At 33.2% G+C, this 72,089-nt stretch overlaps 4 protein-coding genes across 4 annotated transcripts; 2 read left to right on the top strand and 2 right to left on the bottom strand.

Annotated features, from left to right (window-relative positions):
• Window positions 1-19,295: 19,295 nt before the first annotated feature.
• Window positions 19,296-20,630, bottom strand: LOC140178753 (serine/threonine-protein phosphatase 7 long form homolog). The gene is made up of 5 exons (XM_072215993.1): window positions 20,619-20,630; window positions 20,198-20,531; window positions 19,807-20,077; window positions 19,632-19,713; window positions 19,296-19,553 (listed from the first exon to the last, which is right to left on the bottom strand). Exons 1-5 carry the CDS (start codon window positions 20,628-20,630, stop codon window positions 19,296-19,298), a joined length of 957 nt encoding a protein of 318 aa, XP_072072094.1.
• A 1,234-nt stretch (window positions 20,631-21,864) lies between these two features.
• LOC112744324 (UDP-glycosyltransferase 74G1) lies at window positions 21,865-25,085 on the top strand. The gene is made up of 2 exons (XM_025793909.2): window positions 21,865-22,618; window positions 24,185-25,085. Exons 1-2 carry the CDS (start codon window positions 21,965-21,967, stop codon window positions 24,902-24,904), a joined length of 1,374 nt encoding a protein of 457 aa, XP_025649694.1. The 5' UTR covers window positions 21,865-21,964; the 3' UTR covers window positions 24,905-25,085.
• Window positions 25,086-30,045: 4,960 nt separating this feature from the next.
• LOC112744323 (acyl-coenzyme A thioesterase 2, chloroplastic) lies at window positions 30,046-33,554 on the top strand. The gene is made up of 5 exons (XM_025793908.3): window positions 30,046-30,621; window positions 31,378-31,555; window positions 32,091-32,557; window positions 32,684-32,812; window positions 32,945-33,554. Exons 1-5 carry the CDS (start codon window positions 30,202-30,204, stop codon window positions 33,104-33,106), a joined length of 1,356 nt encoding a protein of 451 aa, XP_025649693.1. The 5' UTR covers window positions 30,046-30,201; the 3' UTR covers window positions 33,107-33,554.
• Window positions 33,486-38,554, bottom strand: LOC112744322 (uncharacterized). The gene is made up of 4 exons (XM_025793907.3): window positions 35,872-38,554; window positions 35,519-35,718; window positions 34,743-34,987; window positions 33,486-34,566 (listed from the first exon to the last, which is right to left on the bottom strand). The coding sequence occupies exons 1-4, from the start codon at window positions 38,277-38,279 to the stop codon at window positions 33,745-33,747; spliced, it is 3,675 nt and encodes a 1,224-aa protein (XP_025649692.1). The 5' UTR covers window positions 38,280-38,554; the 3' UTR covers window positions 33,486-33,744.
• Window positions 38,555-72,089: the final 33,535 nt, after the last annotated feature.

Below are 72,089 nucleotides of genomic sequence, written 5' to 3'. Positions count from 1 at the left end.
TTTGAATCCTGCTTTGTGAGTAGATATTTAAGAGCAGCATGATCAGTATACACAATCACTTTTGATCCTACTAAGTATGATCTGAACTTGTCAATGGCGTAAACCACTGCAAGTAATTCTTTTTCTGTGGTTGTGTAATTTTTATGAGCATCATTTAAAACGTGACTAGCATAATAAATGACATGCAGAAGCTTGTCATGCCTCTGTCCCAATACTGCACCAATGGCGTGATCACTGGCATCACACATTAGCTCAAATGGTAACGTCCAGTCTGGTGCAGAAATGACTGGTGCTGTGACCAGCTTAGCTTTCAGCGTTTCAAACGCCTGCAGGCACTCTGTGTCAAACACAAATGGCGTGTCAGCAGCTAGCAGATTGCTCAGAGGTTTTGAGATTTTTGAAAAATCCTTTATAAACCTCCTATAGAATCCTGCATGCCCCAGAAAGCTTCTGATTGCCTTAACATTGGCAGGTGGTGGTAATTTTTCAATTACCTCTATTTTTGCTTGATCTACCTCTATTCCCTTGTTTGAGATTTTATGTCCAAGGACAATCCCCTCAGTCACCATGAAGTGACATTTTTCCCAGTTTAAAACTAGGTTAGTCTCTTGGCATCTTTTCAGAACAAGTTTCAGGTGATCAAGACAGGAGCTGAATGAGTCTCCATATACTGAGAAGTCATCCATGAAGACTTCCAGAAATTTTTCCACCATATCAGAGAAAATAGAGAGCATGCATCTCTGGAAGGTTGCAGGCGCATTACATAGCCCAAATGGCATCCTTCTATAAGCAAACACTCCAGATGGACATGTGAATGCTGTTTTCTCTTGATCCTGGGGATCTACTGCAATCTGGTTATAGCCTGAGTAGCCATCTAAAAAGCAGTAATAATCATGACCTGCTAGTCTTTCTAGCATCTGGTCTATGAATGGTAAAGGAAAATGATCCTTTCTGGTGGCTGTATTGAGCCTTCTGTAGTCAATACACATGTGCCACCCTGTAACTGTTCTTGTAGAACCAGTTCATTTTTTTCATTATGAATCACTATCATGCCTCCCTTTTTTGGGACGACTTGGATAGGGCTCACCCAAGGGCTATCAGAAATAGGATAAATAATCCCAGCCTCTAGTAATTTGGTGACCTCTTTCTGCACCACTTCTTTCATGGCTGGATTTAGCCGCCTCTGTGGTTGAACCACTGGTTTGGCATTATCCTCCAATAAGATTTTGTGCATGCATCTAGCTGGGCTTATGCCCTTAAGGTCACCTATGGACCACCCAAGAGCTGTTTTGTGTGTCCTTAGCACTTGAATAAGTGCCTCCTCTTCCTGTGAATTTAAAGCAGAGCTTATGATCACTGGAAAAGTGTCACCTTCTCCCAAAAACGCATATTTCAAGGATGGTGGTAATGGCTTGAGCTCGGGTTTAGGAGGTTTTTCCTCTTCCAGAAGAAATTTCAAAGGCTCTTTCATGTCCTCTGAATCCTCTAAATCAGGCTGAACATCTTTAAAGATGTTTTCCAACTCTGATTCAAGACTCTCAGCCATGTTGATCTCTTCTACCAAAGAGTCAATAAGATCAACTTTCATGCAGTCTTTTGATGTGTCTGGATGCTGCATGGCTTTGACAGCGTTCAACTTGAATTCATCATCATTGACTCTCAGGGTTATTTCCCCCTGTTGGACGTCAATGAGGGATCGTCCAGTTTCTAGGAAGGGTCTTCCTAGAATGAGAGTAGCACTCTTGTGCTCCTCCATTTCCAGCACAACAAAGTCAGTGGGAAAGGCGAATGGCCCAACTCTGACAATCATGTCTTCAATCACGCCTGATGGATATTTAGTGGAACCATCAGCAAGTTGGAGACATATCCGGGTTGGTTTAACTTCTTCAGTTAAGCTGTCTTGGTGCAATTACCTTCTAATATGCATGGTATCAGAAAACTCCCAGGGTCTTTAAGCTTTTCAGGAAAGCTCTTTAGAATGACTGCACTGCATTCTTCAGTGAGGAGAACTCTTTCTGTTTCTCTCCAATCCTTTTTATGACTCAAGATCTCTTTCATGAACTTGGCATAAGAAGGTATTTGCTCAAGTGCTTCTACAAATGGAATCTTTATTTCAAGAGTCCTGAGATAATCTGCAAAGCGAGCAAATTGCTTATCCTGCTCCTCTTTCTGGAGTTTTTGAGGATAAGGTATCTTGGCTTTATATTCTTCAACCTTAGTTGCTGTAGGTTTATTGCCTACAGAAGTGGTTGGAGAAGCCTTTTTAGAGGGGTTGTTATCAGCATTTGTGTGTGTCTGATCCCTCACTGGCAATTGAGTGCCAGAGTTAGAAGCTGGAGTGAAACTGGACGCCAGCTCCTTGTCTGCTCCTGGCATTTGAACGCCAGAATTGTGCCCATTTTGGGCGTTCAGCGCCAGATCTTGCCCAGTTTGGGCGTTCAACGCCAGATCCTTGCCCATTTCTGGCGTTGAACGCCAGTTTTGCCTTGTTTCTGGCATTGAACGCCAGTTTTGGGCATGGTCTGGGCGTTCAGCGCCAGCCTTCCACCAATTTTCTGGCGTTTTAGTGCCAGAATTATTTTTTCCTGGGCTCTTATTGTCCTCAGGTGAATTTTGGGTGGTTTGCTCATTCCTTAGCTTTTTGCTGCCTTGAGGTGGGGTATTTAATGTTTTCCCACTTCTTAATTGAACTGCTTGGCATTCTTCTGTTATTTGTCTTGACAGCTGCTGCTTTGTTTGCTTAAACTGTTCTTCCATATGTATATTAGCCATCCTTGTCTCTTGTAGTCTATCTTTGAATTCGGCTAATTGCTTTGTTAGGAAGTCCAATTGCTGATTGAATTCAGCAGCTTGTTTCACAGGACTGAGTTCAGCAGTTGCTGTTTTAACCTCTTCTTTCATGGAAGGGTCACTGCTTAGGTACAGATGCTGATTCCTGGCAACTGTATCAATGAGCTCTTGAGCCCCTTCAATTGTCTTTCTCATGTGGATAGATCCACCAGCTAAGTAATCTAGAGACGTCTGAGCTCCTTCTGCAAGCCCATAGTAGAAGATGTCTAACTGAACCCACTCTGAAAACATTTCAGAGGGGCATTTTCTTAGCATCTCTCTGTATCTCTCCCAGGCATCATAAAGAGATTCATTATCTCCTTGTTTAAAGCCTTGGATATCCAGCCTTAGCTGTGTCATCCGTTTTGGGAAAAAGTATTGATTCAGGAATTTTTCTGTCAGCTGTTTCCATGTCCTTATGCTGGCCTTAGGTTGGTTATTTAACCACCTCTTAGCTTGATCTTTTACAGTAAATGGAAACAGTAATAGTCTGTAGACATCCTGATCTATTTCTTTATCATGTACTGTGTCAGCAATTTGTAAAAATTGTGCCAGAAACTCTGTAGGTTCTTCCTGTGGAAGACCGGAATACTGACAACTTTGCTGCACCATGATAATGAGCTGAGGATTCAACTCAAAGCTACTGACTCCAATGGAGGGTATGCAGATACTACTCCCATATGAAGCAGTAGAGGGGTTAGAATATGACCCCAGAGTCCTCCTGGACTGTTCATTTCCGCTTAGGTCCATGATGGAGAAAGGGAGATGATGTAAAATAGAGAAAATATTTTTATTTATTTATTTATTAATTTATTTCGAAAATAAAATAAAAATAAATAAAAGTGGGTGAAGATTTTCGAAAAATTGAGGAGAGAGAAAGTGGTTAGGAAGTTTAAAAAAAATCTGAATTTTAAAAATTGATTTTCGAAAAAGATGCTTTAAAATAGAGAGAAAAGATATTTTTAAATTTTAAGAAGAGAGAGAAAAACAATAAAATAGCACAAGATTTAAAATTTTTAGATCTAATGCTCCTTGTTTTCGAAAATTTTTGGGGGAAAAACACCAAGGAACACCAAACTTAAAAATTTTAAGATCAAGACACAAGGAAAACTCAAGAACACTTTGAAGACTCACAAGAACACAAGAACACAAAGGAAGAACACCAAAATAAATTTTTGAAAAAAAAAATTTTTTTTGAAAAATCAACAAGAAAACACCAAACTTAAAGTTTGGTACAGGATTTAATAGAAAAAAATATTTTTGAAAAAGATTTTAAAAATATGATAGCCAATTAACCATGAACATAAACACCACGTTCTAACTAATTGAGCTATAAATTTAAAGTGTTTTAACAAGGGATAAATAATAAAAGACTCTAAACCAAAAAAGAAAATTTTTTCCTAATCTAAGCAACAAAATAAACCGTTAGTTATCCAAACACGAACAATCCCCAGCAACGGCGCCAAAAACTTGGTGCACAAATTGTGAATCACACTTTTCACAACTCGTACCACTTACCAGCAAGTGCACTGGGTCGTCCAAGTAATACCTTACGTGAGTAAGGGTCGAATCCCACGGAGATTGTTGGTTTGAAGCAATCTATGGTTATCTTGTAAATCTTAGTCAGGAAGTCAGTTATGTTTATCATTTGAATTGCGAATAACCAAGAGAGCATAAATTAAAGGTTACTTGTTATGCAGTAATGGAGAATATGTTGGAGTTTTGGAGATGCTTTGTCTTCTGAATCTCTGCTTTCCTCTATCTTCTGATTCACGCATGAACGTCCTCCCATGGAAAGCTGTATGTAGGGGGTCATCATCGTCAATGGCTACATCCCATCCTCTCAGTGAAGAATATGCTCACATGCTCTGTCACAGCACGGCTAATCATCTGTCGGTTCTCGATCATACTGGAATAGGATTCTTTATCCTTTTGCGTCTGTCACTAACGCCCAGCACTCGCGAGTTTGAAGCTCGTCACAGTCATTCGATCATTGAATCCTACTCGGAATACCACAGACAAGGTTTAGACTTTCTGGATTCTCATGAATGCCGCCATCAGTTCTAGCTTATACCACGAAGATTCTAATTAAGAGATCTAAGAGATACTCATTCAATCTGATATAGAACAGAGGTGGTTGTCAGGCACACGTTCATGGGTTGAAGAAGGTGATGAGTGTCACGAATCATCACCTTCATCACAGTTAAGCGCGAATGAACATCTTAGGTAGGAACAAGCGTGTTTGAATGGAAAACAGAAATACTTGCATTAATTCATCGAGACACAGCAGAGCTCCTCACCCCCCAACAATGGGATTTAGAGACTCATGCCGTCAAAGAGTACAAAGTTTTGATCTAAAATGTCATGAGATGCAAAATAAGTCTCTAAAAGTTGTTTAAATACTAAACTAGTAGCCTAGGTTTACAAAAAATGAGTAAACTATGATGGATGATGCAGAGATCCACTTCTGGGGCCCACTTGGTGTGTGCTGGGGCTGAGATTTAAGCAATTCACGTGCAGAGGCCATTTGTGGAGTTGAACGCCAGTTTTTGTGCCAGTTTGGGCGTTCAACTCCAGCTTTTGATCCTTTTCTGGCGCTGGACGCCAGAATTTGGCAGAGAACTGGCGTTGAAAGCCAGTTTACGTCATCTATCCTTGTGCAAAGCATGAACTATTATATATTGCTGGAAAGCCCTAGATGTCTACTTTCCAACGCAATTGGAAGCATGCCATTTCGAGTTCTGTAGCTCCAGAAAATCCACTTTGAGTGCAGGGAGGTCAGAATTCAACAGCATCAGTAGTCCTTTTTCAGCCTGAATCAGATTTTTGCTCAGCTCCCTCAATTTCAGCCAGAAAAATACCTGAAATTACAAAAAAATATACAACTCATAGTAAAGTCCAGAAATATGAATTTTTCCTAAAAACTAACGAAAATAAACTAAAAACTAACTAAAATATACTAAAAACTATATGAAATTAACCCCAAAAAGCGTATAAAATATCCGCTCATCAGTAACAAATCTCAAAACAATGGCCATTTACTCCTTTTTAGATTCATCTCTAGCTTCATCAACAATAATACAAAATTTGTCATCTCCAATCTCTTTTCTAATTGAATTTCTCACCTTAGTAGCAAGAATATGTAGAATTTCTTTTTGGACATCATTTGAAGTATACTTAGCATTTTTTGGAGCATTTTCCAAAACATTCTTTTCCACTCTTTCATTGTAAGATCCCAAAAATTTTAACATTTCCAAAAAGTTACCTCTGTTGCTTGAACTTTGGCTTTCATCATGTCCTCTGTATGCACAACCTTGAAATGTCAACCATCTAATGCAATCTATAGATGCTCCTAGTCGAATTCGATTCTTTTCAATCTCTTCTGATGTTTGCTTATGAAGAAGTCTGTCAATATGTTGTGATTGTTTCATCAAATCTCACATGATTTCAGCGCCTTATGATGGAATGAGTTAGGACCTTTGCCAATGTGATTCAAAAGAGCACATTTTTTCCATTATTTACTTTCTTCCAATTCCTGAAACCATTCTCAATAAAAGCATTTGAACCCGTATTGATTGAAGGTTCCTTAGCAAAAAGAAAGCACGGAAAACAATATATAGCATCATCTTCTATAGAATATTCTAACCAAGATGGGAACAATTTAAACCATGAAGCTTGAAAGCGACGATGACTTTTATCACCAGAAAATGGATAATTATCAAGAATTGGTTGATTTGGCCCAACTTTAATATAAGCTCGACGGATTTCATCTCTTTTATTTGGAGGAAACTTTCAAATCATTGGTCGCATTCCAAGATCTCTTTCCAAACGAAAAACATCCAGTTGATTTGGAAGAAGTCATGGACGCTTTGAGCTATTCAATGAAGAACCTGAAGTAATGAAATTTGATGACCCCTCAAGTATTGGAGTAGTAATAGTAGAAGCATCTTCATTCTCTTGATCTTTTCTTTTAAAAAATGTATCAATGGTTTTGAACTTACTCATAATTCAAATGGCCAAATAAGTTCCTCTAAAAATATATTTAGCAAAAAGTGTAAATTACAGTCTAAATCTTTATAAAATATAAAAATTATATTTCAATTTAAAATAAAATATTAAAATTCAGAACAATAATACTAACATCCTAGTATAAATAATATAAAATTGTAATTAAATAGATAACTAATAAAAAAAATTAAATATACAAACTAACATATAATAACATAAACTTAATTAACAAATAATAATAAATTAACTAATTAAGTAAATAACTAAATATATAAAAAATAAATAACTAAATATATAAAAAAGAATAAAAATAGAACCTTTTTTGAGAAAGAGGAGTGAAAAATCACTTGTTAAACTATTATCTTTTTTTTTTTTAATCTGCAAAAAACAAAAAAAAAAGAGTCAAAGAGATAAAATTGTAAAAGATAAGAAGATTAAAGAGATAAAGAAGAAGAAGAATAGAAAAAATTGTTACCTAAAATTTTGGAAAGCCAAAGCGAGAAGGGAAAAAGAGAGAGACTGGTTGTTTGCTGGGAAATAAAAAAAGAGGATGGGGAAAACTGATTGTACGTTGGGAAATAAAAAAAGGGATAGGGGTTGAAAAATAGAAAAAGGGATAAGAAATGGGCTATTAGGCTGGGTTTTTTTTAGGAATTAAAGGGGGAGGGTTGGAAAAGATAGAACAAAAAGAGAGGGGGCTGGAAAATAAAGAAAGGGGGGACTAGACTAATTTTTTTTTTAAATAAAAACTAAAATTTTGGGGGGCCATTGCCCCCCTTTACTTATATGTACCTGCGCCCCTGTTCGTACTCCCAGAACCGTTACCCCAACCAATTACTAGATATAGTCATTGGTTTGCTTCGAGTTGGCCCAATTATCCATTGGTTCCATAACCAATTTAATTTGTTCTGACGGGTAATCGGGTACCCGCAACCCGTGCTCACTCCTACACGTATGGCAAGTGCTTCATAATATTAGTGATTAATGATATATAATAATTATCAGTAGTATCAGATGAATTTCAATTGACACACAAATGAACCAAAATTAATTCACAAATAAACTGAAATAAACTAAAAAATAAACCGAAATTATTTAATGATGACACCAGAAAAAATCAGAAACACTAAAGATGTTAGCAAAATGTTGGTGATGACAATAACGAAAGAACCTACATGCGCAAATTTTGCTAATGAAAGGGAAGAAGAAGAAGGGAAGAAGAAGAACCTGCATGCGCTAATTTGAAAGAAGAAGAAGAGGAAGGAGGAGGAGGAGAAAACAGAGAAGGAGAAGACGAAGACGAAAAAAGATATGTTTTGCGTTATTAAAATACGCGTGTGATATACGTTGATGTGATGATGGTAATTTTTGTTGAGTTTAGACCAACTTGGTTGGACTTGATTGTCAAAAATACTTGAATGTGTAGCTGAACTATAAAAAAATATTATAAAAATTTTGTTATAATAAAAGATTAATATAAATATAAATGAAGCGATAACTTATTCATGTATTTTATGATGAATATCATTAACTATTTGCACAAATATTTTCGGATTTTTTTTATCCAAATTGTTGAATTTGAAAAAACAAAAAAATAATTTAATGATGACCAACATTATAATTATGGGTTAAAAGCCAAAAAATGTAGTTCATATATATGTTTATTATGCAGAAAATAAAATGTTTAAAAACAGGCTCAAAATTTCTTTTACAGTACTAATTCTCTTCTCAAACCTATAACTAATATAATATGACCAACTTTCTAACCAAGTATTCTCTTTTCTCTTCTATCCATAACCTACATGACTAACCCTAAATTAAAAAATAAAGAGAAATTTTACAAATAAAAAGGGACGCTCAGAATGGGTTCAAACTTTGAGAAAAAGTGAATTACTGAGTCTTGACATTGAAAAGAAAAGAGAGAGAAAAATCAAGATTTCGAGCTAAAAAGTAAAATCAAATCTGATTTGATTTAGAGGCAAATCAAAGAAGAAAGCTACCATCTTTATGCAATATCTCTAATTTGTTGAAGCTGTCATCTTTCTGCTACCCATTCTTGGCTAAGAAGAAAAGGAAAATGAAGGTTTCTCTTCTCTGCTGTAAATCAAAGATCAAAAATAAAATTTGGAGCCAAACAATGGATCAATGGTTCAAATCTTTGAAGTCAAAAGAAAAAGAAAGAAAGAAAAGTTGCTAAGTAAAGATTCATGCCAACTCTAATCATTGTTGCTGTCCTATTTCTCCTCTACGTCTCTGCTCTGATTTTAGAGAAGAAGAACAAAGTCAAAGATGTTCAACCAAACTCAAGTTTTAGAAGCTTTACTCTTCTTTAAAAAAGTAAATGGCCATAATTTGAAGCAAGGAGAGAGAGCACACTATTTGGGTCTTCATAGCTCTTAAGCTATACCTTCTTCTCCTTTATGGTTTTATATTGAATTTTCTATTCTTCAGTTTTATCTCTCTTTATTTCTTATCAATGAAAAAAGACATTATGTGAGGTATCAGTAAAAGTCATTGAGAGAAAAGGCAAAAAGAGTAATCTTAGAGAAAAGCCATAAAATTATGCCAAACTCTTTTGTATGTATTTCTGTTTTAATTTGTATTCATGATCCTGAAAAGATTCTCTTACTAAGTTGGGTGAACATTTAGTGGTTGAAAGTTTAGAAAGTGAACCTAGCCAAATCAAGCTTGGATAGAAGTTTGATTTGTCCCTGATAGGATTGGTAGAATCCTTGGGAATTGGTGTTTGTGATCTTTGAGAAAGATGGTGAAAATTCCACCACAATTGTGGTAGAGGCTGAATGTAGGCCACATTACATAAGGTGGTTGAATCAGTGTATATGACTGTGTCATTTTCTTTTCTCTGTGCTGTTTCTGTTTTCATTTGATATGAGACAAAATGAAAATGTCTCCTACATATTCCATCTCATAAAAGTCACAGCAACTCAGAATATTCAAAAGTAACTGGTTTGTTCTGTTACTGATCAATCATTGAGACAAAACAAAATTGTCTCCTGCATAATCAACATTGCAGACTCAAAAGCAACTCTAATTTAAATTTGTTTTAAAGTTAAAATATACAAATTTAAAAAAAATCATAGATTTAACCTTCTTTCTTTAGAACATTAAGAACCTTCACAAATAAAATAAAAATACTCTATTATCATAATTAACTTTTATTATAAATTATTAGGGTATAAAATTTTAAGATTTTCACATGATATCCTACCACTTATAACAATTTAGAGCTAATATGGAATGCTCAACTAATCCGTGACACCATACTAAGATCTAGTAGGAATTATTTTGAAACTACAAAATTCTTTGTCCTATCACGATTTAGCATAAAATTTAATATCCAAGAAGATGCCTTGTGAAATTTGCTTGAATAAAATGATGTAATTCTTAATCCATGCTGACTTACCATTAGTATAAACGACTTGCAAAAGCACCCACTTGAATATTAAGTCACATGCTAATTATGGTAAGAAGAGAATTACTGTGACTGTATTTTAGGATGACTCCAACTAAATCTTTTCATGATGTCACAATTTGTTTGTTTTTTTTTTTTTTTTTGTAACAAGGAAGGGGGTCGAAGAACCCAAAGAGATAAAAAAAACTAACTAAATCCCTTTATAAGGGGAATACCAAACATATCTCTAACAATAAAGAAAGTAGTATCTTAGGGAATAACGTCAAAAAGGTGAAGGCCAAAGTGAAGATTTTAACCTTTTTTATTAGGTTATCAGCATCGAAGTTTGCCTCTTTAAGAGAGTGTGACCAAGTAATAATGTTCTACACTTGACTAGCTAGTATAGCAATGTCATCAAGGAGAAGAGTAAAGGAGTGAGAAGAGTTATGTCCCTTCTTGATAAAATTGAAGGCTGAAGCAGAATCATATTCGGCCTCTAAATAAGCGATATTATTAACAATTACAATCTAAAGACCACGAATAATGTCTTAGAGCTCAACGTACATAATCGAACAGCTTCCAAAGTTGCAAGTAAATCCTTTTATAAAATGACTCAAGTGATTCCTGAGAATACCACCACAGACTGCGGTGTTCGATTAATAAAAAAAAGATCCATCCACATTCAGTTTAGTAACATTCTCTAATGGTGGTTTTCAAGTAATGAGAATCTCTTCAAAGTTTCTTAGCATATCTTGAAGCAAAGTAGCTCTCGTTATTTTGTTAATCTCTTCAAAGCGAGCTTTGATCTATTCTCATCTAGGCCGAATAGGGGTGTTGTCTCCCTCAAAGATGAATCTATTCTGGAAGTACTAAATGAAAAAGATCGAGACGCCAAAGAGGCAAGACCACTCACCCTTTGAAGTCAGATTCTGGAAAAGCCAATCATGCAGATTAAGATGGAAGAAATTATTTAGTCCCGGAAAAGCCAGATACATATAGCAAAGGGACAATCACGAAGAACATGAAGAGTAGTTTTGTCATAGGCAAAACATCTTCGGGCAGGTTGCATCAAGATTCATGTGTCTTCTTTTCCTTTCAAAATTTGTGAGGATAGCGTTATGTGATATAAGCTAAAGAAAGGTCCGAATGCGTTCAGGACCCTTCCATTGCCATATCAACTTGTGAACTCTGCTGCTGCTGCCTTCTTCACCATTTATCTTTTGGTAAGCCATTCTGAGCTTGAAGGAACCATGAGATGAGGGATTTCAAGCAATGTGATAATCCTTTTTCCACGGGAAAGGAGGGGATATAGCCAAAATTCTTTGGATCAGCTTGTCCGGCAGTCAAGTAGTGAGTTTGTTGTGATCCCAACTTCCTGAAATAGTTAAAAAATTATTTAGATTATCTTCCAAATTAATTGACATACTCACCTGGTTAGCATACATCAAAAGAGAACCCATGTTATGCACCCAATTTTCCTTCCAAAATTTAGTTTTGGAACCATTCCCTATGCGCCATATATGATTTTGCTGAACATTAACCCAAGACTTGCGGACACTCTTCCAAAGGTTAGACTCATTCTTTCTTCTTTCAACAACCGGAATAATGTCAGACCCACAACCATATTTAGCCCTAAGATTTTTTTTTCCAAAGAGAATCCCTCCTATCAATGGGATTCCATCCGACTTTTGTCATAAAGGCATAATTTATTTTATTGATATGGCGAATGTCAAGCCCTCCTAACTTCTTAGAGGTACAAACTTTGTTCGAGTTGAGAAGGTGAATTTTTCTTGAATAGTCTGTGTCTCCCCAAAGGAAAATCATGTATTTATGATCAATCAAATTACAAGTAGATGACAGAAGTAAAGCTAATTGCATGGTATAATAAGGAATAGAGGAAAGAACATATTTCACCAAAGTACATCGCCCCGCAAAGAAAAGGGAAGCTGCTTTCCAAGAGTTCAGTCTAGAATTTATCTTATTAATGATGTTACCATAGGTATGTCTCGAGACTTGGAGTGGAGCAGGGAAACACCCAAATACTTCCCTAGGTCATCTGTTCTTGAAAAATGTAAGGTGTTGCTAATTTTGGTTCTGACATTGTGACTTACATTCTTTGAGAAGAAAATTCGGGTCTTATCTTGACTGACTTTCTGATCGGAGCTAACACAAAAGGCATCCGTACATTTTTTAATAATATCAGCTTGCTCTAAGTTAACTTTTGCGAAAAGAATAAGGTCATCATCGAAGCATAAATGGGAGAGATCAGGGGCACTCCTTTTAAGATGGATAGGTTTCCAAAAACCATGGTGGACCGCAACATTGATGAATGCGATAGACACTCAATGCATGAAATAAAGATGTACGGAGAGATAGAATCTCCTTGACGAACGCCTCTAGAAGGGGAGAATTTATCAAGCTCTTCTCCATTCCAAATGACTCTCATTTTAGCAAAGGTGATGCAGCAGTGGATCAAATAAATGATGTGAGGAGGAATCCCTACGTCTAAGAGAGTGTCGTAAATGAAACTCTACTTGAATCTGTCATAGGCTTTTTCCAGATCGATCTTGATGGCCATCCAGCCTTTAGGTCCCTTTTTATTCCTCATAGAGTGAATAACCTCCTGAGTTATGATAATTTGTTTGTGCTATGTCTTCCAAGAACAAAGCTACATTGAGTAGGAGCAATGAGCATTTCCATGACTTTTCAAAACTGATTAGCAATGATTTTAATAACCACTTTGTAGATTGCATAAGCTGATGGGGCGCATCTGCTGTAGATTAGTGACCTGTTCAATTTTGGGAATAAGAGTTATCAAGGTTTCATTAAGTTCCTCAATCTTCTCAATATTATCAAAAATTTTGAGCACCAACAAGCACTACTCGATCCCATTGACTTTTATAGAAAATCAATTGTAATTCGTATCTGCTTAGGACTTTGAAGCTCCCCATACAAAAGACCGCATCCTTGGTTTCAAACTCCGAAATATTCTTACCAATAAAATTGAGATCCTCTGCACTAAGGGATGGAAAAAATTATTGAGAACATAAGGAACATCAGAGAGAAAATCATTATATAATTCAACCAAAAAAAATTAAAAATCATATTCTCATAGATATTACTATCATGTATAAGATTACCATTAGAATCAAGGAGAGATATCACCTTATTTTTTCTTCTTTTAGTCATAGTTGAACCATGATAGAATTCTGATAAGACTACCACGATTTAATTACATGATATACTACTAAATTTTTTATACAAGTTATAATACCAACTTTTAGTAGGAATCGATGATTGTGCATTTTTTTGCTACTAAATCACTATCATGTGTAGAATATTGTATGAAAATCTTGACCCTACCTACTATGTAACAGTTTATATAATAGAAAAAATGACAAATTTTATAATATAAAAAAGAATAAACTACCATTTTTATCGATGAAAGTTGAAGATGCTAACATATCTATCCATAGAAGATGAAAATTACCATTTGTATTCATAAAAGATTAACTTTTGCAAGAAAAATTATCCAAATCCTAAAAAATTAAATAAAATTTTTGAATTATTCTCTAATCTCACCACTACACTAGCACCTACCCTCCATTTACCACCACTGCCTTCTTTTTCATAGTCACCATCACCACCACTAACACCTCAGATTTTTTTTTTAAATTCAATAATATCAAATTCTTCAAAGTCAACAACATCCACAAAAAGATTCATATTTTTTTGAAAAAAATTGAAAACATTCATCAAATTTAGGGACAAAGAGACGAGCGAGACACAGAGAGAAGCAGAGGCAGTAAGGTCCATGCTTCACCATTACTATCACCGGAGAAGGTTGTCTCCTTGAGAGACGCTGTTTGCTACATCCGATGACCCTTCTTGTTCTCTTTCACAACAAAGGCAGAGTCATGGCAGAAAACATGGAGAAGGTGGTTGCAGCAGCAGCGATGTAGGGAGGGGAACAACTCAGCAATGACCTCCTTTAGTTAGGACAGAAATCACTGCGGGAGTCATTGCCATTTTCTCGCGATCTTTAGCTCGCAGAGTCATGGTAGAGCATGGAGAAGGTAGTTGCAACAGCAGTGACGTAGGGTGGAGAGCAGCTCGGTGGTGTCCTCATTCAGTCATGATGAAAACTACTGCAGGAGCACCTCTGTCATTACTATCTCCTCGCGATCTTCATATATATATATATATATATATATATATATCTCCTCGGTTTTAACAATTCTGCCTCAATTCCTCGTCAACTCGCGACGGCGACAGTGGTGATAGTGGCTTTTTGCGCCTTTGCCTCTTCTTTCCCTCTTCTCTTTCGATTTTTTTTCTTCCTCCGAGTGAATGATTGGAAAATAAATTGGGGTAAAAGATTTTAGCTTTGAGTGGGTTGTGACACAGGGAGAGAACTATAGATAAAGAATTGAAGAGGATGAGACTCACCAAAGATAGTTTAAAATTTTTATTTAATTATTTAGGATTTGGGTAATTTTGTTTGTAAAAACTAATCTTTCACAGGTACAAATGGTAATTTTCATCTTCTATGAATAGATATGTCAGCGTTTTTAAATTTCATAGATAGAAATAGTAGTTTACTCTATAAAAAATAAGTTAAAAATTCAATATTTTTCACTAGCAAGCATTTCTTAATCTGACTATTAGGCATATAAAATGGATGAAAAATGCGATAAACACCGTCCACAAACTTCAAAAAATATCATTTTTTAAAAAAAAATTGATAATAAGTCATTTAAAATTTTTAAAAAATAATAGATGATTAACATTTTTTTGTCTTATATTTAAACCAATATTAATTAATTTTTTTTCAACTAAAGATATTGGTATATATCATTATCTATTACCAAAATATTTTATTTTAATGTAATTTTGTATGGATGTGCTAATATCTCACGTGTTCGTCTGGTATTAAAAGCTAGCTGTCTCGAAAGGCATTTCAATGAATGGTTGGAGCCATTCAGGCAGGGGTAACATCAAAAATAATGATGAGGGCCCCAAAATTCATATTGAGAAGAGTTTGTGTTTAGTAGAATTTGTTGTCGCCTTGTCGGTCAATTCTTCTAATTTATCTTTTGTTTTAAGGTTTAAATTTTTTAAAATGATTTATTTTTATATTTTTTAAATTAAATATTAATTTTTAATATGTTTTGATGAGTTAGACAGTATTTTTTAAATACTATAGCAATTATTTTTATTGTTCTTGATCAATATCTATAATCATAAGTCTAATTTTTTTAGTTTAATAATTTAATAATATTTTTTAAATTATATTTTTAAATATTATTAACTAATTATTAAAAAAATAATAAATTTTACTGATTATTTAATATTTGTCATTTATATTTTTAGCAATTAGGAGGTGACAACATGTAAAAGGTGGGATTCAAACTTTCAATAGCATTGGTATTTATTTATTTATTTTTGGTCGATAAATTGAACAATCCTTAATCCTAAATTACACACTCACCCATACACACGTATAATATTTTTTTTTTATCAAATTTGCACTACATGAAATTTGAACCAAAAATCTTCTGATAAAAAAAAGAAACATATGCCATTTGAGCTAAAGGTCAATAGTCATTGGAATTTATTTAAACATTCTTGCAGTGTCTCTTTTTTTGGGGATCATGACAAACATAAGCATTTAGCAAACTGAAAGGCCCATTATGACACACAAATGGGCTACTTGTAGAGGTAATTGTGTCAACCGCCTCCGATTCAGGAAAAATAAAGCTGTTGTCTTGTTCATGACCAAAAACAGAGTCGTTGTCTTGACAGAAAATAAAACACGCAAGATTTTGGTATACTTCGTGTATGTCTTATAACAAATACATCCGAGTTCAAGATATTAGGAATTTTTTTTCTATAGTAAAATAAAAAAATTATCTTAAATTTTGGAATATATATTTTTTTTAGAATTTTAGCTAAGTTTGCCGCATTCAGGCAAACTTTATTATTTTTATAAGGTTCGTAGTATTTTATGACAAATTTTACTAGCTATCTCCATAAATATTAGACTAGATAAGAAGAAAAATTAAAAAATTGACAATAATATCTATTATCATAATGTCTAAAAATATATAAGAGTATATAAGAATATATAGTAATAAGCTGTATTTAACAATGATATAGTAAAAAGTATGAAAACAGTTGAAGAATATATATTTTTTCCAAATTAAAATCACACAAGTAGATGGGTGAGGAGCATAGAAATTTGAAAAAGTTCACCAACGCATGCGGCAAACTTATACAAAAAGAAAAGTTGGATTTTAAAATATAAAGTTGGATTAATTTTTTTAAAAAAATATTTTTAAAAAAATTTTACAATAGAAAAAATTCCCAAGATATTAGTATATGATAGTCTAGAGAATATCCTTCTCATATTTTAGAGCATATCAAACCTAATTCAGTGTATTCTACTTAACAAAATTTTTCCATCTTCATTCCTACTCGCTGCCACTCATGTTTCTACTATTGTTTTGGTTATAATTAAACCAAAATGTCTCGCGCACTTGTCGTGTCAATTCATTATTACTATAACAAAATTTTAAGAGATTAGAATGGTTTTGTCGTATTTAATTTTGCTCAATCAATATTTATATATATTTTTTAATTGAAGTATATTGTTTAATAAGTTTTCTTTTTTACATACAATAAGTCAACAAAAAATCGAAAAAAAAACTTACTATAAATATCACATACATGTTAATGACACTTTTATAGATATATTAGGTGATATTTTAAAAATTATTTATTTATTTTCAAGAATATATATATATATATATATATATATATATATATATATATATATATATATATATATATATATATATATATATATATATAGAGAGAGAGAGAGATGAATTATACGGTACAAATTTAAGTTTATAGAGATACTCATAACATAATTTTTTTTGCAACACGTGTACAATTTTATGTTATGCCGGGGAAGCAGCTCGACAAGTTACGATGGTCTATAAAATTGGCGGTTTGGATAGGCACAAGGAAAGGAAACTTATTCATGTTGCACCCTTCTCTAGGCTCAAGAATTTGAATATGAGAAAGACGGTGGTGATTTGGCCAGAAATAGGAGAATAATGTGTATTATTACTCCTTGGTGAACGTCTGAGATGTATGGTCAACACGCAGGGGGCGTGTTACCTGCTACACGCAGGGGACGTGAAGAAACGTGGCACCATCTCATTGATTGGAGCTGGAATCACACGGGGGGCGTGATGACTCAGCACGGGGTGCGCGAGATGATGTGGCAGAGCATGACTGGCGGACTCGGGTATTACGTGGGGGGCGTGATGAGTCAGCACGGGGGGCGTGCTGACACGTGACAAAACGTGATTGGCTGAGGCAGGCAGCACGTGGGGGGCGTGATGAATGCTCCCCTCTATATAAGGCAGAGCTCGACACCATTTACATTCTGAGTAAGAGTGTGTGAGTGTTCTTTGAGTGTGTTGGTAGTGTAATGCAGGGTACCGTAAACTTGGTGGTGTATCGCAACGGTGAGATAATACGTAATACTCATGAGGGAGTGAAGTTTGTCTGCCAGAATCTGTTTTCATTTGTGGTTCTATGCACCATGATGTTAATGGAGCTTCAGAACGGTCTCTGTCAAAGCATGGAGAACGGTACGTCTATGAGAGTGAGCAGAATTTTGTACCGAAATCCAGTTGTAGTTTTTGGTGGTCTAATACAGTTTGATACCATGCCAATCACTGACGAAGGGAGTATGCAGAATATGTTTCAAATTCACCGACAGACTCAGATGCGACAGCCACAGATTGAGCTGTATGTTGAGTTTGAAATCGTAGAAGCAGAAGGGATTCAAAATGTTTTAGATATAGAGGATGATAGAGCTGCAGTGTACGAGGGAATGAATAGTGATAGCGAAGAGGACTTCGAAGCCACTTATGAAGCCGGCGACGAAGACGAGGATGGTGATGTGGGAGTTGAGACAGTAGCGGAGAATATAGTGGTTCATCCTTCGAGTAGTCAACCGATGAACGTGCCACCTTTTATGCGTGAGTTGGATCTCGACGCCATGCATGCACCATAATTTCCGGAATATGCAAACATAGGTACGTGATGACTGAATAATACGCTTTTGTTAATTGATACTTTGGATTGATTAATGAACGATGATTTCTGCTTTCTGTAGGCATTGTTGATCCTGAGGATGGAGAGTTCTGGATTGGAATGGAATACAGCTCTAGAAATTCGGTCGTGGCAGCAATTAGAAGTTACACTATCAGGTGGATTTCGCTCCGTCCATAGGTCATACGGGTGACCTGGAGTTGAGTCATCCACACCCGGAGCGGCCGAACCACCTGCCTCTGCCGGAGCAGATGCACCGGGGTTGTACTCATCAACAACTGTGTATGCCCGTTGAAGGAAACCACTATCACATGACGCAGTCGCTGACGTGTGGTCGGAAGCATGACCCCGCAAACCATGGCCCGCACCTACTGATGCCCCATGTGGAGCAGCTGACCCTGACGGTGAATGCATAGCGCTAAAATCTGACCAACCACCCAAACTAGCGTTGGCCCAATTCTGTGGTTGCTGGTCTCCGTGACCACCAACGGAAAAGTCAAACCAATCATGACCGGCTGGAATCGTAAGTATAGGCTGATGAGAGTGCTGAGCGTGGTGGCTGTGATGAGAGTGCTGATGGTGGTGGCTGCCCTGAGAATGCTGGCTGTGCTGATCGTGGTGGCTGCCCTGAGAGTGATAGCTACCATGACTGTGCTCCGGTTGCTGTGGTACATAATATGGAAACGGCTCAAACACTGCATGCTGAGGTGGCTGTGGCTGCTGAGGAACGTACTCCTGTGGTGCAAGTGGCTGTGGTGCAGGTGGTTGTGGATGCTGAGAAACGTACTCCGACAATCTCAGCATATGCCCGAATGAGCCCACGTACCAATCCCGATACTCCATCGTCGGGATAAAGTCCTAGGTCGGAAGGGGGGTGCAGATCCCACAACCGAGTGTTTCGCCTATTGCCCCACTACCCTATCCATGCACCATGCAAAATTGTCCAGTCATGAAGCTGCACTCCGCGAAGAGTCATGCAATGCAGGTCCAGTGGAATCTCCCTTGCTTGTCGCGGGGGAGGTTGTGCATACCCAAACTGACGCATCACTTGGTCCACAGGGTGCCATTCGAAGCACTCAAACGACAACAACGGAGCAACGGTGTCACACACATCAAGATGTCCGTGTAACTCGTCGGGTATGATCAATTCGTCGTACGACTGCCACTCAAACTGCCACACATAATCCGTATGTTAGAACCGTAACATTAATATTTGGAAATAGGAATCACAAGAACCATAAATGTTTACCTCCTGCATGTAATCTATATCATGCCTAAATCTCGTTACAGTCTTCGATAGCCACGCTGTGGTGCGCTCCGTGTGACTCCACCTGAAACATGATTCATTGAAAAGATTTACATAAGTGACCCTAAATCAAACATGCATCGAGAATATAACGCAAGTCTAAAATAAGATTTATTACCTCTTTACAACTGGTATCTCAGCCGGTGGAAGGGTGTGTCTCGGTACGGGCGCAATACACGGCATTCGCTTCCATGCCCAAACAAACAACAGATTAAGAGGTCCATCCATCTCCTTTGTATCAAATCGTGATGCACGGCATAATGCTCTATAAAGATGTGCGAGACATGCTGACCCCAAACTATAAGTATGGATCCGCTCGAAATCGCGAAACAACAGTAGATACTTTGCGTGGGAGTATGCGGTCGACTTATCGGCGAATAGGGTTGACCCTAACAAACAAAAGATCTGACATTTGACGTATCTCCTAATAGAATCCTCAGAGTCTAACGGCTCCGCGTCTCTGACACGTCGAACTCAAGCCAGCTTTATATACGATTTTGAAGAATTACTGAGTTCTGGTTCACGACCGAATATCGCGAAACTCTGGCTTCGCACGAAGTCGGCACTACTATCTGTCCATCCACTCACAGGCTCTCTGTCAATGGGTAGGCCAAATATATGAGCAACATCTTCCAATGTCACTGTAACCTCACCTACCGGCAATACGAAGGTGTGAGTTTCTGGCCTCCACCTTTCAACCAGAGCAGCTAATAACGGGTGAAATCCTCGTATCACCCCAATTTTTGAGACGTGGTAGAATCCCGTGGCGCGTAGGTAATTTTCCACCATCGGATTCCACGTCTGTGGCGGATCCAGTTTACGCACCAACAAATTCCTGTTAGGCTGCATCAAAAAAAATTTGTTAGTTTAAATAATTTATAGGGCATTTTACTCAAATAAAATATTTGAAAGGATTCTTTACTCAAATACAACATTTGCCATTCGTTTACATGATGGTTCTGTTTTATTATTATTATTATGTAAACCATGGTAGGTAACCACGGTTTTCAATTTAAACATAAACCGTGGGAGGTAGGAACGGTTTACTTGTAGGAAACGTTGAGCATAAACCGCAGTTGCTTACCAGGGAATATGCATGAAAAAGTTTGGTAGAAACCGTGGGTGGTCACCACGGTTTATGAGGAAACATTGTGAGTATAAAACCTGTTGGCTACCACGATTTATGCTTTGAGTAATATAAAATTATGTGACAAACGAATAATATTAAATTAATTAATTTTTTTACAATATAATTTAAAAAATTAATAAATGTCAATCAAGTACTCTATATAATTAAATATCAAATTCAATACTCTACATAATTAATAGTTTAGATAGTTTAGGAAATTAATATATTAATGTTTTTAAACAAACTTTCTTGCATCTTTTATATATATATATATATATATATGCCAATCAAATAAATTGGCCAATATTCAAAACAAATAATATTGTAGTAGACAAAATTAATAATTTAATTTAGTTTCAAAGTAAATATTTATGTACTCAAATATCAAATATAATACTCCACAGCAACACGTCTCCGACGTGTTGAGGGGAACTGCGGTCTCACTCAGACACCACGCCTCCAGTGTGTTGTCCCTGATACTATCCTCCTACAAAACACCTGCTTCACCCATTTTCGGCCAATACACTAACAATATTTTCATAAAAAAAAATAATTTCCACCTTCTCTATGTTAAGTTGGTCCTTGACTCTTTAGATTAGGTTTTTTTTTCTTACATGGTACCGCAAGAAAAATAAAAAAAGAATTTTAATATTGTTGAGAAGTTTATTTGAAATTGAATTACTTTTAAGTTTAATTGTGAGGTTTAAATTTTTTTTAGACAATATCTAATTTTTGTTGGTGTCAAAATACCATCATTCAAATTTTTCGTAAGGGAATAGAATTTGATACCTGTAAAGAATTTTGATACTTAAAATTTTTCTTCTAATACGTGTATTTTGTCTTTATGTTAGGAAAATAGCTTGGCAAGTTAAGGTGATTTAGAAAGTTTACGGCTTCTACAATACAGAAATATGATATTTTTAATATAATTTTTTTAAAAAAATATAATTTTTAAAAATATAATTTTTAACTTTAAAACGAATGCTCACGTATGCAATGATTCTCCCTAAGAATTTAATAAATTAATTAAACAACTTATATTTTATTAGTTTACACATGCACATACTCACTTTGATACTTCAATATTTCCCAAATCCCAATTTCCCATCAAACCCTCACCTACCCTGAAGAAGCTCATCAAAGAAAAATGGCTGAGAAAACTATAGCCAGAAAACCACCCCATTGTTTGGTCTTATCATATCCATTTCAAGGTCACATAAACCCCATGCTTCAATTCTCCAAGCTCTTGGTACATGAAGGAGTCAAAGTAACCTTAGCCACCACACGTTTCTTCATCAAGAACTTGCACAATAACTTGCCTCCTTCTATATCACTTGAATCGATCTCTGATGGGTGTGACAATGATGGTATTCAAGAAGCTGGAAGCTACAATGCCTATATACAACGTTTTTGGCAAGTTGGTCCACAAAGTCTCGTTGATCTTCTAGAGAAGCTTGCTAAATTAGGAAACCCTGTAGATTGTATAATCTATAATTCATTTCTATCATGGGCACTAGATGTTGCCAAAAGATTTGGCATAGTTGGTGCTTCTTACTTCACTCATAATATGGCTGTGAATAGCATATTCTATCATGTTCAATTGGGAAAGATTAAGGTTCCTGTAATTGAGGATGAGGTTTCACTTCCTTCTATGCCTAAACTTCAACTTGGGGACTTGCCTTCTTTCTTCTTGACATATGAAGAAGATGGACCTGTGCTTGAGATGCTAACGGGTCAATTCTCCAACTTGGACAAAGCTGATTGGGTTTTTTGCAATGCAATCTATGAGCTGGATAAGGAGGTAAGAACTAAGAAGTTATGTGTATATATCTCATATATTCGATCCATCTGAATATTTATACAAGTATTTAGTTTCGCATACTAAAATGTTTGACTAATACATGTCGTAAGATTCACTATTTTCATTAATTTGATCCCTTATTAGATCTACTTGCATTATAATGTTCTTTAGGGTATTCATAGATAGCATCGTATTCGAAGATCTGCGGTAAATATCTGCATCTGATATGAAAATTGCAGATTTTATCCGATCTGTAAACTTATCGGATCAGATAGGATCCGATTACACCTTTTAAGGATCGGATTGTAGATATCTGCTCTACATCCGCGTATTCAATTCACGGATCCGCACAATGATAATTAAAAAATAAATAAATAAATAAATATCTATATGTTTGGTATTATATTTACTTATTTGTATGTTTTAGTTTGTAGTTATTATTCATATATTATATTATTTTATTTTTGTTATTTAGAAAAAATTTGATTAAAAACATTTTAAGAATAAATAAATTTAAAAGTGTGAAAAAATATTTTTATAGAATTTTTTACGTAAAAATATGATTAAAAAGAGAATGTTCAATTATGTGGATACCGATATCAAAAAATGCGGATATCATATCCGATCCAATTTGATGGAAATTGTGCGGATCAGATCGAATTTTCGGCCATATCCGATCCGCGTACACCCCTAATAGTCCTTCAAATTGAGCTTCGGACACCATAGTAATTCATGAATCTTTTTCCGACATTGACTCAGCAAACATAGTGATGATGATGTGACACTCTTTTACTATGCTGGACTGGTGTGAAACGCCATTGTTTTTGTTTAGTATCCAAAGAAGGCCGAAATGACGTGTAGAAACTGTTTTAGATGCCACAAAAGTCAAAATGACGTTGTTTCGGCCTTCATTTAGTGTCAAACAGAAACATGGTCGTTTTACACCAGATCAGCGTGGTAAGAGAGTACCACATTATCATCGTGTTTGCTGATTCAGTGCTTGAAAAAGTTCTAACTAGAGACCACTATAACGTCCGAAGCTCAATTTAAAGGACTACTATAATGCAATTGGACTTTGAGAAACCAAATTGATGAAAACCGTAAATTTAAAAAACCCACTATGAACATTTAGTCTAAAATGTTTTTACATAGGCATCATCTATCTAGGATCTTGTTTAACCGTTTCAGCATAGCATATAGTGAAAAATTTAGAAAAGTAAAATTACTACTTGATTAATAAAATGTTGTTTAATTTGATATTTCATTATTGATGATAAGAAATTGATTAACTGTGTTGGTAATGATAAAAGAGATAGTGAGAAAGTAAGAGAGAGAGAGAGAACTAGTGCATTTTATAAATTATACTTATACTGATATCACAAATTATATATATATATATATTTTTTTTTAAAAAAATATAACCGTCGATATAAGTATAATCTATAAAATGAAGTTATTTTTTATTATTAGCAAGATAATTAATTAATTTAAGTAAAAAGGTTGATATTTTCTTATTTGCTAGTTTTTTCCTATAAATTTTCAATTTTGGCATGTGTTTGGTTTTAGGTTGTTGATTGGACAACAAAGATTTGGCCAAAGTATAGAACCATAGGACCAAATATCCCATCTAAGTTCTTGGATAAGAGAGTCAAAGAAGATGAAGAATATGATGTTACACAATTCAAAAGTGAAGATTATTGTATAGAATGGCTAGCAGATAAACCAAAAGGGTCAGTTATTTATGTGTCATTTGGGAGCATGGTTCCTTTTGATGAGGAACAATTGAGAGAAATAGCTTATGGTTTGAGAAATAGTGATAGGTACTTCTTGTGGGTGGTTAGAGCTTCTGAAGAGACTAAATTACCAAAAGACTTTGTAAAGAAATCAGAAAAGGGTCTGATAGTAACATGGTGCTCCCAATTGAAGGTTCTAGCACATGAGGCTATAGCATGTTTTGTGACACATTGTGGTTGGAATTCTGTATTGGAAGCTTTGAGCTTAGGAGTTCCAACCATTGCAATTCCAAAATGGGCAGATCAAAGTACAAATGCAAAGTATATTGAAGATGTTTGGAAAGTGGGAATTAGAGTTCCAATTGATGAGAAGCGGATTGTGAGAAGAGAAGATTTGAACAATTGTATAAAGGAACTGATGGAAAGTGAGAAAGGGGAAGAGATAAAGAGAAATGCCATTGAGTGGAGAACTTTGATGACAAGAGCTGCTAGTGAGGGTGGAAGCTCCCATAAAAATGTTATTGAATTTGTAAATAGCTTATTTTCTCTGTAAGTCTCATATGCCTTTGTTTGTTCCTTTCTTTGTTTTTGATTAAAAAAAAAATAAAAAAAAACTTAGATTACATCAGATTTGACTTAATTCGCTTTCGCCAGGCCATCTTGTATGTTGTAAGAAAAATACTTGCATGTTTTTCTATGTTTTTGGATCAAATAGGTTGTTGCTTTGGTATAAATTTGTTATTTTTCGTGGACTTTTTCCATTCTTGACATATAAAAACTACACAAAAAATAGATTTAAGATAGATTAGTTTTCTTTCCATGTAGTCCTTTTAGGCCCTTCCGTGAGGCCTTCCCCCTTTCCCGTCACCCTTCAATTCATCTTGTTCTCCCTTTCTTTTAACCCAACACCTCCATCTCTAGTGACATAACCATTAGACTACTTGATCTAGGAGTCAGGTGCATTAGACTAAGGTTTTGCATGTTATGTACAAAACGGGATTCAAACCTCAATCTTACTTAAGCAGCGAGTAAGCTAAGCACTGGACTAAACTAAATTGGTTACTAATAGAGATTTGATATGTGTGTTAAAAGGCAGAAATCTCATATTGGGTTGTTGGCTTTTTTTTTTTTTTTCTTGGGATATTGTGTGAAACTGTGAATAGAACTTCTTTTGGAATTTTTCGAAATCTTACAAGTTGTAGGGTCTTTGTCATGGGCTAGTTCGATATTAAAGTTCTATGTACATGAACCATACAGTAGCAATGTAATATTGAACGGAAAATAGACACACACTGCTATATATACAGTAGGAACAGGGCCTTGAGAGTGACTATAAATTTAAAGATTAGCAATGTGATATGTATTTTTTTTTTTTTTCAAATGTTATATAATTAATTATTTTATTGCTTAACATTGCAGGTTTAGCTTATAATTTGAGTTGAAATAATATATTTTTGTATTCTTAATTTTCAATTTCTAATCAATAAATTTTTTTATTAAAAAAAATAACACATCTCACGTAAGGGTGGTAATGGATAAGGTAGGATAGGGTTTAGATCAAACCCTAACTCTATCCGCGAGTTGAGATTTTTATATAAACCAAATTCTATCCTATTTGTGGATTGAGAATATTCCAACTCTAATCCTATATATTCTTAACTCGTAGGTATTCGATCTTATCTGCAAGTTATCAAAAAGATGCAATATTATTATATAACTTGATTTAAAATAGAACTGATTTTTATGTTAAAAAAAACGTATTAAATTATCAATTAATTATCTTCTCTTAGTAGCTAAAGATCTTTTATATTTAGTGAGAAATTCTTGATTCAACATCCACTTAAAACATATTTTTATATAAATATATAATATATACATACATAGAGTACGGGTTGGTCGGATAGATTCTACACTATTCACTGCGGATCGAATTGATAATCTTACCCGATTGGATTGGATCGAACTGGATACCTACTAGGGGTGTTCAAATCCAAACCGATCCAAATTAAACCACTCATCCAATCCAATCCAATCCAAACCGAAAACCGATTAAAACCGCACTAATTCGGATTTGATTGGATCTTTTTTTTTGCAAACCGCTGGATCGGATCGGATTTCGGATCTACTTTTCACAACCGATCCAATCCAATCTAAACTGCACAATGTGTTATAATATTATTATTTTATTATTATGTTTACAATTATACTTATAACATATTCAATTTGTTATACATTTTTATATTTTTCATGTATTATTATTATTTAATAGATGTTTTATGTTCAAAATGTGATTTATTTATTTATTTTAACTAACCTATCATTTTATTTCTATTGTTATGTTATCGTTGGTTTTTTAAGATATTGTTAAGACTTGCTATGTCATTGTTGATTATTTGAAATTTGATGTTGTGACTTGTTATATATATTTAATTTTTTTAATTTACAAAACCGCAAATCCAATCCAATCCAAACCGCACCGCAAGTAAACATAGTGTTCGGATCAGATGAGTTTTTGACTCAAAACCGATCCAAACTGCATCGCAAACACCTCTAATACCTACTAGTAGAATGCATGTCACCTCTAATCTCACGTGTATCCTGGTCCGAAGAAAAAAAAAAAAAATCACGTGTGTAGAACATTGCCTAGGCCTACCTTAGTACCATATAATAACAAGGTAACAAGTAGTATGACAAAACTAACAACTAAACAAGCCTTCAATGAAACTAATTAAAAACTCAGTTCAGTATTGTCCCGTAATCCCATCGGGTGGTTAGTTAGACCTGCGTTCCTACCTCTTGCTTCTATCTTTGGGACAATTTTAATTTAATCCAAAAATTAGTTTAGGAAGTCACGGATGTTTTTTATTTATAAATTAGGATTTTTATCCGAAATAATATTATAAAAATATAAATTTTTTAAAATCATATCAACTTTATCTTGACCTTATAGATTATGTCACGAAAAATTTATAAAATCAAATTATTTTTACAAAAAAATTGTAGAGGACAAAAACTTTCGTCGACTAAGAAGACCATGTCTCCGTAGATAAAAAAATAAATAATAAGATTTTTTACTTATTATTTTTATGTGAAGAATTTTTTTTATTAATAATTAATTTTAACATTTGTTATCTAAAATTTGAAATAATTTAACATGTATATTTTTATATTTGATTAAGTATGAAGTCTATTTTACAAATAAAATAATTAATTTTTATACTTATTATTTAAAAATAATATTTTTTCTTTCTCTAAATATAAAAATATAATTAGATATCATATTAGTATAAAAATATTTATATTATTAGTTATAAAATTAACTCAAAATTAATTTTTTTAAACAACTAAATCTTGATTCTAACTTTTAATCACAATATTTAGTATTTTCTCCAAATTATATGCAATAAATATTTAAAAGAAAATAAATAAAAATATAAATTAAAAAGATAATCGGTAAAAAATAATAATAATAATAATAATAATAATAATAATAATAATAATAATAATAAAATCGCGTCTCAAGTGGTTTGGACATGTGAGAAGAAGACCGATAGAACATCCAGTCAGGAGGGTGGATGAGTTGGAAGATGGACAAAGGGCGAAAGGCAGAGGAAGACCTAAGAAGACCATCCATGAGGTGGTCAAACGAGATCTACATATAAACGGTCTCTCTGTAGACATGATACATGACAGAGCACAATGGCGTCGTTTGATTCATGTAGCCGACCCCACTTAGTGGGACAAGGCTTTGTTGTTGTTGTTGTTGTTGTTTTTGTATTATTATTATTATTATTATTATTATTTGAATTATATTATTTTGTTAATTTTATTTTGTGTAGAATAGAAAGGTAGAGAAAAATAGAGAACGAGAAAAAAGAGAGAGAAAGATAAGAAAGAAGAATGAGAGAAGAAGTTTGTTATTTTTAGAAGAAAAAATTTATTTTAATTGTAATAAAAAATATCTGGTGACACATTTTAATTTTTTAAATTACTAATACAAAATATAAATTATACATTATATATAGAGGGAGAAGGTAGAGAGAGATAGAAAAAAGGAGAGTGGTAGATAAGAGAATGTAGGAAAAAATTTATTAATTTTGGAAGAAAATATTTCTTCTCAATTTTAATAAGAAAGTGTCATGTGACATATTTGGATTATTAAATTAGTTTATAATATATAATATAGCTATATTTCAATTTTAATATTTTAATTGTAATTTTAATGTAATTAGAGAATGTTATGTTACACATTTAATTGTTAAATTTATAATTAGTCATTGATAATGATATATAAGAGGGATATAGTAGGTGAAAGAACGAGAGAGACAGAAAGAGAGAGAGGAAGAAGGGAAGAACTCTTTTAATTTTGTAGTGAAAGATTTGATTTTAATTGTAATAAAAAAGTGATATATGACATATTTTGGTTGTAAAATTGGTAATATAATATAATAGATTTTTATGAGTCATATTTTTTAAGGCATATGAAATTGAGTTTAATTTTGATAGGATGATAGTGTAAAATATTTTATACAGTCGAATAATTATATTTATTTTTTTGAATAATTATTCACGTGATTAATGTAAAAAGAAATTATTTTTACTAATGTGATATTATATGATCGAATGCAAGTGTAAAACTATTTTAAATTGACGGTGCATCAAAATTAAATTATATAAATTTTATAAATTTTTTATTTTGATATATAGTGTAAAACGGTTTTATATGATCATCTAATTTTATCTATTTATTTAAATAAATATTAAAAATAATTATTTTTACTAATGTTACATTACATATTTAAATATATGTATAAAATTAATTTTATACTGTCGTATAAAACTAAATTTAGTTTATAAATAATATGTTTACTGATAAATAACAACGAAGTAGGACGTAATATTTTGATAAAATTCATAAACATTTAATTAGAAAAATAATTAAACATATAAAGGATGAAATGTTTAATAATACAATTTTTTAAAATTTATTAACTTATTTAAAAGGATTAATGGTTAAATTAATTCCTGAAAATGCATTATTCTTTAAATTAATTTTTAAAAAATTTTATTTTTAAAAATTATAAATTAATCATATTTATCCTTTTATCATTTTATTAATAATTTTTATCGACAATTTATTATGTAGAATATTAACTAATATCGTATATGACATTTAACATATCTAATTTGACATTGATCAAATATATTTATAAAAATTTATCAGTTTAGTCCTAAGATTATATTGAAATTAGAATTTATATAATTAAAAAATAGATTTTCATAAACATATGTATGATATGTTAAGTGTTATTAATATTGTCCATTAATATTCTATATCATTAATGGTTGACAATAAATATAATTAATTTATAATTTTTAAAAATTAATTTAATTGATAAAATTTTTTATAAACAAATTTAAAAAAATTCATTTTTTATAAATTAATTTGATTATTAATTTTTATTTAAAATTTTAATATTAAAATTTTAATTAACTTTGATATCAGATTATATCATAGCAAAAATTTACATATAATTATTTTATATAAAATTAATAATTAAAAATTATTAAATAATAATTAAAAATTATTAAATAATAATTTAGTCAAATTATTTAAAGATTATTAACCATCAATCTTGAATATTCACATTATTTCATATTTCATATATATAGAAAAAAAAGGTTCTCTTTGATGAACTTCACATTTCATTCCCCAATGAAACTGTAACTGCCAACACCGTTGGCTGATTAGGTAAACCAACATAAAGCATAAGTGAAAAGTCAAAGTCAAAGTAAAAGGAGTATATATAGATTTGTTAAGAAGAAAAGAAGAAGAAACTTGAGAACACAATGGACTTGAACAATTCTCCTTCTTCCAATAACACCAACACCTACATCACAATCCCCGTTAATGGAACAATCCCTGTTTTCACCACCGCCCCTTTCGACAACAACAACATCACTCCTCCCTCCACCGCCGCCGACCGCAAACCCATCGCATTATGGCCCGGTATGTACCATTCTCCGGTCACCACCGCACTCTGGGAAGCAAGGACCAAGATCTTCGAGAGACTTCTCGACCCACCAAGGGACGCGCCACCGCAGGGCGCGTTGCTCACTAAGAAACCGTCGCAGAGCAGGACCAGCATCATCTACAATTTCTCCTCCGATTTCGTCCTCAGAGAGCAGTATAGGGACCCTTGGAATGAGGTCAGGATTGGAAAGTTGTTAGAGGATCTTGATGCCTTAGCTGGAACCATTTCTGTCAAGGTATGAATTCTGAATTATGATCACATTTCAATAAGAAAGTTTTGATTTTTGAGGGTTTTTTAGGGATTTGTTATGTGGGTGTTGCTTCAATTGGAACATACTTTTACTAGGAATTTCAAGTATTAGAGAGAATTCAGAACCAGAAATTCGGGTAAATTGGAGAAGCAATGTAATTTTGGGTTGTAATGTGGTTGTAAGGTGAAGTTTAGAGGGTAAGTGGTGAGGGGCTGAAAATCAAACTAAGTTCTACTTTGATGATAGCCATTTTCGCTAGCTAGAAAGATTGAAACTTTGCCACAATTTAATTTTCAGAATGCATTGACATAATCTCATAAGTTTTGCTTATTCCATGAATAAGTACGTTATACCACTTCATTTTGTCTAGTGACTACCGTGATTTCTTAGAACTTTTTGTTACGATTACTCAGCAATTCTTTTAGTGTTTTCGGAATGATAATCTGGGTTGTCCTTGTAATAAGATTATTTGATCAATTGAGGATGGATACGATGATGTTCTTGGACTTGGAATTTTGGTTGTACTTTGATTATTTTCATTTTTGTGGTTAGTGATTTGTTGTGTAGTAGGTCAAATGTTGTTTGATTCTTAAATTCAATAAATTTAACAATGGGAAAAGTACTGAATATTTTTCGGTTTTCTTGCAATGAGCTTGGTGTGGTACACTAGCACTCTTCTGTTATTTTAATTAAATTGTATTCACTGCCAGTTTTAATGAGTTCTATTTGTTTGTGGAATAGCACTGTTCTGATGAAGCTAGCACAACAAGGCCACTTATAGTTGTCACTGCATCTGTTGACAAGATTGTGTTAAAGAGGCCAATTAGTGTTGACAATGATCTTAAAATAGTTGGTTCTGTTATATGGGTTGGGAGGTCCTCAATAGAGATTCAACTAGAGGTTACTCAATGCAAAGAAGGTACATCTTTAATTGTAGGGATCACAGATTAATCCTTGACAATTTGAGTAATTGAAGGTGTCCAAATTAAACTTAGCTTCTCAATCTCCTATTGCTTCTCATGACAGCCTTCATGATTTGCACAAACCTTAAAAAACAAATGTGATTCTCTTGCAAACAACAATAATTTCTGGTGGTGTTCTACAAATCTTTGTAGTGGAGAGTAATCACATTTTCATTTTTTTTTATTTTCACTTTTTCCCTATATTCTCATTGTTTTCTTTTTCATATTAAGGGTGTGTTTGTTTTGCCTTTTTTCCACAAAATAACTTTGTTACTAAATAAACCAGTTTTCACATATAGGATAAAATTTAAAAAGAAATCAGTTTCCAACCTTTTTGTAGAAGCTGAAAATTGTAATTTCTCAAAAGAAAAAATAGTTTTCAGCTTTTTCAATTATATAGAAGGTTTTTGTTGGTAAAATAACTTATTTTAGAAGTTGAAACAAACACACCCTAAATCACAATCAACTTATGCACCATCAAAATATGTGTAGATGGCAGTGCCTCAGACTCAGTAGCACTGACAGCCAACTTCATATTTGTTGCTCGAGACTCAATAACCGGGAAGGCTGCTCCGGTGAATCGTCTCTCGCCTGAAACAGAACACGAAAAACTTCTTTATGAGCAAGCTGAAGCAAGAAATAATCTGAAGAAGAGGAAAAGAGGAGGGGAGAAAAGGGACTTTGAGAATGGGGAAGCAAATAGACTTCAGGCCTTGTTGGCTGAGGGAAGAATTTTCTGTGACATGCCAGCCTTAGCCGATCGAGACAGCATTCTTCTGAGGGATACCAGCCTTGAGAATGCTTTAATATGCCAGCCACAGCAAAGGAACATCCATGGTCGAATATTCGGAGGTTTCTTGATGCATCGTGCATTTGAGTTGGCTTTCTCAACGGCGTATGCCTTTGCTGGATTAGTTCCTTGCTTTCTCGAAGTTGACCATGTTGATTTCCTCAGACCAGTGAGTATCCCCCCCCCCCCCCCCCTCTTTTCCCTTCCGGAAAAAAACCCTCTAAAAGATATCATATGCTTGATATAATAAATTGGTCTATATCATGTGTCTTAAAGAAAAGAAAATGTTGCACAGGTTGACGTAGGGGATTTCTTGCGTCTCAAGTCGTGTGTTCTCTACACCGAAGTTCATGATCCGGATCAGCCGCTTATCAATGTCGAAGTTGTAGCTCATGTCACAAGACCAGAGCTGCGATCTAGTGAGGTTAGTTTCATCACTAGCCGCACATAGTACAATCAATAATCATTGCTCAGTTGCTCTTTCATTCTTGCCACTTCCAAGTTCCAAGTTATCAGATTGTTAAAACCTTCTGTGTGCGTCATTGTGTAAATGCAGGTATCAAACACTTTCCATTTCACTTTCACAGTACGCCCTGAAGCAAAGGCAATGAAAAACGGATTTAAACTTAGAAATGTGGTGCCAGCGACAGAGGAAGAAGCTCGCCGAATATTAGAGCGCATAGATGCTGACAACTTGAATGAGTACTTCAGAACATAAGAAGAGAAACAGCAAGTAGCTGGTAGAGGGCAATGCATGCATATACTAAGAAATATATTCCCCTAAATGTAACCTGCTGAAGTTCAATTATTAGCTCTTATATATAATAATCATGCCCTTCAATCCTTGAGGGTGGTACTTTGCCTTGAGGTTCCAGCATCATTGGGCTTGGTAGAGAACAATTGGTGCTTAGATGAAGTTGAATCTGAAGGTATCTAACTTACACATTATGCATTTCCCAGGTTTGGTGTCTTCACAGGCATCATGCATGGTGGCAGTAATATGAAAGCTTGTGAAGAAGCGTTTGAATTTATGAGTTGTGCTAGCAGCAAATAGTAAATTAAGTAAATATTACTATCTGTATTTTAGTGTGTTGTAATTCAGATGAACTTTCCGGCAGTGTATAGTTATTAAAAGATAAAATCCTACGGTAATTTCAGTTGCAAAATGTTATAACTTACCTAAAAGCTCTATACATGCTTACAAGAACCTTATCATACATATCCTATCCATATAGGGATTTTCACCCCAATAAAGGAAAACCCTCAAATCTTGTGCAGTGATCTTTTTACAATTTTAACTAGAAAAAAATGCAACATTTTGGGCAAGAACATGCAAAGCCCAAGAACTCACATTAACTAAGATGATGGAGTATCATCATCTGAAGATTCACTATTCTGTCTCCTTCCATGCAATCCAGGAAGGGGTTGTGAAAGCATTGGGTTAACTGGTTGTGGAAGCATTGGGTTAACTGGTACAGGGAATCTATGTGCTGAACTAACCATGGTTCTCTCATTTATCATACCAACTTCTCTGCATACACGGTCAAGAACTGCAAGAAAGTCTCTTACAACCATGAAGATTCTGAATGGATGAGCTTCTTCCTTTGCCAAGTCACCATGAAAATACTCTGTGATTTCCTTCACAAGGGTCATAGCAACACTTTCTTGGGCTTGAATCTTCAGAATTTCTTCCTCAGCCATTCTAATGAACTTGTTCATTGATTCTGTAAACTTCTCATTTGACCCAGCTTTTTCGTTCAATTGTACAACCTCTGCAATGTTTGCAATCCCTTTGGAGAGCTTGGCCGCATCATTACTGAGAACCTCAGAATCCATGGTAGCAGCCTTCTTGACACTTGCTAGCTCTGAACTCAGACTAGATACTACTTGCAGGCCAAGCCTCCGGAACGCAACATCTTCGGCCAAGGAAGAGTTTGGGGTTTGGTTAGTACTGGAGAGCCGAGCACCTTCAGTTCTTATGATCTCTTGGACAACAAAGTGCAGTAGCGTCGTTTTTCCATCTGCACCTTTGACATCGGCCAGCTTGAGAAGTGTGTCAAGTTTAAAGGCCTGCGCATCACCACGGTCTGTCCCCACATTCATGCGGTTCCCAGTTTTAAGCACAGCCTCTAGAAGCTTCAAGAACATTCTACTACTTCGCAACTCTTCACAGGCAGCCTACAGAAGCAGCACAATAAAAAAAACTTCCTATGAGTTTCAATCAAATATTTAATTTCAAATTCTGGAACAGAATTTCAAAAACAAAATCTCATTGAACATCTATAATTTACCTTGACACCATCAAGAATTTCGCCAAAAGTAGAGATGAATAAAATGAGAAAATAACACAATACCTCTAGACCTTGAAAGGATTTCTTAAGATACTCGACTTCAGAGTCAAAATTGACTATGTAAAGCATTGCTTCCACCCTTTTAAACGCAAAAGGTACATCAAGCAATGCCTTCAAGAATTTCTCAGCTGGGCCAAGCTTGGTTGGTGAGTCATCATTGTATTCCTTCAATTTACGCTCTTCTTCCTTAATCGGAGCCATTTTTAACAAGCTTTCAAGTAGTTCTGCTCCAAGTGTATCAGCACTACCTGTAGAAAGGTAAATTGACTTAATTATAAGGCACAAGGATACGATTCAACTATTAAGTTTAAAAGAAGTGTCAAGCTCTAACTTTTTCATCCGATTTCAGTTTAACTAAATACATGCTAACATCTTCCTCAAATTGGGAAGTTGGAATAAAACTTTAAGACTCACTTGAAGGAAAATGTTCATATAACATAAGTTGATATGGAAATTGGATATAACTAGAGTTAAGATCTTCTGTTTTCCCTAAACTAAGTTGATATCTTAGACAATACTGTACAAATCTCTGACTTCAGTAAGTATATGAAAGAAGGAATATGTCCAAAGAAATTATGGTAAAACATAGCAGAAGGTCAACTGAACAAAGTTGTATACTAGCATCAAGTTGTATAATACTTAATAATGACAAATATTTATCATTTCACATATTTATTTATAATCATACATCGGACGAATAAATTTCCTAGCTCTCATAAATGGTGTGTAACTTCATTCCATTGCAAAAGAAAAGGACATCAACAGGAATGATAAAATACCTTCTAAAAGTGCTTCACACACTTCTTCTATAGTGACATTAAGTGCTCTCAGCAAGATTGCAATGTTTTGGGACTTTTTAGGATCAAGTACTTTCTCCTCCTGGCTTGAATGGGGAAGAACTGTGCATGAAGTAGAATCCATTGGTTTCGAGTTTGGCATGTTTGCTACAAACAATGTTTCAATCATTTCCTCATTCAATCTGCAACAAAACCAATTCAATTGACATAATTCAATAAGCTGATTGCACCTAATCGATAGGAATTGTTCACAATCAAGTGCCATTCATAAGCCACAAAAAAATGCTAAGAGATATCAACAAGTTTTATAAACATGACAGAACCAAAGATCTCACTTGAAAGAGCTCGACTTCAACTGATCCCACACCATTTCACGATCAGAACTTGACCTTACTTTGTCCCAGTGCAAGGGCTTCAACTTTGGCTTCGCAGCCTCTTCAGCTTCAGCCGAACCCTGAGAACTTGGGGTCAGATCAACAGGGGAAACCAATGTTGTGTTCTGCAACACAAAAGGCCTGGAAGGAGGTTTCAACTCTGGTGGCCTCGATACAGATTGACCAACAGGTGTTGTGGGAGATGGCACCTCCCACTGCTTCCGCTGCCGCTGCTGCAGTGTAGCTGCAGGTGGAGGAGGAGGTGGCGGAGGAGGCGGAGCAAGTGGTGTTGTGATACCGGGTATCGCCCATTGTTTCCTCTGAGGAGGCACAGGTGGTGGATGAGTAACCGGAACAGCTACAATTTGATCCAAAACACTACCAATAGATCCTGATCGACCAAATGGATTTTTTGTTGTTGTTGACAATGCAGGTATCTCCCAATGCTTCCTCTGTGAAGCACCATTAGCAATTGATGCTGATTCAGTTGAATTGAAACTGCTACTGAAATTAAACCCTCTTTCTGTCTCTGGTGATGAAAGTAGAGATGGTGACAATGGCACTGAAGACAAACCCGGTTGCCTAAACTGGTCTGAGACACTGGACATTCTCGGAGACTGATCAAAACCGTTATGACTCCTTGCCTTCTCCGGAGAAGAAGGCAGAGAGAAAGCCGAAGACAATGGTGATGATGCCATAAACTTTGCACTTCCATTGGAAGAAACATTAGATAGCCTTGGAGGTGATGTCAATGGTAATGCAGATGCAATTGCAGTTGCAGTTTCAACTTCATTCGTCTCCGAGATCCTCTCTTGTGATGATGATGATTTAGATTTTCTGCTTGCATTGGAAGAACTAGAAATCCTAGACGAGGCCAATGATGCAACTTCACTAGTCTTCAAAACCCTGTCTAACGATGCTGATCGTGACAAAGATTTTCTACTTCCATTGGAACCATTAGAAACCCTTGCTGATGCTGATGATGAGGAAGACTTTCTACTTCCATTGGAGACATTAGAATTCCTTGGTGATGCAGCTTCGTATGTTTCCGAAACCTTCTTTTGTGGTGATGAAGAAGATGAGTCCAAATTTGCAATTAGGGTTTTCTCCTCCGGAGCTCTATTAGGTGGCAATGAAAGTGGCGAAAGTAAAGGAGATTCAGTAACAGCATTACCATGAGTATCTTCTTCTTCTTCTTCAACAAAACCTCTCTCTGGTGTTGCACATGCTGAAGAACAAAGCGAAGAAGAATAAGAACATGAAGAATTAATGTGTTGGTTGTGCATTGGTGATAATGTAGGTGACAAAACCGATGTCACGATTTGTTGCTGTGGCTGTGGTGGCGGCGACGACGACGGCGAAAGATGTGCCGGCGGGGAGATGCTGATTGAGTGACACCGCTCCGGCGACCCAGAATTCGAGGAAGAAACCGAACACGAGCTCAATTCCTCGAAACTATCCCCGGCGATTGCCGACAACGCTCGCCGGGAACCCGATCCGGTGCCACCGGAGCTCTCTTGCCCTCCTAACGACGAACCTCTCGGCGAGTAAAACACCTCCGATTCCTCTTCCTCCTCATTCTCCGCCTCTTCTTGCGCTGCCGTCACCACCGGCGGCGCCGAAATCTGCCTTACTAGCGGCGGAAGTGGCCGGAGCTCCGGCGACTCCAATTTCCGACTCACGGAGCCTCTATTATCTCTGACATCTCCGCCGCCGCTACCGCCTCCTTCGATCCGGCGCGAATTGACGACGGTGCCGAGGTAGAGAAACTCGGACCCAGCGGCAGTAGGAGACTGCCGGTGCTTCGCGGCGGTTTCCCGCCGGCGACCACCGTCGGGACTGACATCCTTGTTCTCTCCGGGGCCACGGTTCCGGCGACGGCGTCGAAGATAGAAAAATGCAGAGACGGCGACGGCGACGACCGCGCATGCGACGGCGGAGAGAGCAACGGGGAGAAGCTTGGAATTGGAGTGAGTAGGAGTTGGAGAATGTGGAAGAATGAGTGAGGAAATGTTAGCTGGGAAGGAAGCAAAGCCTGCGAATGATTGTGGCGGTGGAGGTGGCTGTGAAGGGTAGTTTGGGAAAAACGGTGAATCATTTGGTGTAGTTGTGGTTGTGGTGGTGGTGGTGGTAGTGGTAGAGGTGGAGGCGGTGGCTGTTGCAGTGGAGGAAGGGTGCTTTGGGTTTTGCTTTTGAATTGCAGTGGTGTTAGAAGAAGGTGATGGCTTTGGTGGCTCAGTGGGTGGGTGTGCTTCCAATGGTACAAAGGGTTCATGCAAGATTCTTCTGCTTCTGTTGTTAGAACTAGCATTGCAGAAGAAGAAGAAGAAGAAGAAGAAGAAGAACATCAACACCAAAAGATTCTGCATTTTGTGTTGTTTTAAGGTTCTAACACTTGTTCTTGTATTTGAGTGAGTGTGGGAGTGAGAGGAAGAAGAGGGAATAGGATAGTAAATGAGTGAATGTGAAAAGGTTGAAAATGTTGTTAATGATGGGAGGTGTTGAAGGAAAAAAAAGGTTAGTGAATATAGATGAGGGTTGGGTGTTTGTATCCAGCTAAGATTCTGCTGCTCCTTTGTGGTTTTACTATTTGCAGCTGGAGGGCCCCCTTCCTCTTCTAAACACAAACTCACTCCTCATTGGTGATGCTATGCTTCATACTTACATGCTTCATAGCTAAAAATTAATTCTTAAATTTGTTAGTTGTGAAAATCCATGTTAAATATAGAAAAAAATATATATAATAATTAGTTTAATAATTAATTATTTGTTAAAAAAAAATCATATTTTTTCTTTATTTTTTTTCACAAGTTTCAATTTATCAATCTTTGTTCTTTCAAAAGGAGACAGGTTTTTATGGATATTAGTTGTACTTATAAAGAAATATTTTTATAAAAATTCCAAAATCGAGTGACACAAAATAATAAACATAATATTATATAATTCATTATAATCTAACTTAAAACAGATATATCTATAATCTGTTCATTAAAAAGGGCAATATAAAATTAGAAAACATAATAAAAATTCTTTTATATCTTTTTAAGGCTAAAAATAATTTCAAACATGTAAGATTTTTCATATATTTTCTATCCCACTTCTAAAATTTTATATGCTTAATATATTTTCATACATTCTATTAAAATTAAAATTTAATAAAAATAAAAAATTGTATTGTAATTATATTTAATTTATATTTAATTTTAAATTATTATTTTTATTAATTTTTTAAAAATAATTAAGCGGAATAACGTTAACCCGCAAACTCATAATCTGTCATAAAATAAAACAAATTAATAATTTGAGTCCATTTTATGTAGGGAATAGAACGGGACGAACTGCTTACTTTGCTATGCCTAGTTGTAGGCATGCAAGCATCCTCCTTCACAAACAAATACTAAAAGGGTTCCTTTCGGTTGTCCTTTTCTTAATCTTTCTTAAAATTAAATATCTTTCCAAACATTCTTGTTTATTTTTGGCTTCTTTCATAAGAGCAAATCCAAATAGAGTGATGAGCAGCGTTCACAAAGATTTGTAGGCACGTTTGGCGTAAAATGCTATCCCTACAATATATAGACAAATTCATTTGAAAATTAATTACGCCATCCATAGACAAAGAACCTTAAATTATGGGTATCTAGTATCTACACACACTTGTACTGTCGGATTTAAGACATGTATAAATAAATCATTATTTCCCCATGCGCTTCTTTTTAATAAATAAATTAAATCTAGCTACTGCAAAGTTTATAGATATAAATTAATTTGGATATATTACCTATATATAGGGTCATTTATCATTTATGTAACTTTTAGTACAGTTATTCAAACTAATGTTAATATAACTAAATTAAATAAGTAATTATAAATTTAATAATAATTAAAATTTATAACTGTATAAGATCACAAATTCCCAATGATATCATATTTCTTTGCTTTATATTTATATTTATATATACTTACAATAATAATTAGTTAATAACATTGTGGCAGTATTAGCAACAGTTGTGCTCTAACTAAAACAAGGAAAAACACTTCCAAAAATATGTCAAAATTATTACTCATTATCATATCTCTTAGTGAAATGCAGGGTGATCTTAGGAAATTAGAAAAATAAAAAGTATAACCCCAAAATGAAAATCGATAGTGTGTCATAGTCCAATTTTTTTGAAAAACACAGTTTAGCCTCACCAATAATTTATCATGGCTTTATAAAAAGACTACATGGGACAATGAGAGCACCTTTTAAGTTTGACAAATGACAAACTAAAAAAGCATAAATTAATTAATTATTCTATAAACGCCTTAAAGTCCGGGGAAAGTTGTTTACCACCGAAAAATTAACCCATAATAAAGACAAAGTAGAATTCAGCGAAAGCAACTTTGATGTAATTTTTGCTTTTTTTTTTTTTATAAAATGGCATTTCTAATTTCCTTTTTTTTGTTATTAAACATTAAACATCGTTTGTACTTTGTAGTTTGTATAATCCCATAAATGAAAAGACCTTGTTTGGACATTTTTTTTTTCCTCTCCCACTTTTTGCCACATAAATAGCAAAATGGATGGGTAATTTCGTAATTTCGTAGGTATGTATGTCAGAGTACGTTTCAACAGTGATTACACATTTACACTACATAAATATATGGATATCTACGTCAGCGGAATCTGTGTGCCCAAGTCATCCATGAACACCACCTTTTTCTTCGAGATAGAAATTCAGATTTAGAATTTTAGATAGATAGGTTTAGTATTTTTTTTTTCCGGTATACAGATCGGTTTAGTATTCAATTTGACTATTTGGTAGGAATATCAACATATCAAAATTAGGGTATGGTTCTGGATATTTGTCAAGTACTTAACCCATTTTTCATAACATTTACATTTAACATTAACAATGATAAACAATGTCAACAAATTATAGCTTAAATAACATATTCTTTCATACTCACTTAAAAATTGTAAATTTGAGTCTCACTCTTAACTTAAAAAATAAATAAATAAATAATAAACAATAAAATCATATATAGTTGCAATACTTTTAATATAATTCCGTACCAACTCTATTAATCATTCTTTTCTTTTCTTTTTTTGAAATAAAAGGTACTAATTTATATTAGAGTAACGTATCATTTTTTTTCTCCAAAATAAATTCTAAAGTTAAGTTTCTAATATTTTAAAATCGTCTCAATATTATCTTGCCGTTAGTGATCTATTAATTAACAAAATTAACGGTGTGACAAAATTGAGACGGTTTTAAAACGTTAGAGATTTAAATAAGACGAAAATATTGAAGATAAAAATAATACATTACAAATTCAAGATTTTTACTCATCATAAAATACTTGTAGAATGATTAATAATAAATTTCTGAAAAAAATGAATATGATATATATATATATATATATATATATATGTATATATATATATATATAAAGTATAAATTATACCTTTTTGAAATAAAATTTAATTTTATCATTTAATAAATAAATTTCTAAAAAAATGAATATATATATATATATATATATATATATATATATATATATATATATATATATATAAAGTATAAATTATACCTTTTTGAAATAAAATTTAATTTTATCATTCACTAAAATCAATTTATTTATAGTACATAGTTATTCAATTGTTTTTTATTCACATTTAAGTAAATTACTCTTAATCATATTAATTATTTTCATTCAAGTAAATTTATCTTTTTTTAATTTCACTCTTAAAAATGTTTGTTCATTATAAAATGTTTATAGAATGAGTAGTACATAAACTTACAGAAAAGAAAAAAAGAACAAGGTATATATACAATAAAATATAAATTATATCTTTTTGATTAAGAGAAAAATTAAAAATAAATTGAATAGTTATCTATCACTAAAAAAATTAAAATTATTAAAGGAAAAAAATTAAAATTTATTTAAAAGTTAAAAATAAAATTTAATAAAATTAAACATTAAAGATATTCTGCATATTAGGGAGTAAAAGGTATAATTTATCATTTATTGTATATGTATCGTGCTCTTTTTTTTTTCGAAAAATTTATATACTAACCATTCTATAAGTATGAGTAAAAATCTTGAATTCGTAATGCAATTCATTCCATTAAAATTTACGATCATTTTATTTGATTTAGTAATTCTTCTAAGAGTAATGTATCATTTTTGTTTCCAATATTTCTGTCCTATTTAAGTCTCTAACATTTCAAAATCATCCCAATTTTGTCTTACCGTCAATTCTATTAACAGATTACTAACGACAGAACAATATTGAAATGATTTTAAAACATTAAAGACTTAAATAAGACGATTTAAACGTTAAAAATAATTTTGAGACTTACCCAAACGTTAAAAATAAAAACGATACATTACTCTTTATATTAAAAAGAACAACCCAAAGTGTCCAATAGGGCCTTATTACATATTTCTTATGGTATATCTTCCAACCACACTACATTAGGCCTATTAAGAGCTATAGTGGCAAGACCATGAGCTCATAAGTTTGCACTTCTTTTAACATGTACAACTTGATAAGAACTAAATTGGTGCAAAAGTGCTTTAGTGTTAGCAACAATTAGCCTAAAAGGAGTATCTGCAGTGGTTGTAGCTAGTAGACCATTGATCGCCTCAATGTTATCATACTCCAGAATGACATGAAAGAAACGAGCATTTCTTGCGAATTTCAAATCCATGTAACAAGCATTGGCCTCTGCTTCTCTGACGGAGAGAGCTTAGTGGAGGGCGAACGTGGCTGTAGCAACAATTTCCCCGGCATGGCAACGGATGACTACACCCACTCCGCTGTGTCGGTCAGGCCTCACAGCGGCATCGACATTGATTTTGAAAAATCCTTGTGGCGACGTAGTCCAAGCGGAGATACTTTGGCTCCCTGGAGGTGAAGAGCGAAGGATTGATGTGGAAGAGTGTAATACCCTAATATTTAAATCCTTATACTCGAATCATAAGTCAATTATAATAAGGTGATACGATTCTCAAGGTGAACTTTTAATACATAAATTATAAGTATAATTGAAAAGAAGTATTAATCGAGAAGCCTGAAAAGAGTGAAAATAAAAGTCGTGAAGTCGTAATACTCATGTATCAACAACAAAGTAAAGATAAAGCGTGAACTGAATCGATATAAAGATAAGTCCGTAGAGAAGAATAAGATAAAACAAAATATGGAGATACATATATCATAAATAAATAGCCACTAGTCGCAGCCTGCGAAGTTTAGGCTGACTAGGGTACAGAAATAAAATTAGTTGACAATAGTGGTTTTCTATCTCTCCCAAAAATACATCAAAGCCACTATAGGCAGGTTTTAAAAGAATACATACATATATCATAATTGGTTTTACAAAATAAGGGGAGCGATCTAAAAGCACAAAAAACAAAATTAGATAAATTCTGCCGTCATTCAGACGAATCCAACTTATTGCTGAGCGCCAGGACCTGCATTTGAAAAACAGAAAATATATACGGAATGAGAACTCCCAACCCATGGGTTCCCAGTACGGTAAAAGTGACAAATAAATACAATGGCTATAATATAAATTCACTAAGCATCCTAAACTTCTTATCTCGTCATGTCTATCCTAAGTTCTCACTAATCCATCACTTGGCCATTATCCTAGGAATTCTAATTCAAACACAATGTCCTTCATACTTCACCACCTCCTAATCCACCTAACCTAAGAACCGAATCGAACACAAACAATACAGACAAGTAATACACAAGTAAGGCAAGTAAGTCAATTAGCAAATAATCATGAAACATGTATAATTAGACAAACCAAAGCAATTAAGCATACCCAAACGATTCAAACATATGCAGATGATATATGTTTATCCTATGACTGATGAGTCTCATCTGTCGGTTACATAACCAACCCGATATGTCCTGGTAGCTAACCGTGGACAGTCCCTCTGTACGCGCAACCCCAAGCTCAAAAACTAACCATGGGACGGAACCCAGGCTGACATGGGGGAGACAACACCCCAAACTCAATAATATTCCATGAAAAGAATTCCAGGCTGATATGGGGAAGACAACACCCCAAACTCAATAATATTCCATGGGAAGAATCCCAAGCTGACATGGGGGAGAAAACACCCCAAACTCAATAATATTCATACATGCATGCCCATGGAAAAACCTGGAGAGTTAAAGTGCCCGGTCACATCTTACGTGTGTGTGTGTGTGTATATATATATATATATCGTAAATATCATTTTCATTCTCAATAATCATTCATAGCTCATCTCATCATTCTCAATTAATTATCATCGTTAATTGTCTCACACATCATTCTCTATGTTACTTTACTCTCTTAATTGTCTCATATACCACTTTCATCATCTTTATCAGATCAAATACCACCTTTTCAAACCACATATCACCTTTTAAGAATCTTTCTTCATCTTCAAGTGACCACAATTTTCTAACTTCATCCTATTACTAGGCTTACTAATAAGATCTAGGGCCAAAGAAAAGAAAATAGAGATTTAGAGGTTGAAATTTGAACTTTAAAACACAAAAACTCATTTTTGATGAAACAGGGGGCACGCGTACGTGTGGGTCACGCGTAGGCGTGAGTGCGCGTTTTGGACCAGGTCACGTACGCATTGCCCTTCCCGCGTACGCATGCCCACCAAATAGAATCGACTGGCCACGTATAAGGGAATTTGCATACGCAAAAACCCCAGGTCACGCGTATGCATGGGCCACACGTACGCATAAGCGTGCGTTCTTTCCCATTTCGCGTACACTTCTCCATTTCCACGTACGCACGCGTACCAGAGAAAAACGCATGTCTGTGTATGATATGTATGCGTACGCATACAATGCAGCAGTCCAGAAATTTCACCTTGTACGCCAAACTTTGATCGAGCATAACTTCCTCATTTTAAAATATTTTTCTTCCGTTCTTCGAACAGCATAATCTTCTCGGACCAAATTTTATTTCTAAAATATTTGACATTATTCGGAGGTCTGGAAGCCAAGTTATGCTCCGCCAAAGTTGGGCCAAAATCACAATTTTCACAAAACCAACAAACCTCAATTTTCAAACATACACCTTCTAAACCCCTTTAAATCCAACTAAAACCTTACCAATTCAACATTAACCATATTCCAACTTCTTTATTCAATCCAAAATTCACCAATCCACCATTTTCATGAATCTCAAATCAACAATTTAATTCAAACAACATCCAATCTTTCAAGTTCAATAATCAACAAAACCTCATGTTTAAACACTTATATATATTACCATCATTCATTCAATCACCAATCACCAATCATATACTTACCGTCCTTACCTCTTTCTGGCCTCCGGCCCAAATTCACGGCCTCCGGCCCAATATTTCATTTAAATCAATATACATAAACTCATCACCATATAATTTACTATCCACTACCAATTTCAATCAACACAACAACAATGCACAATTCCACAATCCTTATCCAATGTCATTCACTATGCATATAATACCAATCAATCATACCATTCAAACTTAATGCTAGGGGAATCTAACCTAGGAATTCACATCATATTACACGGTACTTAAATGAAACTTAAATCGTACCTTTAGTGACGGCGGTCCACACCCAAATTTGAATTCTCTTCACCAAGGCTCACAAGCTTAAACCTCTACACCAAAGTTTCACAAGCAAATTGAATCTCCCCATTGTACACCAAAATCACCCAATACTCTAACATAACTAGTTTTCACACTTATAATCAACCTAGGGTTCATGTAATCTAGTAAATCATAAGAGTTAGTGATTTCTTACCTCAAATCACAGGTCCTTGAGCAATGTCCACAAGGAATCAAGGCTAGTGAACCCCTAAAATATGAAAATCATCAAGGAATTGAGTTCCTCAAACTCTAAACCTGAATTTGACATACCAGCAGAAATAGAGCTAAAAAATGCAAGTTACTTACAGTTTTGTTTAGATGAAATTGAAGAGCTCGATGAGCCCGACGCGTGGCTACAAACAGTTCGTTAATCGGAGCTCCGGATCAAAAGATATGGATGATTGAAGTTGGACAAGGGTTTGGAGCTCTCCTTCCTCCTCCTTTCTTGTTTCCAACGTGTTTCCCTTATTGTGAGGGAGAAGTGGCTGAAGCTACTTTATGAATATGGTGTTGGGTTGGGCCTTGGGCCCAATATAAGCTCGGTTCAACCGGTTTGGTCTGTTTAGTCTAATCTTGGGTCAAATTCTTTAAAATTGGTATCAAAATTCTTATTTTAATTAATTCTATCTCATTAAACTATAAAATTCTATTTTCTAATTTCTTTAAATAATAATTAATTTATTTTCTAATTATTTACTAATTTCTCGGGTTTTACATCCTACCCTCCTAACAGAAATTTTTGTCCTCGAAAATTTACTCCCAAATCTTCATATACGCTCTCTCATGTTCAACCGACCTCTTACTATTCAATTTGCCATTCTCCAACATCAATTCTTAACACCACATTCCCAATTCTAGCTCAAGCTATATTTATCCGTTCCACTCTTAGCTTCTTCTATGTTTCTTTCAATAACTAACCAAATGTCAAATTCATCTAACCCTTCATGAAACTTTCCCTAAAACCGAGTATTTTCCAGCCATTAACTCAACGAATCGACGCTGCTATGTCATGACCTATTCCTCGGGTGAATCTTGAAGAGTTTCAAAAATGAAGTGGTTCGTTGCTGTCCAAATACTATGAGGCAGTGAAAAAAAAAATCCTTTAATCAATTGGTATCTCTTGAAACATATATGCGATCCAGTGCAGTAGAGAAAGTGTATGTGTCTTGTCTGATCTGATAGTAAAAAGGGAACAAAACCAAAATTTCTTAACCCACTCACATTTTCTAAATAGGTGGTTGTCTGAATTTCCGCTCTACTAACACCTGGGATATAAACAGAAGCAGTTAATTCCCATATTTTGTAGGTTCAACTTTGTTGGAAGAGAATTATAGAGCAGTTGCCATATAAAGTTCTGAGTTCTTGGTGGGGCTTTGGTTTTCCAGAAGAGCTTCCAACTGGTTAACGCGTTGTGATTGTTTCCGTTGCTGTGAGAAACGTGTTGAGCATTTCTTCGGATCAAATGGTATGCACTTTTAACTTCAAATACTCCACTTCTATTATATTTCAAGTAGAACTTGTTGGGTTGACCTTGGATGTCAATTGGAATAGCTATAATTTGATCTGCCTCAAAAGGTAGGAAAGTTTTGTTGAAAATGTCGTGATTCCATGTTCTAGCAGCCCAATTTAGTAGTTTATCCACAGTAATATTGTGATCAAAATTTGAAAGATTGCTCCAAACTTTAAAGCCATTCTGATTGGGTAACCATGGATCTCCCTATATCCTAATGTCCTGCCTTGTTCTAACCCGTCATAGACCACCAACTCTAGTACCCATTTTGACCTCCATATGCTCCGCCATGTGTAACTAGGATTGTATCCAGTGGTTGAGTTATTGAATCATTTTCTCCTATAATATCGGGCCTTTAATGTCTGAGCAGTCAATGAATTTGGTGTTTTAATTAGCCTCCATCCTTGCTTTGCTAACAACGCTTGGTTAAAAGCTTCAAAACTTCAAAAATCCAAACCGCCACTCTCCTTTGTGGTGCTTATTCTATTCCATGCTACCCAATGAAACTTGTGTTCTCCTTGTCAGTTTCCCCAATAGAACTTGCTTATCATACTTTCCAAATGTTGACATAAACCCTTCGGAAGTTGAAAACATCCCATGACGTAGGACGGAATCGGCTATGCTACTAATTTGATTAGCACTTCTTTTCCAACTTTCGATAGAGTAATATCTTTCTAACCTTCAGATTTTTCCAGACTCGTTCTTGGATAAATTCAAAAACCCATTTTTGGATTGGCCGATTAAAATAGGCAATCCTAGGTATTTTGAGTGATTTTTCACCGCCTTTATATTTAACCAATCTTAAATAAGAATTTATCTGGGAGGAGGGACGTTTTGGCTAAAGAAAATCTTTGATTTTTTTCAAGTTGATCCTTTGACTTGAAGGATATTGGTAGGATCTTAGAATCTCTATCATCACAATAATATTTTGGCCCATATATTGGAGAAATATGATGCTATCATCTGTGAAGAAGAGATGTGTGATTTTAGGGGTTGCGATTACTACTTTGATCCCTTGGATGGTATGTCTCTCTTGAGCGCGTCGGAGTAGGCCTGAGAAAATCTCCGCACAAAGAATAAATATGTAAAAGGATAAAGGGTCCACCTGCCTAATACCTCATGTTGGTTGAAATGCCTTTGATGTCCTTCTATTAATGAGAACTTGAAAAGATACAGTTCTGATACACATTCCTATTAAATCGATCCACCTTTGGGGAAATCCCATATGTTGCAAAGTTGCTAGTAAAAAAGGCCATTCAATATGATCATATACCTTTGTCATATCAAGTTTAAAAGCCATAAAACCTTTGTTTCCTGTCTTTTTTCGCATGTAATGGAATGTTTCGTATGCAATCAATCCATTATTTGTGATCAGCTTACCCAGGCTACTAAGCCGTCAAGTCCAGGAGATTTTGTTGGATGCATTTATTGTAGTGCCATCTTAACTTCTTCACGAGTAAAATCTAGTTGCAGTATTGCTAGGTGGTGGGGTGTTATTCACCCTTGGACCACCTCCGTGACTTGTTCCACATTTGTTGTTGTTTATGTCCGAAATAAATCTTCAAAAAAAGAAATCATGACTTGCTCAATTTTCTCTTCATTTCAGTGGACTATGCCAGCACCATCTACTATATGATCAAAACACCCTCATTATCAAAATGTCACGCTTCCAGCTGTGCTACTCTAATAGCAAGTATTATGGTGACTTCATATACTTAATAATAAAATATGAGTCTTTTACTCGAAACCATGTCGCTGACTTCTTTTGAAAATCGAAAATACTTTTTCTTAAAACAAATATGCATATATAACCAAAACTTAATCACATCACTCATATACATATATTTATAGATATCAGACTTCTTATACAAGTACTTACAAATATACATACATGCCTTTCATTACAAAACAAGATTTCTATCCCTCTTACAACAATATAATGTTAATAGCAAGGGAAGAATAATATCTAAACTAAAACATCGTATAAGCAAAACGCAATAAAACTCTTCGTAGCTTCTTCCTCCATTTCCTTAAAAGATAAAGTTGTAGGGGGTGAAAAGCTAACCACACAGTCTTACCACGGAGTTTTCAGAATTGTCATAAGAAGATATTTAATAAGAAAACTATTTTTCATACTCAGTGATTATCGTTGTCTTATGAATCTTTTAAAAACCGACGGTTTAACCACCCAAAAATTCAAAGCATTTTTAAAAGAAATCAGTTAAGCATTCAGAAACCCAAAACTCACTTTTCTTATAAAAGAATCTTAAAAGTTTCCTAACAGTATGAATGACCAACTTGTTCCAAACATAGTATGCTAAACCACTTTGATATTTCATACTTTAGTAAACCACAACACAAACTAATCACGGCTTCAGGTCCAAACAGCTCAATCAACATCCAATTCACCACAACCTAACTAATTTCAGTCATAAACACAAGTAATGAGGTTCAAACACAATCAAGAGCAGTTATGTCAAGTATAACAATTAGCAATTAAACAGAATTATTCACATAGGCAAACCAATTACAATATGCACACCAAATCAATTAAACATAGATGCATATGATGAATGTCTGCCATATGGCTAATGAGCTCATCTGTCGGTTATACAACCAACTTGACATGTGCTGGTAGCTAACCATTGGACAGTCTCTCTGTACGCGCATCCCCAAGCTCAATAATATTCATGGAAAAAGTTCCAAGCTCATCCATGGGAAGAGACAAAGTCCCAAACTCAAATTCATATATATATATATGCATGCCCATAGGGGAATCCGGAGTTTTAAAGTGTCTAGTCACATCTTATGTACAGAGGGTCAACAATTTGTCTCAATTTTACAAGTCTCATTTACTTTTAATTCATTTCCATCATCAGTTCATATCAGTTCATATCTCATTGAAATATCAAATTCATCATTATTACCATCATCATTCTTCATTCAAATTCAATAATCATCATCTATCCTTCCATTTCGTTTATTAACAATCCCAATTCAAAACATAATTCATTCTTTTCTAAATAAATCAAAGTTAAAACATATAATCTTTAAAACCAAATCTTTTTAAATAATTATTTCAAGCGAAGCTTCCAATTTTTATAAAATTTCGGCAACATATCCTCTAAAACTCGGACTCTGCCACCCTTTTCCGGTCCTATCCAAACATTCCTCAAACCCTTCTCAACCATTTTCAAATCTTAATCATTTTCCCGAATTCAACCAGTTCTAATATCAAATTATTTTCAAATCGAACTAATTCCAATAATAATTTTTTTTTTCAAAATCAAACCAGCTCCAATATTAAATCATTTATAAAATCAAACTAATTCAAAATCAAACCGCTTCCAAAATCAATGCATTTTCATATCTCAAATCATTTCCAAATCCGATTCATTTACATTATCGAATTAACTCCAAAACCAAGAATAACCACTTTTCATAATAATCAACTAAATAACTTTACAAACCTATTTCTTATCAACAACTGCACACCACTCAAGCAATCAGTAATTCAGTCCAGCAAACAACCACATCCACAAGACAAATATAATCACAGAAATATATTTTTCACATCAATATCTATTTATAACAACTTTGTAAATAAATTTTAAGAAAAAACCTACTTAGTTCACGATTCAACTATGCGACAAAATTCTGTTTTCTCTTGGCCCGCAACGGCGGCAGCCGCAACCTCAACCCCTAACCATTTTCGCAGCAACCATAGCAACATAGAAGCGACATGTAACCACCAGAACTCGACCTTACATTACCAAATCTTAGAGTCTTTAACCAAACATAATAGAATACTAATGCGAGGGTTTTGAGACAGAATTACTTACTGAATTGAGGAAACAAAACAGTGGCGGTCTCTGAACCAGTTTGGCGGCAGCCTCGACAGCCACCTCAAGTCGTAGCAGCGACCAGAAATCCAGTGACAGCGATTGTAACAAATATGCAATGACGATAACATTCCCGGAAAAATAAAAGAACGGAAACCAACTCAAAACCCTTACTGGCAGTGGTCGTTGACGACGGCAGTGTTTCTCAGCGGAAGAAGCTCGGCCACCCACCTCCAGCAGTGGCGACGGAGCACGCGACGCCGGCGACGGCTTTGCCTCCTCTTGTGCGCGTCCTTCTCTCTTGACGGAATAGCGGCGGCACAGTCGCGTCCTACCTCCCTCGCGTCGGGCTCCTCTTCCCATTGAACCTCCATTGATGGCGACGACAGAATCTGGGCGCAGCTCCTCCAACTCGACGCGATCTCCCCTCTCATATGCCCAATCTCTCTTTCTCTCCCCCCAATGCACGACGATGGTAGCAGCAGCTCAACAGAAAGGTGGTGACGGCTCTCCGCGGTGAGCTGGGCGTAATGGTGTAGGCGGGTTGGACGGCAAGCTCCTCCTTCCTCTCTTCCCTTTCTTCTTTTCCGCGGCCTGATATACCACTATTCTATGATATATTTTGGACTGAATTGAGTGGGTTTTGTCAACTACTCTCACACTTATTCATGTAAATTGCATGTTTTTAAGTTTCCTTCCCAATTTGTGCTATGATTGAAAACATGCTTCCCAGGCCTTTAAATCGCTAATTTTAATCCTCTGTTATTACCATTCAATGTCGTGATATGTGCGTTAAGTGATTACAGGAATTATAGAGCAGGAATGGCATAGAGGATGAAGAGGAAGCATGCTAAAGTGGAAGGAACACAAGAATTTGAAGATTTGAGAAATTGGAGGCGACGCTCGCGCATGGCTGACGCGTATGCATGATCAAGCCATTTTTCACTGACGCGTACGTGTGACTGATGCGTACGCGTGACTGATGCGTACGCGTGACCTTGTGCAGAGCCCACCGACGCGTACGTGTGACGAGCGTCATGTGTTGCAATTAACAGAACTTGCTGGGGGCGATTTCTGGGCTGATTTGGACCCAGTTTCAAGCCTGAAAATGCAGACTAGAGGCTGGAATGGAGTGGAGACTGGACACTTACACACTTTAACTTAGTTTTTGATTAATGTTGAATTATAGTGAGAGAAACTCCCACTTCTCTCTAGGATTTTTGGTTTTTCTTAGTTTACTTGCAATTGGATCTGACAGAAGCTGTGTTCACCTTCATTTGGAGTCATTTTTTCTTATAGTTTTTCTTCTCTAATCCCTTTATTCCTCTTTTCCATTTTTCCATTTGATTGTTTTGAATTCATGTTTGGATCTTATTACCTTTGGATTTTATTAATGCATTGAGTTATTTTCATATCTATTATTATTGCTTGTTTTGTTATGATTGATTATTGTTAGTGGTAATTTGGATTGAATTATTTCGTCATATTTATCATGTCTTTTATTTTCGCCCACCAAGTGTTTGAGGAAATGTCATCCAGTATAATGGAGTAGATTTCTGTGGTTGGTTGGGAGTTGATAATTAGAGCCACTTGAATTGTTATACCTGAGTATTAATCTGTAATTGGAAACTGCCAATTAGCTTGAGACTCACCAACTCTAGTTCTTCCCTACGAAGTAACTAGGACTTGAGCTAAGGCTAATTATTTTACTTGACTTTCCTCCACTTATTAGAGGATAACTAAGTGAGAGCAATGAGCTTTTACCATCACACTTGGAAAAGACAATAAGAATAGAATTTCCAATTCTCACCCCTAACCAAGGCTTTTTATATTGATTATTTTGCAACTCTTGCTAATTAGTCATTGCTTTAATTTCTAGTTATTTATTTCTCTTGTTCTCAACCTAAAAAATTTTCAGGAAAGTCACAACCAATAATTGGCATTTTGTGTCAACTCCTAGGGAAACGACTCGGAATTTTACTCTCGATTATTTATTTCATCTGTGACACATTTTAAATTCGATAACGAAAATCTCATCGGTTAAAACTGTACTTACAACAGTGATTTGGAAAAATACTTTTGATAATTCTTGTCCGGTATTTATCTGCTTATCACGGCTCCTTCCCCCTTTCCTTTTCTTTCTTTCTTTCTTTCTTTCTTTCTTTCTTTCTTTCTTTCCTTTAACCGTGTAAGTGAATGAACAAAGGTGAGACAGTGAGGGGTTAGGGTTAGGGTTGTGTTTTGGAAATTTTAGGTAGTTTAGTAATTTTAATAAAATTAGGGTAATAGAGTAATTGAAAACTAATTTTAATCCAACACTAATATTTATAAAAATAATATTTATTTATCAACTTACAAATTTATTTTAAATAAATACTCTAATTCAATAATTAGAGATAATATGATTAATTTTCTTTATTTATAAAAATTAAAGTATTAAATTCTAAAATTTTAATTATTTAAATCAAATCATATAAAATTCTTATTATTTTACAATTACTAGACTTTATAATTTAAATATGAAAATTATCCAACGATTGTAAAATTAGATAAAAATTCTAATTTAATTATCAAAACTTGATTTTATTAGCTTTAATAAAATAATTTCTGAAATTAAACTTTTTAATGAATAAATAAATTAAAATTGACTCATAATAACAATTTTCAAACATTATGGGTCTTACAATCAATGTTGTTCTTATTTCTTCTTTGAGTTTCTTTTTTGTGAAAAAACTTCGTATTTCAGTCTCTAGCTTTGAGCCAAGTTGCTCTTGACCACTGTGCCCACCAAACATCTTCTTGCTGTAAATGTGCATCTAATTCCGAGTGAATCGTCCATATATCCTCCATCACTTGTTCGGTTGGTGGAGACTTTTGCAAGAGCAGCAGCTATTGTTGTTTCTCTTGAATAACTCTAGATAACTGCCCAAATTCCTTTTGTCCCCATTCATCCAAAGTTTTGCCACAATTTTTCAGCTTCCGTATCAAATTTTGGTTTCCGGGTAACGATGCAGTTTTCACCACTTGCTCGCATTCAGCGTTGCTAAGCCAAACTTCCTCAAATCTAAATAGATGCAGTCTCTTTCTACATTGGAATTTGCCCTTGGTATCAACAAGAATTGGAGAATGATTGGACCTATATCGCTGAAGATGATGTATAATTACCTCTGGAAAAGCTTCAGTCTAGCCTATGTTTGCTATTGCTCGATCTAGCCATTGTTGAATGTTAAGTTCGCCCACTTGATTGTTGGACCAAGTGAAAGCATGACCAACAAATCCCAAGTCCAGCAACTCATTATATTGAATTGACTCTCTAAATTCCATGAGTGTGTGTCACTGGCAATTCGCCTTGTTTATCGCGCTGTTCTAAAACCTGGTTAAAATCTCCAAATACCATCCACGACTGTTAGATTGGCCTAGGGACTTGAGTAACTCCCAGGACCTATGCTTGTTTTCCACTTCGGGATATCCATAGATCTAGTAGCCCTCCAAGGATGACTATCACTGTCAACCCAGATAATCATATCAATATTGTTTGAGGACATAGATTGTATTTGCACAGTCAGTGTGTCTTGCCAAAGAACCGCCAAACCCCCGAATCTGCCTCTACCCTCTCCATTACAGTCTATTCCAACTACATTATTTAACTGGCCTCTCCTTCATAAATAATTGATTTCATGTGCCTTTCTTCTCGTTTCCATAAGGAAGACAAGATTGGGAGCATTTTGACTAATGAGCTTGTTTAAAGCTCTAACTGCCCATGGGTTCTCAAGCCCACGGTAGTTCCAACTAATTAATTTCATGGCTTTAGGCCGGGCTGCTCCGCAGCCTCTGTCTCTTCAGTTTGCAGCACCAGATAATGTTGCTTTGCACAAGGTTCTTCCTCTACTCTCTCCATGAATAAATCTATATTATACTTTCTTTTAGCATTGCCTTCCCAGTTGCCTCCCCCCACCTCTGTGTTGTTATTCTGTTCTCTAACTATTAAATGCCATTTTTTGGCACTAATTTCTACTTCAACTGCTGCTATTGTAGGAGGGGCTAAGGGCACTGTATAGTTAGTACTGCCCTGTGTTGACTGTTTTGAGTTCAAGACCATCGGTAGTATAGGTGGATAGGTTGGGGATTTGGAAACAAAAGGCATTGTCTCATTTTGTGAATTAAGTGGTTGTTCCTTTGGCCGTCGAGAGTTGTCGTTCATTGAGAGAGTTGCAAGTTTAGCTAATAGCTTCTCATGATGTTTTGCTGCTTGTTCATTATTACTGAAAGACTCGTTAAAGGAGCTGCTACCCTTCTCATAAGTGGTATTTTCCTCCTCAATTTTGGTCCCTAAAAATCCAGCTCAGAGCCAAGGGCCCGGTTCCTGTGATCTCTGGGGGTTTTTCCTCCAGGTTTATCTACGTTTGAGAGTTGTCGTTCATTGAGAGAGTTGCAAGTTTAGCTAATAGCTTCTCATGACGTTTTGCTGCTTGTTCATTATTATTGAAAGATTCGTTAAAAGAGCTGCTACCCTTCTCATACGTGGTATTTTGTGAATTAAGTGGTTGTTCCTTTGGACGTCGAGAGTTGTCGTTCATTAAGAAAGTTATCATCATGTTTAATTCGGCCACAAAATAGCAAAAATAGGGAATCCTTTCGTATCTAAAGTCGACCTACGTAATTTCGTCCTTATGACTGCCAATGTGAGTACCTTTGTGAAACGATTGAGCTAATTTCATCCTTACTTTAGCTTTAAGAAAAGTTGCAAGATCATTACCACCGTCATAGAGGCTGCAGTCAATAACTTCTCCTAGTAGTACAAGAAGTTTTCTTCTCAATTTCACAGTTTTACAATGTTTTAATAGATTTCATATTTGAACATTTACACTCTATTTGGATGAAAGAAAGAAAATGAGAAACAAGAAAATAGAAGAAAAAGTGGTTTTTTTTTTTGGATAAAGAAAAAATGAAAGAAAAGAAAGTAGAGAATTTTATTTTTTGGATGAAAAGAAACGTGAGAAGAAAGAAGATCATAAGGACATAAAAATACATTAATACCCTTATCTATATTATGTATAAATCATAATTTATTAATGATAAGGGATAAATGTGTAATTTTATTAATATTTGCACATTTCTCTCCATCTCATCTTTGGGGTGAAAATATTTAGTGAGCCTCATACATTTTTTTTCTTTCCACTCTATTTTCTCCTCATCCAAACAACAAAAATTTTACTTTTTCACCAATTTTCTTTCTTCCCATTTTCTTTCCCTTCAAATTCCTTCAATCCAAACAATGTGTTACTTCAACAGTGGTAAAGTCCATGGAGCGAAGATCAATGTTACACTCTTATTTTCTTACTAGTAACCATGAAGTTTTGAAAATTCACGGATTTTTAGAATTTTGTGAATGTCTGTTTCGTTGTCAAAGAAAAATTAGTAGAGTTTTAGTTGTATTTGTTTCATCCGAAAGTCTTGTGGGTGTTTCCAAATATTGGTCATGGCACTATAAACCCAACTCTGATTGATAGATTTTTCAGTAATAAGTTTTTTCTTGATACTGTGCTTAAACTTTTGAACACCCTCCTCAATATCTGTTTTATCATATGTGATCAGAGAATCCTCATCGTCTTCTATAGTTGTTTTAGGTTCATGATGTGATGGATGAATATGTAGACTAGTCGGTTGGGGTGGGGCATAAGGTAATGATTGTGGTTGTGTAATTGTCATGTTGGGTTATTTTTGGTTTGAGTTTGAGGAGTTATTTGGTTCTGTCATTTACGGAAGTGGTGATGACACCACATGAAGGCGAATAGTATCTGCATCAGACAAAGAAAAACTCGATTTTTGACTAGAAAACGGATGGAATACTACTCAATTGGTGGTTTCACTGTTAGGCAATGGCAAACAGAGAAAATTCAAGTTGAGAGGAAAAGACTTCGTAGAAAAAGAGATTAAATATGCATTAACTCTATTAATCATTCTTAGATATACGCAAAATTTTAACCTAATTTATTCTAACCAAGGTATTTTTTTTTTTTTTTGTTTGCTTGGGTCTAAGCTGGGTGGTGGTGGCCTCATCTGTTTTGATTAACTCTTTATAAGCAAGAATTAGTTCTTATATGGATTGAATATGTGCTACATTTTTATCAAGCTGAATAAGGAATGGATTCTCATTCAATGCCAATAGCTAAGAACATTAAAAGTGCAACGGCTAGTTTAATCATATTAAGAATGATTCTAATATTTGAAAAAAAAATCAAACTCTATAAAAGAAGATAAAATTTTATCCAAAAAAAAATAACCATTTTCGTACATATTTTTAGACAATACAAATAACTTTTATTTTCTTTGTTTTTGAGTGTGTTCATACTTTTCTATTGTTTAAATTTAAGTTTATATTGAAAGATATAAAAGATAAAAAAAGTTGTTCACACAAAAGTCATTTAACCTTTGTTTGAGTGTTTTGATTTTAAAAGTATGCTAGTTAAAATACACTTGATTTCTCTTAATTAGGTTAGATTAGCACCTAAGTAATTTACTAAGTTTAGAATAATTTAGGTAATTTATAAAAGTGTGAGTCTCTTAAAATTGGTAATTGTAATCTATCTTAATTATAACAGAAATTCTTTTATTATTATGATTGATATTAGACGTAAATTACATTATATTTCGTGACCAAACCAGGATATATAATGATCTCATTCTTTCTCTTTCTTTTTCTTTGTCATCTCAATTCTGTTTTATTATGATGAGATTAAATTAAAAATAATCTCTTACAACTAGAATTCTATATAAATTATTTATGTAAATCTAAAAAATAATTTATTGATTCAACTCCCTTTCAGTTTATTTGCGGATTTTCATATAGAAATTTTTCTTTTTAATTTTGTCCGTTAGAATTATCCTGAGAGGCATGAGAAACACCAATAAGTTGACACAAAATAATATAGACGATGCTAAATTCACATGAAATGGTAAATTATACATTATCAAATAATATTCATCTGTGAATAATTATTTGAGCAAGATTGGGAAGTTTGACGCATTGAAACACAATAAGAATGTTCCAGGAGGAATAAGAGGGGACAAAAATTTTGAAGTTTTAATTTGAGCTTCTAGGTACCCCACTTCATTCATCTATTCCTCTATGCGTTAGTTAATTTAACCAACCACCGGGTATACACATGATATTGGATTTTTTCCATCTTATAATATTCTACACTTAATAATTAATATATTCTACAAATGAAAACCTAATAATCTTTGTAAATGCAAGACAATTATTATTTTTGAGTTCATTTCTGAAATTGAGGTAAATTCTCTTAATTAGTTTACTATATGATATTTGAGATGGGTTAAAATTGTTGTTGGACAAGTTCAAATCATCAAATTTTATGCTTCAAATTATTGTCTAGTCTTGACGGCAAATGTAAGATAATACTAATATTTTAAGTTAATTTTTAAAATTATACAGTATAAAATTTTAAATTAAAATAAGTGCAGTATATCTAATGTATATATTAAATATATAACTATTTTTAAATTCTTTTATTAATTTAAATTTTTAAACTAAGTGCTTTATTTGATTTATATTATTAAATTTTTTATAATAAACAGAGTCTAAAATTTATTGTTTATTGATAATTTATTTTAATATAAAACAAATAAAAAATAAAAAAACCTATACAAAATCACAAAAACATAAAAAAGCATCCTTGCATAAAACAATGTGTTAAATATATAATTAGAATTTAACTAATATATCTCCTAAAAATGTATTAAAGTAACTTTAAGACCGGGCAACCACTAGCATAATGATGAAGGAGTGAGGACCATGAAATCAGATACTATTCAATCACGTTTTCACAAGATCCCCTTTTAGTTGTTAATTAAATCAAATAAATATCATCATAAAACAACAGCTTCATATGCCACCTACTAGCTTGGACGAATGTAACTTGTAACCGCATGACCTGTTCAATATGTCATTATTTAGTTAAGGGATTGAGATTGGAATTAGGAGTATGAGATTTAATATTATGTTTAGTGCTCAAATATTAAAATTAAAATTTTTGTTTTTGTTTTAAAAATTTCAACTTTTTCGATATTTTTAAAAAGTTGAGACATAAAAAATATAATTTTAAAAATAAAGACTAAAATTTTAATAATATTTTTTATTAAAAATATTTTTATTTAATTTTTTAAATTTTAAATTCACTCCGTTCTCAATTTTTATATTTATTTTAAATTAATCATAATACTAAAATATAATTTAATTTAGTATATTTTATATTAAATATAATATAAAAATTTCAATCTCAATTTTTGTCTTTTTATTTCAGTTTCTCTTCTAAATACAGTTATATATATTGATTTAATAGGGGATATTATTCATGAAACTAGAGATATATTATGATTAATTTTAGGATAAATTTTATTTATTGATAGACACTAACAATGTTTAATTTAATTTACAAAAAAATATTCTCATTACTTTTTAGGATAAATTATATTCATAAAATGTAATTAGAAGACAATAATAATATTTTAAAAAATCATTGTCACATTAGTAAGTAATAAGAAATATATATCAACTCTAATTATTGAGTTGAAACTTATTTTGACTCCTGAAATTTGGAGTTGGCTTCAATTTCAACTTCTAAATTTTTAGTTATCCAATTAACATCCCTAAATATTATATCGTGCCTCACGTTTGTTCCTATAATTATTTCTGTTAACGAAGAGCTGATGTGATACGTTAAATTGACACGGTGTGCATTTACATGGCACCCAACTTGCCAGAATGAATGTATGATAAGTGAATGATGTGGTAAAAGTTATTTTTACTCAATATGAATCCATACAAATTAGGGTTTTAACATCTACGTAGAAGTCAAATTAAGTGAAAACAACTTTTTTTCACATCATTCACTCATTACGCATTCATTCTGGCAAGTTGGATGCTACGTAGATGCACACCATGTCAACTTAACGTGCCACATCAGCTCTCCATTAACGGAGATAACTACAGAGACAAACGTGAGGCACGATCCAATATTTAGAGGTGTTAATTGGATAACTAAAAATTTGAGATCAAAATTAAGGTCGAGTCCAAATTTCAGGGGCTAAAATGGTTTCAACTCCTAACTATCACTAACCATTATTATTTAAATAGTTACACATATAACAAAAATTAACTAGATAATTTATAACCTTTTAGTGCATTATAAACTCATAATATATATCTTATAAAACTTGATGATATCACCCAAAAATATAGGCCTTTGTGGGCGTAAGTAAAAGTTATTAAGTGTAAATTAAAAATTTAATTATTCTATTAGTCTTATAGTTTCATAAAATTTTTAATTAGGTCTTTATTTTTTTTAATTAGAACTTTGTACCAATTTTTTTTTCAATTAGGTCTTTCTTAATAGTAATTGACTTAATTGTATAAAGACCCAACTTAAAAAATTAGTGCAAAGACTCAAATAAAAAAATATATATAAGAACCCAATTAAAAAAAATTAGTGTAAAGACTCAATTAAAAAAAAATAAATATAAAAATTTAATTAAGGGTAAAGTATATTTTTTGTCTTTAAAGTTTGATAAAAGTTTCAAAAATATCCCTAAGTTTTATTTTGTTTCAATTTTGTCCCAAAAATTTTCAATTTGCATCAAATATACCCTGAACGGCTAAATTTTCAAAAAATTTAAGATCAATCTAACAATAATACATAAAAATTATGCTTGATTTGCGTGTGTTGAGGGGTTGTTCTTATGAAATTATTGTTGAATCGGTCTCAAATTGTTTGAAAAATTAGCCGTCAGGGGTATATTTGATACAAATCGAAAACTTTTAGGATAAAATCGAAACAAAATAAAACTTAAGGGTATTTTTGAAATTTTTGTCAAACTTCGAAGATAAAAAATATACTTTATCCTTTAATTAAAAATTTCACAAAATTATACGAACTAACATAATAATTAAACATAAATTAAAATCATAATTCTTAATAAAAACGAAGTATGAAATCCAACTCTGGTTATCTGGAAGGATTGTAATTAAATGTGTATTAGGATATGATCAACTTCCGACCAGAAAATTAATATAGAAAGATTCGGTACTATGAACTTTTGGTTGTGGGACCAGACTAGTTCTACCATGGGAAAAGCATAATGTGGTCCTTTAAGCATCCGAAAGATTTTATTAAATAAAGAAGTTGTAGGAATTTCAAATTCTTTTTTAACTAAATAATTTTAAAAACAAACTGATCATAAATAATATTTTTATAAAATAAAATTATTTAACTACAAAAATTTCACTAAAATTAAAATTACTACGTTTATAATAATTAATTATTTATTATTATTATTATTATTATTATTATTATTATTATTATTATTATTATTATTATTATTACGTAATAGTAAACTTTTTTTAACTATTTTAAAAAATAATTTAATTTAAACTTACATTCATTATTTTTGCAACAAAAAAATTCGGTTTATCAAATAAAAAGGATTTAACATTTTTTTGTTATATAACAAGTGTATAAATTATTAATTTTTTTAAAGGTTATACAACATAGCTTATGAAAAATATAGTACAAAATGTTCTCGTAAAAGATTTTTTAGTAGCATTTTATATTATTTTTAAATAAATTTTAGTATTTTATATAATATACTAATTATTTATTATTATTATTATTATTATTATTATTATTATTATTATAATAGTAGACACTTTACTTAGGATTTTTTTTGTTTATACTTTGCTTTGTGAGTTTTAATTCATAAACTATTAACGTAACAATTTTTTTTATTTGTATCCAATATTAATTTTATATATAACCGAAATTGTTAATTCTTTATATAGATGTCTATCAAAAGTTTAAGTTATGAAAAACTCGAAAACCTAACCCCTCCCTAATTGTATTTAAATATTTTTTTTTTCATTAACCAACTTAGGTTGGTCGAGTAGTCAAGTATCGGGAGTTTGAATCCCGCCTTATGCATGCAATAATTTATTGGTCAGCAACAAATCTTTAAATAGAGCTCAGATTCGCGACGGATTAGTCATTAACCTGTCGAGTTGGAAAATACCGTGGACAACCAAATAAAAAAAAATCTTTCATTAATAATTCAGACCTTTTTATAATTATTATAAATTTTAGATAAAAACATAAATTTACAAACTAACTTGTTAGATTGAATTACAACCACACATTTAGAATCATTTTAAAAAGTTCTTTAAGGACCATTTTATACTTTTTTCATCATAGCCTAATCCAGATAACTATAACGGTGACTCTTTTAGAGAATCTTTTACGGTAACGTAAAAAAAATATATTTTATTTAATATTTATTAATTTTAATATTAATTAATAGATATTAAATAATACAAATTTTGATTAATTTTCATTTTTTTTTATTATCAAATATTTTCGTTCTTTTATTAGGGCATATAAAAATTTTCTCTTGCTCACTTTTACTTTGCCACATTTCTTTATCATCATCACATAAACTGATAAACCACAGGCAAATGAAAAATCATGGACCCAAAATGAATATATTATTCAGGATAATAAATTTTCAACTGCATAATATCATGACATTAGTGCAATAATGATGAGTATAACCATCCCCTATTATTTCCTACCAAGCAGGTTAGAAAAGATTGCATTGATTCGAGAATACCTCATGAATTATTTCCGGGATATATAGAGCTCAATCCTAACTGCCTCCAACAATATATTAATTAGAAATACCAGTTACTCTCTTTGATTATTAGAAAATATAGTATTAGGATATCTTAATTTTTTATAGTTATTTGTTTGTTAAGTCTATCTCTTTCTATAAAAAAGACTAAAATAATGTTTATGTGAAAAATCTTTAAAAAAAATTGATGAGTTAAAAATGGCAAAAGAGATATGTTAACAAAAACTTGGTTTGAGTTTATATAGTTTTTCTTCTTTATGCTAGATTAGCGCTTAAAAGGTTGCTAAATTTGGTGGGTTTAGTGGTTAAAATATGCAGGTTCAGGGATTTTGGTTTAAATATGCATAGGGGTATTTATGGATGGATCTGATCCGCATATCCGCAGTATTTATCCGAATTCGATCCGAAAATTGCGGATATGGATCTGATCCGCAAGGTTTTCGGATCAGATCGGATCGAATCCGCACACTAGTCGGATCGGATTGCGGATTTTGTGTTGGTATCCGCGTATCCGCAAAAATAAAGAAATAAATGAATAAATATTCTTTTTATGTTTTATTTCAACTAATAATTATCATATATGTTATGTTATTTTAATCTATTATTCAAGAAAAATATGTTTAATATTATTTTAAGAATAAACATATTTAAAAGAATAAAAAATAAATTTTATTGATATTTTTTTAATAAAAATAAGCTTTTAAAAATATTTTTGTATTTTACGGATATATCCGATATCCGATCCGATCCGCAAATATGCGGATCGGATCCAACCTTAAAAACTGCGGATATTGGATCTGATCCGATCTGATGATTTTAGTGCGGATCGGATCGAAATTTTAGCCATATCCAATCCGATCCGATCCGCGTTCACCCCTAAATATGCAGGTTCAGAGATTTTGGTTTGAGTTTATTGATTTTTCTTTACTTAATTTGAGTTCATAGGTTGTTGATGAATTAAATTAGAATTGATAGTTGTAATTGATTTATATATAGTAAAAATTTAACTATGATCTATAGTGGAGACAGAATGTAAGTATTATTGTACTTGGAGATTGAACTAAAATATATAATTGTGTTAATTTTTTCTCTTTCTCTCACTGTTTTGTTCTACATAATTAGAGATAAAATATAAAAAATCTGATGCATAATTTGTTTATTATACTTTGAATAAAAAGAGGTAAAATTTCTTAAGTAACCTTGATTTTACCCCTTTTCAAGATGAAGGAAAACCATTTCGACTGAAATTGAAAATCATGAGCAAGAAATAAGAATATATGCATTTTTCGATTTTGGACAAGATAATATTCATTTTTGGGTGTTATATGCATAAAAAAACATGTTTTTGCCTTTTTCGGTTTTCAAACTTTGTTTCTTTTTTTTTGTTTAACTCTACGAATTATTCTCAAGTTTTTGTTTCCGAAATTATTCCCAAGCTTTTTTTCATGCCAAATTCTGTACCTAATATTCATTGCATTTTTCAAATTGATGCTTATTCTTTTGTCAGCGAAAAACTTCTTTGTCAAAAACTTTTTTATATTTCACAAAGATGCAAAAATACAAACCTTTCTTTTATGGGCTTCTATGTATTGTTGGGTCTTAAAATTTAGAGGAAGTTGCCCAAAGCAACTAGATGATGAGAGTCAAACATCTCATCAAGTCCAAGACCAAAAATAAAAAAATAAAAAAATCTCATCAAACCCAATTAAAAAATAAAAAAAAATAAAAATAGGATGTTACAATATATTTTCATACAAGAGGAGTGGTAGGAGTAGGGCTGGCAATGGGTAGGGAAGGATAGGGTTTGGAGCCTACCCTAACCCTACCCGCGGGTTGAGAATCTTTCAACCCTAACCCTACCCGCATTCTAAAATTCTAAACTCTATCCTACCCTACTCTACCCGCAGAAATATCAAATTTTTCCAAAGTAAATATAAAATTCAATCATTTCGAATTTTATACATATTAATAACATAAAAAATAAAAAGCTAATGCTCTAAATTACTAAATTAACTAATTAGTTTTAGTAGTTGTTCACTTATTGTAAGTTATTACATAAGGGAGGTTGTGGGTTCAACTCTTACTTCTTTCATTATATACTTAATTTTTATAAAATATGTATTATATATGAGGTGCGGGTAGGGTAGGGTAGGGTACACCCTAAATCCGTATCCTACCCTACCCGCAAGCATACCCGGACCGTACCCTACCCTACCCGCAGTGGGTCGGGTAGCCTACCCTACCCGAACGAATTAGACCAGATTGAGTACTCGCGGGTAGGGTATGAATTGCCAGCCCTAGCTAGGAGACCAGTAACTTTTGTGTTTTGTAACCATCAATTAGCCATCAGTAGTGTTTTTAATGGTGTGAGATTAAATTCAATGGTATGAGATCATTTAATTTTCTTTTAATGGTTAAATACTGGCCAACTTTTTAAAAAGTTGGCGGCCCTAAACTTTTCCTTAATATAATACTAATTGACCCTATGATAAGTTTCTAGTAAACTTTTTAATTAGTACTTCTTTTTGTTCAAAATAAATGTCCAATTATAATTACAGATATAAATTCAATAAATATTAATATTTTAACTATATAAATTTAAATAAGTGTACAAAATTATTCTTATTAATGATTTAATTATTATACTTATTTACCTATTTTTTCCATTTTTATCCTCCTTTTCCAACTTTATTTTATACTTACTAGTAAAAAATTTAATTAGGTGAACAATTATTTTGGATTAAATAAAATTTTAACAATGGACAATTATTTTGGATGGGGAATTATTGAATAAGAAAATAATTAAATGATATATAAATATAAAATACCAAAACTAATTACAAAAAAAGTAGTTCATTCATCAAAATTAACCAAACCTTAAGTGAATTGGTAGAGTATAACTTCGTTAAAAACTCTATTTTCAAGAATATTTTTCAAATTATTTTTAAAATTACATTATAATATTGTCTTTATCATACATTTTTTCTTCTCTTCTCTTTCAACCATCATCACCATTATAACCACCATAATCAACAATGTCAATCCACACATCATTGTTATGGTTAAGGGCAGAACCGAAATTCTAGTATTATGGGACTAAATTTAAAAATAAAGTATAATTAATTTTTTTCAAATTAAATGAACTATGTTTTCATTTTAGTTTTTTTTTTTTATAATTATCTTATTGGTATATACAAAACTATTATTCAAAAAATAAAAATAGATAAATTTATATCACAAATCATGTTCATAAAAAGTTAAAAACTCATTCAAAAAAACTTAAAAATAAATAACAATAAAATATACAACATACAACTTTCCCATACGCTACTACTTAGGAAAGTATTTCAAGTGTACTATAACTCTAGATATTCTAGTGACTTTAGTTATTGATTTTTCAAAGACGTATTCTCTTTTCTTTATTTATTTTATACTGAAATTATTTATCTTGACTTTTGAAGATTGAACTATAAATTTGTTAGCCACATAGTAACTGATAACGATAGAAACTAAATGGATTGAGTCGAGTTTTGATTTTCACGAGTTTGATTTATACTGTAAATAGCTCAAATTTAGATCTGTTACTTTTTATAAGTTTTTTTCAGATTCAAACATAGTGTGTTTAAAGTTCGACAAGTTCAGGAGTCTATTTGAAAATTCTATTTCGTAAATTAGAATTCAAAAAACAATAAACTTAAAACATCTAAATTGACGACATTAAATAGATTTTAAAATTTATAATTCATAATTTGTAAAAAAGATCATTTATATATCAATTCTTAGTCACATATTGTAATCATACTTATAATCTATAACTTTTTTTTTGAAAAAAAAATTACGATCTTAATTAGTATTGCTTATAGATTTTTTTTTTAATTTTGTTTTAGATTTAATATAAATAAATAGTTGAAAAATCTAAACTAAGAATAACTTAGTTTCACAAAAAGTATTTTGAGAGTCGACTCAACGAATTTTGTAGACTTTTTTTAAAGTCTATCACCTAACCTTTTAAATTAATAGATTTTACAAAAAACTTAAATCTAGCATGTTAATGTTTAATAAAATGAGTCGAGTTGAGTCACAAATTTTTGTCGAGTAATCCGACCTACTTCTATCTCTAGTAACTGATGATAGTTTGATATATTATTATAAAATTATTTATTCTAAAAATTTAAGCCGTTAGGGAGGAAACATAACCGTTTTACATCTAACATAAATTCATCACTATCATCAACAATTCTTCAAGAATTATTTAGAAATAAAATTTCTTTACAATGTTAATTATAAATTTGATATAGAAAAATAATGAGTGATGATTTAAAAAAAAAAAAAAAAAACTAATAAGTGACAAAAGGGATATATTTGTTGTGATAAAAAGAGACACATGGATGTCCATTTATGATTTGAGTGGCTAACTTTTTCAATATTAAAGGAATTACTTTTTAAGACAAATTCAAATAAATGAAATTTAAAAATGAAAGTTTGTTACATATATAAATAAGAGAAGCTATGCTTGAAACAACACACAGCAATATATGCACACTACCACATATAATATTAGTGAATATATATGAATCATCTCTATTATATTGACATAATAATATTAGTGAATATTAATATTAAAGTCTTCTATTTATATTTATTTTCTCTTTCTTATTTATTTATTTATTTTAGAAGATGCTATCAGCACAAAGCACAAGACTCTGATCAAAGTTTAGAAAGACTCCGGTAATAAATTTTTATTATGTCAAAACTTTCTCATCTTGAATTTAATTCTCTTAATATATCTGGAAACAACTAATTATCATGGATATTAAATGGCGAAATTCATTTTGATCCAATGAATCTTGAAGATACCATTAAGGTTGAAAATAATGCATAGATTACACATCTTCTCCTGGTGTTCGCCCTCATCCATGTCATTTCGAAACCTAGTGGACACAGGTCTTCCAGTAGCCTTCTTGCGCATGAGTGGGTTAAGACGAAGCCGTGTCCCATACCACTCCGGCCAAAGCGCCTTGTCTAGTATCGGTGAAAACTCCATCTCATATACCTTGAACACATCTTTCTACATGTACACCGGATGAACATATGGAGCCCACTCGATGCTTGTGGCGGCACAAGCGGCAAGCGCATGACGGAATGGAAAATGAAAAGATTGAAAAATTCCACAGTCACACGTCTCCGCTGTGAACCAAACACGGAACGAACTTTGAGACCAACCCTCGAAAGGCTCTAACAACTCAATAGCAAACATTGAAACCCGTCTGTCATAGTGAGTAACACGCATCTTCGGGATGCCCTCTCTGTTCTTTTCAACGGCAGCGATCAACCGTTGGGAGCAACAATTTCCAGCCGCCAGTTGTGCCTGTGTCTCCCTACCTTTCGTGACAAATAATTGTTGTAGCCTCTCGTAAGTGTATCGCACGATGGCAAAAATCAGCAAGTACCGTGTACCCTTAAGCATTGCATTGATGTACTCTGAGAGATTCGTTTTCATGTGACCAAAACGATGACCATTATCGCAGTGTTGTAGCCATATTTTTTTGTTGAACCTACCAACCCAATCCTCCATCTTTCACGACAAACCTATCAAGGCTTCTATGTACCACTCGTACCCAGCCTTACTTGGACTATAAGCAGCATTTATGAGGTATTGCTTTTCCTTGGTGGACTTGAAATTTTCTCTTGCATCGCGTCCAGATCCAATGCATGATAGTGACTTAGTATATCTAATAGCGTCGGAATTGGATGAGGGGGAGGCAAAACATAGCAGACCGTTGCCTCGCCCGACGTCTCTGGTACAAACTCCTCCTTATCATCATCTTTAGAAGAACTACTATCGTTGCTATCCGTAACATACTCCTTATCGGAGTCTTCATCATCCCCGTCCATTTCTTCTATTGGACTAGCAACATGAATCGGTAGTGGTGCGAGAGGTGGGTCATCCTGCACAAAGGTCGAGTGGACGAATCCACTGCCACCAACATCACCAACCTCCGCGAAAAGCTCCATCATTTGTTCTGCATTGATTCTCCCATGGATGTGAAACATGAGGCTTGCTATGGAGTCGAAACAGATGAAACTAAAAAACTCCTTTTCCCAATGGTGCTAGCAACCTATACCCCATTTTTTCGATCTCTTTTCTCCCTAAACCACCAAGATTACTCAATATCATATTCTTCAACTCGGACAAGGAACTTACTCGTCGAGGGAACAACAGTAACGAATTATCACACTGAAATATCACTCCATTGTCACTGTTTCTCATACGACAATTGGGATACACACAAACAACCACATATCCGCTACTACAGAACATTTTTGCCTATTTTTTATTTGGAAGAAAAATGGAGGAAAAGAAAATATAAAATATATGTGGAGAATACCAAGAGTTGTACATCCTTTTATAGCTGTTGAAAATTTGTCTTATTGTATTTTGTTTACAGTGTAAATGTTATAATTTATCACGTATTTCGTTTACAATGTAAACGAGATACTTGTAAACAAAATATACACGTGTCATTTAATCTGTGTTATCTCGTTTACACTATAAAATAAAATAAGAGATACGATATATTTTCGTAATAATTTTATAGATTATTTATTTTAATAAATAAAATATTTTTTATTTATTTAAAAAAAATCCTATATTTCAAAGAACAACCACGAAAGATGACAAATTAAGTTGAATTTTTTTTATGTGTTGATAACTCTTTTTATTTTATTTTTTTTAAGTTGTTTTATGTTAAAAAAAATTTCTTTTGGATAAGGATATTTTAGTTTTTTTTGCTATAAAAAATTTATAATTATATTATAAATTATTTATTCCCAAATTTTAAACTAATAGAAATAAATATATAAATTAAGGGTGTCAAAAATTTTTAGGAGGCGGAAATTTCCATGGAGACAGCCCCGAATGGGGCTCCGATGTTGGAAAATTTTTTTGCGGGGATAAGGACGGAGGAAAAAATTCTCCAAAAATAAATACGAGATTCGAGCGGGGATTCCCGTCCCGTCTCGGTATTTCCCACAATTCCCGAATATATTAAATTACTTAAATAACCTTAATAATTTAGATTTTACTTTGAATTTTTAGTCATTTCACCACCTTCTGCGTATATATAGAAAAGTTAGAAACCCTAACTCAGTAGTAACTCCTCTTCTCACACAGAGCGTCGCATTCCAATCCCTAAAATATGTTATGTTATGTAAAGATAGAATGATTTTTATTTCTGAATTTTTTCTTTGTATATGAAGTTGACCTAGAATCTAATTTAGTGTTTCTGTATTAAATTTGTTGTTTATGTATAGGATGGATAGTTTTAGCTTAATTCCTATTAAAGTTAATAATGAGATAGAACCAACTCAAGGTGATAAGGGTTAAGCAATTGAAGTACATCTCCAAAAAACACGAGGAAGGACAAGAAAAAACATAAGAGGAAAAACAAGAAGTTAGCCAAAGTGTACAAAGCAGTCCTAACAAAAAAGGATTAACTTCTGAGGCTTGAAAATATTTTAGGAGAGAGTAAATATGTATTTTAAGATTTTATTTTATAGACTGTGATTTGTTATGTTGTATTTATGAACTTATAATTTTGGATAAGATATATTTGTGTGTTTGTAATAATATTTTATAGTTTATTTTTTAGTTTTTTTGATATTTTTTACTATAATTTTCATATGAATGTTAAAATAGAGAAATGGGGAATAGAGTCCTGCGAAAAATGTGAAAAACAATAATGGAGACAATTATCTCCATAACAAAAAATGAAACGGAAACAGAAATTAATTTTGAGCGCAAAAATGAAGAGCAGGGAGATATTCTCCACTCCCACCCCATCCTATAGACATCCCTAATATAAATAATTATATTTATAACACTGAGACACTTTGTTACGTTGCTTTTACTTTTTCACGAGTTTTGCATATAATATTACATGATAAAATTTTAAAATTAGTGACATAATAAGTTAAAAAGAAGCTAAGCCTTCGTCGTCATTAGAATCATAATTACGTGTTTTTTACGTGATTAATATTTAATATTTGTTTTTATTTTGTATTTCTTAATTATTATTAAAATAAATATATTTATTTATATATATAATTATGAATATTAAAAATTAATTGTGTTATTATTTTTCTAACATTATTCATACATTATATGGCATATGTATTGCCCTATCTGCCATTTGCAACAACGTATCAATTATAACTTCGTATAAAGAATAATAGTCAAATCAGATATTGTTATACATAACAATTCTAATTAGAATTCTTGCGTTTGACATTAATCCTCTTTCGTTAGTTTGATAATTTGACATTGAACTATCCTTCTATACATGCATGTTTATCATATTTAATTTATTTTATTTATGTCATAGATATTACCGTTAACGTTATTTTTTTTATCAGTTTAATTTTTTTTAAAGTAATATCATGATACATATTATAGTTTTATATTTAAAATATCTAGAGTTGATTTTTGGTATTTGTTGTTAAGTATATTAGGATGGTGATTATCGTCATTCAGTCACGACAATAATGTGATAAAAGTTGCGGTAATTCCATATCTAATGTATGAGACGGACCAAATTGTTAAAGTAATAAGGAAAATAGGATTTAGATACGCGCATAAAGTTTATAAGATGTGATTATCTCAAGAAAGAATATATGTATAGCTTAAGTGGGAGATTGTTAGGAAATTATTTAATTTCCTAATTTGTTTGTGGTAATATATATATTAATTATAATCATAAATTATGCTATTTCAAATTAAATGACTTATATAAAGGTGATTTTATTTATTATTATAAATGCTAAATTGAATAAGTTATGATTACTTTTGATTTTAAATTAAATGACAATAAAATCAGATATTATCTTTTGGATTTTAGATAATTATCTTTTGGATTTTAGATATATTATCTTTTGGACTTTAGATACTATTTTATTTAGGTTTTAGGGTTTAATGGGTGTCAATGCTCAAATATAAATAGTGCCTTTAGAGTTTCAGTCCCCAATATACCAAAACTACATTTATCGCTCTTTTTCCATCAGAGGAGTCACAGTTCAGCCCTATCAAGATACAGAAGACTTTAGTTGAGGAAGATCGAAAATACTACAATATCCAAATTCTTTCAATCATGATTCATGTTTATGAATTCAGGTACATTTTCGCTTTCAAATATTTTATTTCTTAATGATTTAACATGGATAATTTTTGGGTTAAATCTGAGAAAATTCTAACAAAAATTTTATCATATTATAATAGAGATTGAATGTAAATCACATTACACTTCATAACCTACTCGAGATATATCATTGTATCACTCTTCTCCTTTCTTATTTTCTCCGACTTTTATTTCAGGTATATTCGACGGAACCAAAATTACAAATAATTTTCTAATTTAGCAATCCACTACATAATCTTTAAAAGTGGTTTATTAATTTAACTCCTATTCTCAACTCGCTTG

Source organism: Arachis hypogaea, chromosome 14 (genome assembly GCF_003086295.3).
Source record: "Arachis hypogaea cultivar Tifrunner chromosome 14, arahy.Tifrunner.gnm2.J5K5, whole genome shotgun sequence".
Lineage (NCBI taxonomy): Eukaryota > Viridiplantae > Streptophyta > Magnoliopsida > Fabales > Fabaceae > Arachis > Arachis hypogaea.
This window is presented reverse-complemented; position numbering and strand designations above follow the sequence as displayed.

Bases quoted from the DNA above. Each gene is read 5' to 3' on its own strand.
- LOC140178753 (XM_072215993.1), bottom strand. The intron at 20,078-20,197 runs GTAATTCTTCAA...TTTGTTTGTTAG, and splicing joins CGGTCGTGAACCAGAACTCA to GGTCAACCCTATTCGCCGAT. The intron at 19,714-19,806 runs GTAATAAATCTT...ATCATGTTTCAG, and splicing joins GAGATACCAGTTGTAAAGAG to GTGGAGTCACACGGAGCGCA.
- LOC112744324 (XM_025793909.2), top strand. From the start codon at position 21,965: ATGGCTGAGAAAACTATAGCCAGAAAACCACCCCATTGTTTGGTCTTA. The intron at 22,619-24,184 runs GTAAGAACTAAG...GTTTGGTTTTAG, and splicing joins TCTATGAGCTGGATAAGGAG to GTTGTTGATTGGACAACAAA.
- LOC112744323 (XM_025793908.3), top strand. From the start codon at position 30,202: ATGGACTTGAACAATTCTCCTTCTTCCAATAACACCAACACCTACATC. The intron at 30,622-31,377 runs GTATGAATTCTG...TTTGTGGAATAG, and splicing joins CTGGAACCATTTCTGTCAAG to CACTGTTCTGATGAAGCTAG. The intron at 31,556-32,090 runs GTACATCTTTAA...AAATATGTGTAG, and splicing joins GGTTACTCAATGCAAAGAAG to ATGGCAGTGCCTCAGACTCA.
- LOC112744322 (XM_025793907.3), bottom strand. From the start codon at position 38,279: ATGCAGAATCTTTTGGTGTTGATGTTCTTCTTCTTCTTCTTCTTCTTC. The intron at 35,719-35,871 runs GTGAGATCTTTG...GTTTTGTTGCAG, and splicing joins TTGAAGTCGAGCTCTTTCAA to ATTGAATGAGGAAATGATTG. The intron at 34,988-35,518 runs GTATTTTATCAT...ACCTTTCTACAG, and splicing joins GTGTGAAGCACTTTTAGAAG to GTAGTGCTGATACACTTGGA.